Source organism: Caretta caretta, chromosome 18 (genome assembly GCF_965140235.1).
Source record: "Caretta caretta isolate rCarCar2 chromosome 18, rCarCar1.hap1, whole genome shotgun sequence".
Lineage (NCBI taxonomy): Eukaryota > Metazoa > Chordata > Testudines > Cheloniidae > Caretta > Caretta caretta.
In genome coordinates this window covers 6,937,629-7,008,587 of record NC_134223.1, presented here as the reverse complement: position 1 = coordinate 7,008,587, position 70,959 = coordinate 6,937,629, and the positions used below count along the sequence as shown (strand labels likewise).

Sequence of the window (70,959 nt, the reverse complement as noted above, 5' to 3'; positions counted from 1 at the left end):
CAAGAGCTGTAATTCCAAGCCCGCAGCAGCCAGAAGGCCAGATACTCACCCCGAGCGTGGAAAACTCCCACTTTGTATGCGTCTGACACGGAAACGTGAAGAACCAGCTTGTGGTCATCAAAGATTGCATCAGGGCCTTGAGTTCTCAAGATCATACAGGACATGTCCTGAAGGTCTGAGGGTAAGAGGAGACCAAAAGAGAAAAGAGTGGGGCTTATTCAAGCAGCTGCTTTCAGATTTGGATCATCACGTCTCTGGAACCTAACATTCAGCTACTGCCTATCAGCCTAGCCCCACCAATGTCACTGGATGTAGGCCAATGTACACCGGGGGAGGATCTGGCCCATAGTGCATGTGATCCCTCTACAGAAACTCAGGTAACGCTATGTCTGATAGGACCACTGTATATATATCTCAATTGTATCAAGAAGGGATGGGGAAACCACTTTTGGGCTGGTCCTAAAGGAGGAAGATGCAGCTTATTATGAAGCTATGAGGTTAGAGCATCGGAACACGGGACCCCTGTGCTTTGTCCACCCTATCGGTTTCCATTGTGTTCCTTTTTTCAGGTGTGGGTTAGGGAAGACTGTAAGCTCTATTGTCAATCCAGGTGTCTCTTGTTTAGCATTGGAGACTCAAAGGTGACCCTCCAAAAATCAAAACTAAAAGTGGTTGGGTACCCAAGAGAGAGAAGGAGATATATGCCCCCTTGGCTATTCCGTTCAACAGGCTTATTTCCAAGAGACTTGCACCTTAAGGTTAGTAGCATCACAATGTAAAATAAACCCCCTGGATATCTTGAACATGCTCTTCCATAAGAGGCACCCAACATCTAGACTTCCCGAGAAAGTAGACCAGCTATGGTTTGAAAATTGGCCTAAGCTGGAGCTGTCTCACTGCCCGACCAGTAGTCCGGCAGTCACATGGCTCAGTTAGAGGGTTACACTTCTAACACAGCCACTTGGCAAACATTTTTGCAGATCTTATGGTATCACTGAGATCCCTTGGATGTGCCTGGAGCCGTGTTCGGAATAAGTGAGACATCCTGATAAGCAGCGGTTACAGTGGACGATCTGGGCATTTTCCAGAGTACATGTTTTACAGCTCTACTGGTAGCAATTCATGGATGGGGGCCATGAAAATCCAGGCCCAGCTCTGATGAGTGGAGCCCATGAACCGCTCCTTGGGTTAGTGCCCAGTGTTCATACTCTCACTACTCCCTTTTATATAGGTGTAGTTTCTTCTTAGGACTCAGCTAACATCTTGCATTCTGGCCTGACCTGGCTGGAATTTCAAACATTCTGCATCATCTGATTAATGCCCATTCCAAAAGCAGTGATCCATTCCCAGCCAGTACCTGCATACGATCGCACACAGAAATCCATGTTGTCCATATCCGAGGACTTTGGGTCATCCCTATCACAGTTCACTAGCAGGATAGCTCCTTGCCCATCTGGGCCCCACGTCCACTCTCTCTGCAGAGGCAAGACACAGACAGGCTTGGTACGGAAACGAGGAACAAGACCAGAGAGCTGGAACCCAATTCTTTTCACTACTACAGTAATAAAAGCCGAGAGGACAGGCATGTGACATAGCTGCTTCCTATTGCACTAGCCCCTATGGAAAGTGTTTCCCTCCCAGCTGTTCTCCATGTTACTCATTCCCAACTCAGAAATATATGAGCTTCCAGGTTCCAGCCACTCACACACATACACAGTTGTAAGGCAAGTGGTGTGGTTTGAGCATAGGACTGGGAGCCAGGGTCCTACTGATACAGCTGGGTGGAGGACTGTCTTCCCATCCCAGGAACATTTCTGAGAGATCAACAAATTTTGTGTCAATTGAAACACTTCAGTCATTTAGAAACATTTTGGTTACTATTTTTACTATAATTAGCTTGAATTTCTACATGAAACCCAGAAAACTAACATGTTTTTATCTTGGAAATGTCAAAACCAAAGATTAACAATTTCCAAACTTCTCAGAGTTTTTTCCAAGTCAAAAAATTTGTCAAAACTGACCCTTTCCTGTGAAAAGTTTCTGTTTTGATGAACTGACATTTTCCAGCAAAAAAAATAAAATCACTTAGGGCTTGTCTACACAGGGACACTCAGGAAAATTAATCCAAATTAACTAAAGGTGTGAATTTTAAATCAATTAGTTAAATGCATTAAACCCCTTTGTGGAAGCTCTTCTCCAGAATTAAAGTAGCCTTAATTCAGTTTAATTAATTTCCAAAGTGAATTAATAAATTGAATTAAAGCCACTTTAATTCTGAATGAGCATGTTCACACAAGGGTTTAATGCCATTTAACTAATCCACTTGAACTTCACACCTTTAATTAATTCAGATTAATTTTCCTGAGCATCCCCATGTAGACAAACCCTTAATTAATGCTACTGTAGCTGGTGCTCTAGGCTGCAGACCACAGTACTAGATAAACCATGTCTCTTTTACACTTGATACTCTGCTGGGGAGCTCTGGGATGTTCAGCTCAGGATTTACTCAGCCTACTGGTCTCCCTTATTCCTTGGGTACAAAGATGAATCATTCTTACCATATCTGTTGTTTTCCTCTTCACCGCCCCACTGCGAGTTGTATCCGCATCCAGGGAGATGTCTGCAATGGCACAAGAGAAGAAGAGAACCCATCAGGCTGGAGGGCTCTGAGAATCAATGAGCTGGACTCGACCATGTTCTAGCCAAGCTTGGGATCTTCAGTACCAAAAGCGGAGATAGAGGGGGATCCTTCGGTGGGTATGTGCCATTATAGGCTTCTTTAAAAGTGTGCAGCCCCCATAGCCTCAGGGCAAGACAAGGCCTGGACTGAACTGAACACAGCTCAATGGGGAGAGGAGTGAGCTACAAGGGAACCGGTCTCCACTACATGGGGCTCAGATCAGCTAGCCTGTCCCTCTAAGCAGGGCTGCTTGAAAATTTTCCATCAAAACTGTCTTTGACTAAATGAAAGTATTCATGAAAAGCATTTGCTTTCCACAGAACATTTTGATTTTTTTTTAGTTGAAAAACAGAACACCCAAAAACTGAAATATTTTGAAACTGTGGGAATGCTGCCATGGTGCCTTATGGGAGTTGTAGTCCAAGTGCCTCTTATCCCCATGATCCCCTGTGGTCCAGTCTCCTGGCTGAACTACATCTCCCAGGATGCACCATTGCCAGCGCCAGCCATAGTGCACCAGCCCCCTCCCCAAGGGGGAGACAGTGGTGCTTCCTGGGAGATGTAGTTTGACTGGGGATCCTAGCCTACAGAAGAGAATGGGAGCATAAGGCACCCAAACTATAACTCCCATGAGTCACTGTTGCAGCATTTCCAAATAGAAATATTTTGGCTTTTGAATTTCTCCTGAAAAATTGAAATTTCTGTGCCCCTCTTCCACCTTCCCCCACCGATATTTTTGCCAGTGTACCCAGAAGCCAACCTAGAAAACGTGTCCTCCCACCCTCCTACCCAGTGAAGGGAGCGGCATTTTGGGGCTGAGTTTATTGAACAGGTGGATTCTTCGGTTCTACTTACCAACACAGGTAAGGTAGAGCATGGCTGTGTGCATAGGAGGCCCCCCATCTTGCCCATAGTATGAAATCCTAACCTGCAAAGACACCACGATCAGCACGACTATTTTCAGGACACCATCGCCTGTAGCAAAGCTAAGAGTAAAACAGATACTGCCTGGGGACATAATGCTGCCACGGATGAGACCAGAGTGCGAGTCTTGCACGTGGTCTTCCGCTCTCTACGCTGGGAGCAACTGGGAGTGCTGTGCAGATGACTCCTTCATTAAAATTCATTAGTTTAAGACAAAGAGGATGGTCATGTGGCTTGGGACCTGGGCCAGGACTCAGGAGTTCTGGGCTCAATTTGTGGCTCTGTGCCGTCAGGCAAGTCCCTTATTCTCTCTATGTCCCTGTTCCCCATCTGTGAAATGAGGATTATACTATCCCACTGTCTGTCTTCTCCATTTAGACCAGGGGTTTTCAACCTGTGGTCCGCGGAACCTTGGGGGTCGGCAGACGATGTCTAAGATTTCCAAAGGGGTCCGCACCTCCATTCAACATTTCTGAGGGGTCTTCAAATGAAAAAAAAGTTTGAAAACCACTAATTTAGGCAGCTCTTCTGGGCAGGGACGGCCTCTCACTGTGTTTGTACAGCACCTAGGACAAGGCGGCCTGTGGGTGCTACTGTAATACAAACCCTAATGCAGATTAGAGTCGTATTGCTCCCTCATGGAAATGCACAATAGGATAAGGAGTCTAAATAATAAACAACCCATCAGCAAGTAAAACCAAAGCAACAGGTCCCGGCTGCTGAAATGAAGCGGTTTTACAACTGGGCTGTTCTCTCAGTCTGTGAGGTGACAAAAGCCCCAAATGGGAACGCATCGCCCAGGGATTCATGGGATACCCCGCTCATTCTAACGCCCAGGACGTGGGCACCCTTAGCAAGCAGACATCTCACCAGCCAAGGCACAGTGTCTGTTGTCCAACTTCAAACACCCTTTTGCCTGGTCCAAGTCCCAAGTAACAGCTCTTTGCTCCTGCGCTTGTGGAAGTTTGACATCTTTTTTTCCAAGGGTGCTTCTCCCCCTCCATGACCAACTCACCTTGTTATCATTGACAGCATTGCTTGGCACCTTCATAGTCACCACCACCTCCACCCCGGCATCCAGGGGCCATCTGGGCACGCACGTTGGTACCTTGGCAACCTCAGGGTTGTGGACAATATAGATGTCAACACCAGGGGTGCCACGGACATCGAACGACGTGGCATCCTTCGGGGCTGATCTGAGGCAGAGGAGCACATTCAGTTACTGTTGCAGCTGGAAATCCCGTCCGCTCCCGACTTCAGCTCCATAAAGACGCCACAGAGCCAGACAGTGGTCATGTGACCGCTCCTGTTCTAAGGTGAGGGGATTCCTGTGGGTGAGGTAAGTGGCACCCATGGAAGCTTCTGACGTAAACTGCGGGAGTCCTGTACTCCATGATGGAGAAGACCTGCTGTAGGTGAGCAGATTTCATTCAGTATTTTGGGGTGGGCAGGTACAGCTGAGATCTGGTGTCAAAAGGTGTCAAAGGAAACTGATTACAGCAGCAGTTCTCAACCAGGGGCACATGTACCCTTGGGCGTACGCAGAAATCTTCCAGGGGTACAACTCATCTAGATATTTGCCTAGTTTTACAACAGACAACATAAAAAGCACTGGTGAAGTCAATGCAAATTTCATACCACGATTTGTTTATACTGTTCGATATACCATACACTGAAATGTGAATACAATATTTATATTCCAATTGGTTTATTTTATAATTATATGGTTAAAAATGAGAAAATCAGCAACTCTTCCGTAATCGTGTAGCTGGGACACTTTTGTATTTTGATGTCTGATTTTATCAGCAAGTAGTGTTTAAGTGAAGCGAAACTTTAGGGGTACGCAAGACAAATCAGACTCCTAAAAGGGGTACAGTAGTCAGGAAAGGTTGAGAGCCACTGGTTTACAGTGCACAAGTAGTCTTACTAGGCCTACAAAACCCTGAGACTATGCTACATATCCATGAGAACCATTAACTATTTACACATATTCACTCATGTAATATTTCCTCAATTTAGATCAAGTTTTTGACACACAACTGGGTGCGGGGGGAATGGGTGGTATCATAGAATCTCAGGGTTGGAAGGGACCTCAGGAGGTCATCTAGTCCAAACCCCTGCTCAAAGCAGCACCAGTCCCCAATGAAATCACCCCAGCCAGGGCTTTGTCAAGCCTGACCTTAAAAACCTCTAAGGAAGGAGATTCCACCACTTCCCTAGGTAACGCATTCCAGTGCTTCACCACCCTCCTAGTGAAAATGTTTTTCCTAATATCCAACCTAAACCTCCCACACTGCAACTTGAGACCATTACTCCTTCTGTCATCTGCTCCCACTGAGAACAGTCTAGATCCATCATCTTTGGAACCCCCTTTCAGGTAGTTGAAAGCAGCTATCAAATCCCCCCTCATTCTTCTCTTCTGAAGACTAAACATCCCCAGTTCCCTCAGCCTCTCCTCCTAAGTCATGTGCTCCAGCCCCCTAATTGTTTTTGTTGCTCTCCGCTGGATTCTTTCCAATTTTTCCACATCCTTCTTGTAATGTGGGGTCCAAAACTGGACACAGTACTCCAGATGAGGCCTCACCAGTGTCAAATAGAGGGGAACGATCATGTCCCTCGATCTGCTGGCAATGCCCCTACTTATACACCCCAAAATGCCATTGGCCTTCTTGGCAACAAGGGCACACTGTTGACTCATATCCAGCTTCTCGTTCACTGTAACCCCTAGATCCTTTTCTGCAGAACTGCTGCTGAGCCATTCGCTCCCTAGTCTGTAGTGGCGCATGAGATTCTTCTGCCCTAAGTGCAGGACTCTGCACTTGTCCTTGTTGAACTTCATCAGATTTCTTTTGGCCCAATCCTCCAATTTGTCTAGGTTCCTCTGTATCCTATCCGTGCCCTCCAGCGTATCTACCACTTCTCCCAGTTTAGAGTCATCTGCAAATTTGCTGAGGGTGCAATCCACGCCATCCTCCAGATCATTAATGAAGATATTGAACAAAACCGGCCCCAGGACCGACCCTTAGGGCACGCCGCTTGATACCAGCTGCCAACTAGACATGGAGCCATTGATCACTACCCGTTGAGCCCAACAATCTAGCCAGCTTTCTATCCACCTTATAGTCCATTCATCCAGCCCATACTTCTTTAACTTACTGGCAAGAATACTGTGGGAGACCGTGTCAAAAGCTTTGCTAAAGCTTTAGGTAGGGATCAGCCAGTTCATTTACACCCAAAGAAAAATACTTGGAGACTTTACCAATCATCTCTGTGACAGACGTGGCAATTTCCTGCAATAGTCTTAGGAAACCTTACTGAATTAAGTTTGTGTGTTTGGGGTCTATTGCATTAAATGTATTTTTACGTGTGGTTTATGTATTATTGTGGGTTGGGATTGTATGTAGCCTCTCCGTAGAAGGCAGAGGGGGCTTGAATCCTGGGAAGTGTTATGAACTTCAAAGTACTGTAATGAACAACGTGCCAGATACGAATGGGCTCTGGGGACAAATAGTGTCAAGTGGTTTGCCTGGGGAATCTCTACAGGGAGTTGAATGCAAATTCCTACCTCTGGTTATGCAAAAACCCAGCCTTTGGAAGTTGTGTCCTGAGAAGGAGATCATTGTCTGGTGATTGCCTGTTCCTGGAATCTCAAGGTCAAGGGCCCAAGCTGTATAAAGGAAAGATGAACACTATGTCTCCACTACATCATTTGCAGCAGCGCAAGCTGCACTGATGGTAATGCTTCTGGTGAAGACACTCTAAGCAGACAAGAGAGAGCTCTACCATTGGCTTCATAACTCCTGCCTTCACGTGAGGTGGTAGCTATGTCAGCAGGAGAAGCTCGCCAACTGCCATGGCGCTGTCTACACTGACGCTTAGTCGGTGTAACTCACGTCACTCAGGAGCATTTATTATTCACACCCCTGAGCGATGTAGGTTGCACCAAAGTGATTTGTAGTGTGGACATAGCCTGAGCTATTCATGGTGGTGTTAATTCTGAGCTAAGGCTGTTATGAACTTGTAACCACCCCATGTGGTGGAGTTTGAAGGACTGCCTCCTACCAGAGCCCCTGCCGGAGTTGGGGGGTGATCTTTGGTAGGCTTATTAGCACATTTGCAGGATCTTTATTATCTTAATAGGTTTTCTCTGTAATGCTTTCACCTTAAAAATAAAGGTGCTTACTTATACCCGCCGGATCGGTGGGCAGCGATCGATCCAGCAGGGGTCGATTTATTGTGTCTAGTCTACTCGCAATAAATCGACCCCCGAGTGCTCTCCCTTCGACTCCTGTACTCCAGAACCACGAGAGGATCAGGCAGAGTTGATGGGGGAGCAGCAGCAGTCAACTCACCACGGTGAAGACACCACGGTAAGTCGATCTAAGTACGTCAACTTCAACTACGTTATTCACATAGCTGAAGTTGTGTAACTTTGATCGATTTCCCCCCCCCCTCCCCCGCAGTGCAGACCAGGGCTAAGAGAAAGCGAAGTGCAGACGCTGGCCCATTTAAAGCAATCTGGCTTGCTGGAGATATCATGGTGTAGACAGGGAACTCTGCAGCCTGGAAAAACCCCAATTAGGAGGAAGAGAGACACTGGTCTCTACCCAAGAAAGATGATGGCCGAGGAGCCAGGAGTGGGTGCCCTCGAGGGACCTCAGAGGGGGATTAGAGGTGCAGTTGCCCTAACTTTTGACAAGTTCATTCCCCATTTCTCTGGGTACAGTTGTGGCAGGTTATAGGAATAGACTTTGGTAATACCACATTGGAGAGTGGTACTAAATCTTCCTATAAACCCGCTACTCCCACCGATACCTTTCCTTGTGGTTGGAATTAGCAATGCTTTCTTATGCTCTGTAAATGCCTTATTCCATGTGGTGGTTTCCTGAGCAGGGTTAGAGGACTGGGGTGTGTAAGGGTGCGTGTAGGAATACATGGGTCTTTATCAATCTAAGGGATTTCTATGGCTGACATCACCATCTGGTAAGCATCTCAGACTTTAATGTACAGATATGGAACTGAGGCACAGAGAGATTAAGGGTCTCAGAGACACTGAGGCTTAGGGAGACCAAAAAGTGCCTAAGTGGTTTAGGAGCCTAAGTCTCATTAAAAATCACCAGGACCTAGGAATAAATCTGAGACAAATATCTCCCAGTAAATCTGGGACAAATAGTTATTTGAGGAAAAATTAAGATTTGGTCAACTGGAAAGCATTGACAAATTTGACATGACTAGCTTGAGCCATTCACAAAGTGGCCAGACAAGGTGAAGGAGGCGGTAATGGTGGTAGGAGATTGCTCAGTGATTAGGGCACTCACCTAGGACGTGGGAGACCCACATTCCAAATCCCTGCTCTGGAACAAGCCTGCAATGAACTTTTTCAATTCAAGGAAAACTCTGAAACATTTCAGATGCCGTTCGACTTAAACCATTTTTTTTTTCAGAACTGCCAATGCACCAAAAATCAGTTATTTGCCCAGCTCTGCATCAGAGTCTAAGAGACTTAGGCACTTTAAAAATGATCCCCTAAGTGACTTGCCCATGATTACACAGGAAGTCTGTGGCAGAGAAAGGAATTGAACCTGGGACCACAAAAAGCTTGCTGAATATTTCACATATCGTAGAATTGGAAGGGACCTCGAGAAGTCATCTAGTCCAGTCCCCTGCACTCCTGGCAGGACTAAGTATTATCTAGACCATCCCTGACTGGTGTTTGTCTGACCTGCTCTTAAAAATCTCCAATGATGGAGATTCCACAACTTCCCTAGACAATTTATTCCAGTGCTTCACCACTCTGGCAGGAAGTTTTTCCTAATGTCCAACCTAAACCGCCCTCACTGCAATTTAAGCCCGTTGCTTCTTGTCCTGTCCTCAGAGGTTAACGAGAACAATTTTTCTCCCTCCTCCTTGTAACAACCTTCTAGATACTTGAAAACTGTTATCATGTCCCCTCTCAGTTTTCTTTTCTCCAGAGTAAACAAACCCAGTTTTTTCCATCTTCCCTCTTAGGTCATGTTTTCTAGACCTTTAATCATTTTTGTTGCTCTTCTCTGGACTTTCTCCAATTTGGTCCACATCTTTTCCTGAAATGTGGCACCCAGAACTGGACACAATATTCCAGTTGAGGCCTAATCAGTGCGGAGTAGAGTGGAGGAATTACTTCTCGTGTCTTGCTTGCAACACTCCCGCTAATACATCCCAGAATGATGTTTGCTTTTTTTTGCAACCTTGTTAAACTGTTGACTTATATTTAGCTTGTGACCCACTATGACCCCCAGATCCCTTTCCGCAGTACTCCTTCCTACACAGTCCTTTCCCATTTTGTATGTATGCAACTGATTGTTCCTTCCTAAGTGGAGTGCTTTGCATTTGTCCTTATTGAATTTCATCCTATTTACTTCAGACCATTTCTCCAGTTTGTCCAGATCATTTTGAATTTTAATTCTATCCTCCAAAGCACTTGCAACCCCTCCCAGCCTGCTATCATCTGCAAACTTTGTAAGTGTACTCTCTATGCCATTATCTAAATCATTGATAAAAAATATTGAACAGAACCAGACCCAGAACTGATCCCTGCGGGACCCCACTTGTTATGCCCTTCCAGTATGACTGTGAACCACTGATAACTACTCTCTGGGAATGATTTTCCAACCAGTTATGCACCCACTTTGTAGTAGCTCCATCTAGGTTGTATTTCTCTAGTTTGTTTATGGGAAGGTTACGCCAGACAGTATCAAAAGCTTTACTAAAGTCAAGATATACCACATCTACTGCTTCCCCCATCCACAAGGCTTATTACCCTGTCAAAGAAAGCTATTAGGTTGGGTGTGACACTATTTGTTTTTGACAAATCCATGCTGACTATTATTTATCAACTTATTATCTTCTAGGTGTTTGCAAAATGATTGCTTAATTATTTGCTCCATTATCTTTCCAGGTACTGTAATTAAGCTGACTGGTCTGTAATTCCCTGGGTTGTCCTTATAGTGCCATCTATAAAAAAGAGAATATTTGCCCTTTCCCAGTCCTCTGGAGTCTCTCCTGTCTTCCATGACTTTTCAGAGATAATCACTAATGGCTCAGATATCTCCTCAGTCAGTTTCTTGAGTATTCTAGGATGTATTTCATCAGGCCCTGGTGACTTGAAGACATGCCATAAAGCAGAGCACTTCTGGTTGACCGGAGACAATCCAGTCCATGCATTCAATTCAATCATTCAGACGCATGTTTTCAACCCCCTTCCTAACCAGTGACAGCAGAATGGCCCCTTGGAGCCATCAGGAGCAGAGGACACTGGTCACAATTGGGAGCCCTAGCTTGTCATTCAGCATCCACCTTTCCTGTTAACTCCCATGAGTCACGGTCTCTGTGGTTAGGGTGAGGATCCTTCCTGTGGCAGCCATGCAAACCTCTTCAAGAGAAAACATAGAATAGAATAGGAGTACTTGTGGCACTGTAGAGACTAACCAATTTATTTGAGCATAAACTTTCGTGAGCTACAGCTCACTTCATCGGATGCATACTGTGGAAAGTGTAGATGATCTTTTTATATACACACAAAGCATGAAAAAATACCTCCTCCCACTCTGCTGCTGGTAATAGCTTATTTAAAGTGATCACTCTCCTTACAATGTGTATGATAATCAAGTTGGGCCATTTCCAGCACAAATCCAGGTTTTCTCACCGCCCCCCCCACCCCCCCACACAAACCCACTCTCCTGCTGGTAATAGCTTATTTAAAGTGACCACTCTCTTTTACTCTCTTATTCTTTTACGTAGAGACTGTCCAGTTTGACCAATGTACATGGCAGAGGGGCATTGCTGGCACATGATGGCATATATCACATTGGTGGATGTGCAGGTGAACGAGCCTCTGATAGTGTGGCTGATGTGATTAGGCCCTGTCATGGTGTCCCCTGAATAGATATGTGGGCACAGTTGGCAACAGGCTTTGTTGCAAGGATAAGTTCCTGGGTTAGTGGTTCTGTTGTGTGGTATGTGGTTGCTGGTGAGTATTTGCTTCAGGTTGGGGGGCTGTCTGTAGGCAAGGACTGGCCTGTCTCCCAAGATCTGTGAGAGTGATGGGTCATCCTTTAGGATAGGTTGTAGATCCTTAATAATGCGTTGGAGGGGTTTTAGTTGGGGGCTGAAGGTGACGGCTAGTGGCGTTCTGTTATTTTCTTTGTTAGGCCTGTCCTGTAGTAGGTGACTTCTGGGATTTGTGCTGGAAATGGCCCAACTTGATTATCATACACATTGTAAGGAGAGTGATCACTTTAGATAAGCTATTACCAGCAGGAGTGTGGGGTGGGAGGAGGTATTTTTTCATGCTTTGTGTGTATATAAAAAGATCTTCTACACTTTCCACATAGGCATCCGATGAAGTGAGCTGTAGCTCACGAAAGCTTATGCTCAAATAAATTGGTTAGTCTCTAAGGTGCCACAAGTACTCCTTTTCTTTTTGCGAATACAGACTAACACGGCCGTTACTCTGAAACCTATCATTATAGAATAGAATAGAATAGAATATCAGGGTTGGAAGGGACCTCAGGAGATCATCTAGTCCAACCCCCTGCTCAAAACAGGACCAATCCCCAGTTTTTGCCCCAGATCCCTAAATGGCCCCCTCAAGGATTGAACTCACAAACCTGGGTTTAGCAGGCCAATGCTCAAACCACTGAGCTACCCCTCCCCCCTTTAGTCATTAGTCCAGATCATTTTGAATTAGTCACACCTGGCCAGAAGCAGACCCAGGAAACAAGCTGTTGCCAAACAGGTGGAGTTAAGATTTCCTGCTAATCAATAAAGCAGAAAGAACAAGTTTATCCCAGCCGTCCTTCATGGATGGAGGAACCTGCCTGCTTGCTGGCAGGCTCTGACTTGTGCTGCCTTTTGGCAGTGCAGGGTCAGGAAGGAGACAGGCATTCCAAAGGCAGTTCTCCCAGCACGTCCTCCTCACCTCAGCAGAAAGTGCCCCAGTCATTGGTGACCCTCTGCATGAGGTGACAATGGCCAGTAGCCCTACCTGGTTCCCAACAAACAAGGGATTAAACCCAGCTCAGCTTTCCCCTTATCTGGCGCAGAGCTGGGGGGATGCCTTGGGAAGGTCCGAATCCGTTCCCAAAGCTCATAGCCCTGAGCCGAGTCCCAACCTGAGAGGCTGTTTCCTTCACCTTTTATTATTTATGACTTGGGTTACCATAGCCCTGAGGAGCCCCAGTCACGAACCGGGACCCAGTCGTACCTGGCACTGGATAAATCCAGAACAAAAAGATGGTCTCTGCCCCCAGGGGCTTACAAACCAGCAGACGGATACAAACAGACGGGGGAGTACAAGGAAACGCTGAGACAGCACTGGTCAGCATGTTGGCAGTGGTCCCCGCACAGCAGTGGCCTAACCATTGTCCAGTTTTTTGTGGGCATCGCAGCAAAGGAGAGTTTGGAGGAGGGACTGCCTCCTTGTTATAAGGATTATCACTTGAGGAAAAGCCTGGCTGAACACAGCTACTTCATCGTGCCAATTCATGCTGCTCAATTAGGGATGGGGTGGAATCTCCATCCTTAGAGGTTTTTAAGACCCGGCTTGTCAAAGCCCTGGCTGGGATGATTTAGTTGGGGATTGGTCCTGCTTTGAGCAGGGGGTTGGACTAGATGACCTCCTGAGGTCCCTTCCAACTCTGGTATCCTATGATTAGCGAGGATGGTTGGTTCCGTGGTTGAGAACTCATGACAAACTCATGTCAGTCCACTGTTTTTCCAGCTGACACAGAGGGAACAGCCAAGTGTTAGTCACCAAGCACCGAACAAACAAGAGATCACATCACAAAAATCTGTGACCAGTATGTTGCTGCCTATGTAGATAAGGATTAGCAAAGCTTTCCCCACCGTGCAGCCCCAGCCCCAGAGACTGGGGTATTAACTGTTACGAAGACTCACAATAGGCGGGGCACAAAGATGATTAAAGACAGGAGAGCCAAGATGTGAGGTGGGTCTGTCAGGGATGTAGTCAAGTCTGGCAGGCAAGGAATGCAGCTACCACCCTTAGCCTCTACCTGTGGGTATTTTCCAGGAAGTTCCTTGTTCTTGTTTGGGACATGCTGCATCTAGCAAAGGCGCCATAGTGCAGTGTTGCCAACCCCAAGTGCTTAAAAACTAATGAGTTAGCCCCCAAAACTCATAAAAATCATGAAAGAGAAAAAATACACTGGGGATTCTTAATCTTTGATATCTGGTTTCTGAGCCATTTTCATGTCAGCATTTTCTGAACGAACCGTTTTGCCATTTTGCTTTGAAATAAACCAGGTTCTTTTGAATGGTTTTGCAATTCATTTTGTTTTTAAAGAAGCCAGGTCCTTTTGAATTGACATTTTCTAATTGAGGTGTCACTTCAAAACCAGCATTTCAAAATGTTTCCTTCTACCCAAACAAAGTATTTTTTCAGTTGTTTTGTTTCAGCAAGAAAAACAAACCAAGAAAAGAGTTCTGTTTCAGTTTGAAACTCCAACAGCTTGCATCTGGGATTTTTCAGTTGGGTCACTGAACAGAAAAAAACAATGATTCACTCAGCTCTAATTGAGGGCATTCCACATCACCTGGTGCTTGATTTCTTCAGTTTGGCAATCCTGCCACTTGCCAGTCACACCCAGAACTGCCCCCCGTTTCCCCTTCCTGCAGGCCTGGTGGTGGCTGGTCCACCAAGCTACCGGATGCAGTTACAGAACAGTGAAGCTTCTCTCCCTTCCTCTGATTCCAAGGACAGCCTGAGCTCTAAATTTATGGTGTGCATCAGTGACACTCCAAGCCATTCTCTGAGCCAACTATAAAACTATTAGCCCATCTACTTCCCTGCTGTACAACCGTGAGATAGCACAGGGAAAAGGAAACACAAGAGCAACTCAAACACTTTGAGAAGGAGTACTGGTGGCACCTTAGAGACTAACACTTTGCCCTCTCTTCCCCTAACACAGGCAGGGCTCCCCTTCTGCATTTAAGTCCAAATAGCTGCCTGAAGGGAATTCGCATCTGCAGCATGTAACATAAAGAGCTTTGAGGAAGCCATGAGCCTGAGCAACTGGACAGCCTGTGGAGGAGATGTATTTATTTAGATGGACTATATGGGCCAAAGGCGTTAACATCATCCAGTCACTGTCCAACATTAAGCAGCATTAAACAAGGTTCGGAGTTTAGTGCACAGAGACCTCGGTCTGCTTAGTACCACGGCAAACACACTATTAGAATCACAGTAGTAGAATATCCCAGTTGGAAGGGACCTCAAGAGGTCATCTAGTCCAACCCCCTGCTCAAAGCAGGACCGATCCCTAATTTTTGTCCCCGCAATGGCCCCCTCAAGGATTGAACTCACAACTCTGGGTTTAGCAGGCCAATGCTCAAACCACTGAGCTACCCCTCCCCCCAAAATCTAATCTAATCTAATCTATGATTAGAAATCCTTTCAACCCTTTATTAAAGATATAGGAAAAGGACAGTTAAAGCATCTGAAATGTACTGTATTAAATAAAACCTTTCTTTTTAACAACATCCCTTGTTCCCTTTCCTTGAGCTGGAGGGAGTTTTTAGAAGAAAAACCCTTTGTTAGACAGTCTCTCAGCTAATATCAGAAACGCTAATCGCTGGCCTTTGGGGCAAAAGAGAAGTTAGCTGAGATGGGCTGGAAGCGCTGCTGTTGTTAAAGTTTGATCCTGTTTCATCCCAGGTGGTGTTTGGAATTCAGCTGGAGCTGGCGGAGGCAGCCATGTCATCTGGGTCCCTCTCTCTGGTCCAGTCCAGTCAGGACATCTCTCAGGATCAGGATGACAAAGGTCCCAGGAGATGGTGGGGGAGGCAGGCATGATGGTGAAGCTTGCTCCACTAGCCAATTTCTCTCCCAATGTCTCTTTTCTGAAAGTCCCACAGAGGGAGTGGTGGGCGGAGTGGCCCATCCCCTCATTATCTGGTCCACCATTTAGGCCTCGTTTCCAACACACCACATTTGGTTCACTGATTTTTGGTTTCACACTTTTCTTGTTTACCAGACACGATCCTAACACAGTCCTAAAGTTGTAGCAATCGGCCTTTTTGTTTGGACCAATCCAGTCTGTCTCCCTTTCCCCATCCCCATCTGTTGTAGGAAGTGATTGTGACATCTTATGACCTTACACTGACTTTTGACAGTTGAGCTCACTTTGAGGGTAAATTGATAGGCCCTGTGACCACAACAGAACCAGGGGGCTGCTGCTGCCAGAAGAGGGATGGAAACAGAGGGGCCAAGTAGCTCTAGGAAGAGCAGATTGAAAGTTGTTCATATGGAGGGTTGGGGGGAGAATGCAGGAAGCAGACTGCACTCCCAGCAGGGTCTTTCACAGAGTGTATGCTGCAGTCTCAGTGAAGAGGAGCCATTAAGGCAGGCTTGGAGGAGACAGGAAATCAAGTGAGTGCCTGATTTTACAGAGTCTCGTTGGGATTTAAAAGTTAGTTTATGTTTCAGGCCCCAGGACTGAGATATAGAAGATCCGGCTTCCATTTCTGGCTCTGTCACCGACCCCATGTGTGGCCTTAGGCAAGTCATGTATTTCTCACTGTGTGTCACTTTCCCCAGCTGTAAAGGCAGGGGAGCATAATCCTTTGACTATTGAGACTGTAAACAATTTGGGGCAGGATTATGGTGACCGTATGTCCCGTTTTGGCCAGGACAGTCCCTTCTTTAAGCCTTGTCTGGACTTTTTTGACAATAGTGGGCATTTGTCCCATTTGCTCTTGCCGACATGATCAGTTGGGCAGAGAGAATGTGTGAGGAGAAAGCCCGGGGAGGAGTAGGCCCTGGGACTGTATCCTGAGTAGGGAAGTCTGGCAAGAGGCCAGGAGAGACGAAGCAGCTGCTAGGCGTGAAACAGGCTCCAGCAATAAGCCCTGATAAAAGGGCAGGATCTAGGCCTCCAGGGAGGGCCAGGGAGGTGCTCAGTGAAGGAAGGCATGAAAGGCCAAGCCCGAGGAGGGTGGCAGTGGGTTCAAGATTATGCTTTAATTTGGGGTCGTGAGAGCCAGGTGAGCCCACAGAGGTTGTGGGGAGAAGACCTGAGAGAGGCTGAGTAGGAAGAAGCCCAAGGAAGTAGCAGCAACATGTAGGACTGAGCAGACCTGGGCAACTGGTTATAAGATCCCCAAGCTGGAACCTGGTGTAGTGTGAGGGCCTGCATTTCCCTACCAGCCACTGAGATGGTGACACAGGCTGAACAAGGGGACAAAGGATGACTGGAACCCCTGAGCATAGGGCACACAAGGACCACAATAACAACAGTGAAGTTCTGTAGGTGGGACTTTGTTACTCCAGAAGGAGTGGACGAAACTATGACATGACTGGAGGGCCCAATCGTGGGAAGAGGCAGAGGACCAGAGAGGCCGTCAGCAGGGGGCACAGGATGGGGAAAAAGACACTATGCCATGCTTGGCCCCATAGAGGCCCTGTCGTGGTGAATGCATTCCCTTCAGAGGGGCCCCAGTCTCAACTGGGCCCGCTAGGGGCTACTGTAATATACATGATGGCGATGATGAAGGTCGGGGACTGGATTGTGGTCCAACAAGATTGGCTGCAGGATGAGAATGGGGAAGGAAAGCAGGAGTGGATTGGTTCCCAGAGCAGATGCATCTCAGGCCGCAATGGGGTGAACTTCCCGTATGCTGCCCTGCCAACATGCATCAGCACTGTCCTGGGGAGACCCTTCCTAAGGACAAGAGAAGACTGAGTTCAGTGACCATAGGCCATTCAGTCCCTGGCCCTTCCACTGAGAAAACGAACATGGGTGCCAGTGTTGACAGACACCTGTCTCCTATGAACTGTGCTCAATTCAAATAGGCTACCAAACAGCCATCAGATGTGTAATGATCCCCCCACCCAAAAGGGTGTCTGTGGAGACTGAACCCCACTTCTTTAGCTCCAAGACACTGGTCTCTGCCATGTGACCTAAAGGAGTACTTCCACTATGTGGTAGCAGTAGAAGGCTTTTATCTCTATGAATCAGGCACTGGAGGAAGACAACACACTTAGCCAGCATGTTACCCATACTAACAACTTCTAATCTTCTTTGACTGGATTTGAAACAGTGACTGTCAAGCTGTCTGGAGTGGCTCCAGACAGCATGAGTGCCAACTCAGGGCAGACTGTTAAGCAGGGCACACAGCACAAATTGGGTATGAGTTCTATACTTAGATTTCACAAATCCAGTGTGAACTTCTCAGTACTCACAGACTGTCTCCTTGGGTACTCCTATCTATCTTGCCACCCAGATAAACCTACCTTTGTGATATGTGATCCCTTACACCAAAAATCACAACAATATTCAGGTTACTCCCAGTCCCAAAGGACTGATCATTTACTTCAGGTCAATTGCACCTTAGATCCTACTCCAAAGACAACACTTGTAGCCAATCCTATAATAAACTATGTGAAGATCGATTAACTAAGAAAAAGAAATGAGTTCTTTAACCTTGTAAATACGATAAACGTACACATACCAATGAGTTCCAGTCTTCGGGTTCAAAAGGGGATAGAAGCTGCTGTAAGTCTTATGTCCAAGCTCTATAAGTCCTCTAAGGCTAACCCAGGCCAAGTACTGGGGATCCCTTGCTTATGCTTAGAAATCCTTGCCCCTCAAAGTCCAAGCACCATAAAGACCCAGTTTCTTCCTGCCAGGGATTTTTATCCCCTTCCCCCAGAGTTAAAGCTGATGGGACAATTACTTATGCACTTTCATGGGTGTGGAGCAAGCAATTCACAAAGTCTTTTGTCCTCTGATGTCTCACAATGGTTCGTGTGGTGTCGATGGGCCTTCTTTCACTGGGCAGGAGATAATGCCTCCTGGGGCAAACTGGTATTTCACACTTGGTAATGCTCCTCTCCTGACTGGGGAGGTTTCCAGTTTCAGAGCAAGCACTTAACTATTACCTTATAACTAAGGCTACGTTTTAGTCACAGGTATTTTTAGTAAAAGTCACGGACAGGTCACGGGCAATAAACAAAAATTCACGGCCCGTGACCTGTCTGTGATTTTTACTAAAAATACTAGTGAATAAAACTTGGGGGAGGGTGGCCCGGCTGCTTGGGGGGGCAGAGGATGCGGGGGGTGGCCTGCGGCCCCAGCCCCCCGCTGGTGCTCGTTCAAGCTGATGGGACAATTACTCATGCACTTTCATGGGTGTGGCGCAAGCTGGCCCGGGACCCCCGCTGATGCTGGGGGGGCATGGTTGGCAGAGCCAGCAGTCTCCCTAGCTGGTTCCATGCCTCCCCCGCCCCCAGCAGCAGCAGAGTTTGGATGTGGGAGGAAGTCGGGGGTTGTGGCATGGGACGGGGTGAGGGGGGCTCCCTGGAAGCGGTGACATCCCCCTTGCTCAACTGCTAGGCAAAGAGGTGGCCAGGCAGCTCTGCGCACTGCCTGTGTGTGCAACCACCGCCCCCGCAGCTCCCATTGGCTGCGGTTCCCAGCCAATGGGAGATGCGAAGCCAGCGCTGTGGGCGGAGGCAGTGCGCAGAGCTGCCTGGCCACGCCTCCGCCTAGCAGCTGAGCGAGGAGGATGTTGTCACTTTCAGGGAGCCCCCCGGGTAAGCACAGGCCAGAGCCCGCCTCACCCCGACCGGTGCTCCAACCCCCTGCCCCCTCCCACAGCCAAACACTGCTGCTGGGGGGACGCGGTGGGCCGAGACTGCCCCAGCAGCTGCCGGTATGCCTGGCGCAGGGGCTGCCTGAGCTGCCCCTGAGCCAAGAGCACCAGCCGCTGCAGAAGTCATGGCAAGTCCCGGAGTCCGTGACCTCTGGGACAAACTCGCAGCCTTACTTAAGCATGGGATACAGCTGTTGTAAGTGAGATTCATGCAGGCAGCAACTTACAAGCACTTCATAAAGTCTAAACACGTTTATCATTCTAATACCTAGAATAACAACACTAAGACAGGTGAGCCACACTGGTTACCAGCGATGCATTTGTCAGCGTTCAGGTAAGGCCTAAGGGCCTTGACCTGAGTTGGCACCTGGTCTGCCAGCATCACAGTGACCAAGAAAGTATCCCATCCCTGGAGCCACCCAGCAGCAAAGAGCTGGCCTTGGAGCTCTGCATGAGGCTGGGGAGCTGGCTAGACGCTCTGTGTGCCTGCAAGTGGCAGCAAGAAGTTGCATCAGAGAGACACTCCATTATTTAACTTCTGGCTTTCTGCCAGGCAACCGATGTTGAATAATAGCTGTCAGAGGCTTTTTGTTCATCTCTGGCTGAGGTCTGGGATGCCTCAGGTCACCTGCTCCCTGATAACGAACAGTCACACCTGGAGATAAGTGTGATACAACATAGATCTTTCCTGCTTCCCCCGGGAGAGAAACTCAACTGCAGACGGGCCTTGCCCCGGGAAGCCTGGAGTTCAGCAGCAGTTGCAACATGCAACTACAAAGGTTCAGACTTCTCGGGAAGAAGAGGGAGGGACATTGCAGGATAACAGATAAAGACAGGTGGGTGTCTATAGGGAGGCGAACCTGGAGCTCTGCACTCTGATCTCACCCCACCTTCAAGTCCAATGTATTCTTTGCAACTTTACCTGATTTCCTACAGCCCTGGGTATCGAACCAGGGATAATTCCCCCTGCCTTCCCAACCCCAGGGGCTACCATAATACAAATAATAAAAGATGGCACTGCTGGAGATGCTGCGGATTCATTTATTAAGTATCTGTATTACAGTAGCATGCAGAGGCCCCCATCTGGGATCGGTGCCCCACTGTGCTAGGGGCTGTACATACGCATAAGAAGAGACAGCCCCTCCCCTAAAGATCTTACACATACAATCTCAGGTGATGGCAAAGAGTTCCCTGGACGAAGCAGCCCTATGTACTCTACCAGCAGGAGGGACTCAAGAGTTCCCATTCTAATGCCTGACTTTGCCACTAGCCTGCTCCACTCTCTGAGCAAGTCACTTAACCATTCTGCCTCTGAACTTTCTCCTCGTCCCTTAGTGCCAGTAAATGAACTCCGTGAATTTCCTCACTCCAGACAAAATAGGGTGCTGGAGTGAGGAAGCCACATTATATCCCAGAGAGCGGGTGCAAAATTTCCCCTCCCTCGATCTCAGCCTCCACGCCACTGGTATGAGAAGCCAAGCACTCCCAGCGGAGAGCTGGGCATCACAAAGAATCTCGGAGTTCTGCAGCCAAGCCGTTCATCCCTAACAATAATGTATGCGCAAACAGTACATGTGCGGAGCATACCAAACAGAGCCTCAGCTGGGATAGATCCGCACAGCTCTACTGATTTCAGGGGCGCCGAGCCACTTTGCACCAGTGAGGATCTGGCCCCTGACTTTAGACAGACATGCATCTGGAGCCCAGTAGAAAATGCCACTTCCCTTAGCTGTTTAGTCATTCCCAGTCTGATATGTGGCTGCTGGCACCCAGGGTATAATTTTCAACATATTTCTAGCTGAGTTCATTCCAAGTTACTTTTACCAGCGCTGCACCCCTTGCCTTCCCCAACCCAGGGAACAGTATCCATTTAAAGCTGACACCAGTAAAGAGCCAAATGATCAGAGAACCGCCAGCAATTAAAGCTCGCATTTCTTACCCCTGTATGTCAATGGAGATTTCTGTGCCCAGCACATAGACCATGCTAGTATGCTGCTGCAAGGATAGCCGTATGGTTCTTTGCTGGGACATGTTTGTACCCTTCTCTCAGCTGCAGTCTTTCTTGTGCTGCTCTGTTTACAGCAGATGAGCCAGCAAGATCAGATTAAAAGGCATGGGCCAAGTGTCCCACCCCTCCTCTCTCTCTCCGGTAGGCTGTGATTAGCTGGAGATAGATGTAATCCCACCTCCAGGATCTCTGCTTGGTGATTGGAGGGACAGGTTGTGAAGCAAGCAGAACTCTGCTTGCTGTGATCAGCCGTTTAGAGGTCAGCAGCATCAGCAGGGGGTGAAAGAATGGGAGGAAAGAGAGACAGGTTAACTTGGGGAAACACCAGTTGTTATCTAAGGTACTGCCAATTTCCAGGGCTGGGAGTAGATCAGCATCCTCTCTGGTGCCTGCCTGTCCATGTACTGTAGGGTTCTTTTACATACCTGCACACCAAGGAAACAGAAACTGCGGATGTAAGAAGAGCCAGCATCTTAAAATATTTAGCATGTTCCTGGAACAAACTTGGTCACTCACTGCAATGGAGCTCATTCGGGGGGCGTCTGTATATGTTTGCACATGTCTATAATTTTGCCTATAAAACTGTAACAACAATAACTCTCAGCAGTCATGTAGTGCTTTACATCTTCTACTAAGCCCCAACACTCCTGGGAGGTAATTGAGGCAGTCCTGTTCTCCCTATTTTACAGATGGAGAAACTGAGGCACAGAGAGGATTAGGCCTACATTTTCACTAATTTTGGGTGCCCCGTCTGAGCCACTTCATTTCAAGAGTTCATGGGCCCATGCTCAATGTGTGTGTGTGTGTGTGTGTGTGCAACAATTATGTCTTACCTATGGTGCACTGGTGTTTTGGGGAGCAAAGCATGGGACTGAATTTGTACCGAACTAAAAGCAAGCCTCAGATTCCGACTTCTTTGGTTTATACTTTTATTGTTGGGAAATGACCTTGTGCAACCTAATAGCCAATGACCTATTGCCTCACAATGGGGGTTGATCCCTGGCAAAATAACCCCAGCAGCAATTAATTATGGTTAGCTCACGTGCTGGACTTAATGATGCTTTCAAGTTGAAAGCAGTAACATCATGAGCGTTTAGCACACTGCCCAGAACAGAAGAGCCTGGCATGGAATTCTACAGCGACTGCATTTGGGATGCAGAGGCCTGAATGTGGGCTGGGGGGAGCGTAGGTATTTAGGATAAAGTTTTCAAAGGCACCAAAGTGTTTTAGGCTCCTAAGTGCCCAAGACAATTTTGAAAATAGGGCCTAAGTCTCCTTGTAGGTTGATGGGACTTGGACTAGTGCCTAAATATCTCTGAGGATCTGGGCCCACGTGCGTAAGTTACTTTTGAAAATAGGACTTCAGTGCTTTGAAATGTGCCTATAGTGAGATCTCAGACTCAGCTCTGGTCCACCACGCTCAAGCTCAGCCAGTTTGTCAAGAGTCCTTCAGTCTTGGCTCAATTAGCTAAGCCCTCCTCACACTGCAACAAGGACCAGCGACATGGAATTGTGCCATGGGCAGTGGGTATCGCAGGCCAGGGGAAGCTGAGTCTCACCAAACAGCCAGGCATGGCCCTGCCCATGCTCCGCCCCGAGGACCCCTATTGCTTCTCGCTCTTCCCCCACAGCCCCAGCCCAGGCTGCTCCTCTTCCCCAAAGGGGGCTAGGGCTGGGGGTGGGTCTATGGCGGGCCAGCCTGCGGCCCGGGTCCTAGGGCAGCTAGGGCCGGTGCTGGGGCCACCTGGTGCTGGGGCCACCCACCCAGGGCTGGGAGTGCTGAGGCATCCCAGCAGGTGCTCCAGGGCTGGGGGCTCTGCGGCTGTGGTGCCCAGCACTCCAGGGGTGGGGGCATTGCTAATCTAAAGCAACTCCACTGGATAGCTAAAGTGGAAAGACTACTTAGGGTGTCACGCCCGAAAGAGCGTCCTGGAAATGGTAGGCATTTTTTCACTGGAAAACTGATGCCAAAATTCCAGGGGTTCTGAAAGGACCTGCACAAATTGTACTGAACGACATCTTCCTTGTGAGGATTGCATCCAGGACAGTTAAAGCAGCAGCATCTCGTTCTCCTGGGGAAACGGCCTGAAAGCAATTGACTTGTACAACGGTCAGGGTTGCAATTCCGCCCCCTGCATGATGTTGCTAAGGGCGGACCAGTCTCTGTCGGGGAGCAAGAGTTCTGTCTTCTGAGGCTGCCTGGGAATGGAGATGATTTAATAAAGGCAGAGTAATGGCTTGAAGCACACGGTGCATCCAGTGATTTAGGGCCCGTTCAGTGAGAGGGAGGCTGTAACACCCTGCAGGAGCTTGCTGTTAAATGAGTGTTGTCCCCAGCAGCCGGTCCTGGGAGGTCTCATTTTCAATTCCTCCCTTGAGCACCCGTCTGAACCGGAGTGCAGCTCTCCTGCAGAGAGACGTGTGTCACGCTGGCTAGGCACGTAGCAGCAACCTAGAGGATAACTGACCCAGAGAGTCCCAGTGTCAGAGGGCCCAGCACCCCATAACTCTCATCAGGCCTGGCCCACTCGTTGCCCAACTCGCTGTTGTCATCATCTGAATCGAAAAGGTATCGTATGATGTGTCGAAGGCCGACTGGTAACGCGCTGGCCATTCATACTATTGTGTGATGTGCGTCTGAGCGGCGCATAACGAATTAGAGAGAGGGGCCGGCGATCCCTTCCTCAGATGTGGTTGGCAGACAGGGCTTAAGCCCAAGGAATGTGGTTTCACAGGTTCTGTGTCTCCAATGTAAACTAAGCCAGGGGGAACCTGAGACAATGCAAAGCACATTTGCATGCAAGGTAAAGAAAGCCGTCAGGTGAGCAAGTTGGGGGGAAATGACCATGGAGCACCCGCAACGAGGGATGGAGGTGGCACCCCCCCAGGAACAACTGGGGTTTGTGTTGGAGGAAAACTAGCAACTGTCCAATGTTCCCTCTAATTTTTCCATCCATGTGCGGAATGAGTTTTGTTATTTGCACCAAGATGGAGGTGATGTGTGGTGGGGGTGGGGCTGAGGGGTTCGGAGTGTGGGAGGGGGCTCAGGGCTGGGGCAGAGGGTTGAGGTGCAGGGGGTGAGGGCTCTGGCTGGGGGTTCAGGCTCTGGGGTGGGGCCAGGCATGAGGGGTTCAGGGTGCGGGAGGGGGCTCAGGCTGGGGCAGAGGGATTGGGTGTGTTGGGGGGGGGTGAGGCCTCTGGCTGGGGGTGCGGGCTCTGAGGTGGACCCAGGGATGAGGGGTATGGGGTGCAGGCTACCCCGGGGCTACAGCGGAGAGAGAGGACTCCCCCCAGCTCTCTCTCCTCACAGCAGCACCTGGGCTGGGGGAGAGCGTCTCTCCCCGCCACGGCTTCTCCGGGGTTGGAGCCAGGGGAGAGCGCCTCTCCCCGCCGCAGCCCCAGAGCTGGGAGGAAGAGGCTTGGGGGAGTTAAATGCACGGCCCTTGGTGGCCTCCTGCACAGCCACGCACCTGAGAGGGAACTTAGGTGGTGACTAGTAAAAAGCAAAGCAACAATTGAACTTTGGGAAGATACAAGCAGAGACAAAAGCCATTTTGTCATCCATGACTGAGGGGACATGATGGGTGCGGCACCCTTCGAGCCAGTCAGAATTGGGACCCCTAGTCTGGAGGACCAGGGATGCTGAGAACATGAGGTAGGTGAGGAAACTGGGGAGGCAAAGACTGTAACTTGCGAGGTTTTACTCGCCAGGAAGTGTGTTCTGTTTGTAACCTTCCCGGTCTCTTTCACTCGTTCTCGTCATCGCTTTCGCCTCCGTTCTTTGTTAATACACTTATTTTTGTTTTATTACAAAACCAGCTCAGTGCTGTATCTTAGTGTGAGTCCTCAGCCAAACTAACAGGCTGGGGTGGGCTCTGTCTCTTTGAAGACAGCGAACTTGAGAACTGTTGTGTGGGTCCAGGCAGAGGGACTGGACTCTGCAGGGGAGATGGTTTGGGGGCGACTCTGGACTGGAAGGTTTGTTGGGGTCACTCTGCCAGGAGTAACCGTGCTGGGAGAAGCCACAGTGAGGTTATAGTGCTGCTTAGGTCAGGGCTTTGACACAAAGGAGCACAGCACAGAGGTACCCAGGCCTACAGGGAGGCTGGCAACACAACCCCTTACTGGTGTGGGTGAACCCCCAAAGTGTCACAGTAATAGCTTACTACTGCTATCAGCTGATGGAGCTCATACTGTGGTTCAAGTGGCAGAGAACTGTGCTTTGCACTTGAAGGTCTTGAGTGAAATCCAGTTGATAATCCATGCTGTGCGTCGATAAGGTGCAAATACACTCGAGGCAAGTTAGTAATTAATAAATTAGCTCTTACCAACAATTTACAACATCCAAAATTCAACATGGAAGAATACATGGGAAACAGGAGACATTTGGAGAAAGCCCTGGACGCTTTCCAGTTGAAATGCCCACATTCTGACTGCACGGTCATGTACTGTGTTGCCCTAAGCAGCCTTTCTGCAACACCAAGCCAGAAACAGTGCAAACTCTTAATGAGATTTGATGACAGTTAAAAATCACTGCCCTGCCAGGGAAGTTAGGGGGAAAGACTTTCCTCCTTGGCTATCCAGATATATAGTTTAAAAATAATACTTTGCATGACCATTGGGCTTTTCAGCCCTGGATCTCAAAGCCCCATATGAAGGAGGGGAAGTATTTTACAGATGGGCGCAGAGAGAGGAAGTGACTTGCCTATGATCAAACAGCAGGTCACTTGTAGAGCTGGGAATAAGAGACCTGGCTCCCTAGTTCGGCCTCCCTAATAGATGACTATAATACTGGAACATTAGTAGGTTTTGAAACTGATACAGGGGTAGGCATTGTTGTGGGGGAGAGGAGACCAGGCTTATGGCTAAAACACCAAGCTCTGAAGCAGGATCCGCTGTAGGTGGTGAGTTTGTGGTGGATATTAAAATGCAGAAGAATAATGGAGCCGTGCAGCTGTGCATTATGTACTGCTATGTATGTGTAGCTGTGATTAGCATGCACCTCTAAAGAGCACCTGAGCTCAACGTGTGTTAGAAGAATGAAGGAATGGCATGCTAGATAGAGCTTCTAGCTTAGGGTCTAGGGCTTCCAACTTAGGGTCTAGGGCTTCCTTGGATGGTGTTCTCTTTATTTACAAAACTTCTTAGATTGCCAGATTCCAGGAGCCCTTATCCAGAGTTTGTTAGAATCAACTTGGTCCCATGTTCCCTCGTTAGTGCTGAGCAGCGGGTTGGGGCTTCACCTCCTCTGCTCAGGGGATCATGTTCCACCACTTGAAGGAGAAGGGTTTCCTGCGGACGTTGGTGCCGCAATGGATCTCCCCGAAGAGGGTGTGGTAGGAGAAAAAGTCATTGATGAAGGTGCAGGTCAGGCCCAGTGGCTCCAGCAGGGAGCGAACGTTCTCCTCCAGGCAGCACCGTCCATCGACGATTGGCCCAAACGGCTTCGGGATGCCCAGGTGTTTCCCCAAGACGATCATGTTCACCTGCAGCCAGGAGAAAAGGGACAGATGGACTGTGGAACATACAACAGCCAGACGTGGTCCCAAACAGGGCATCTCCTCAGTGGTCTACGTGTAACCCCGGCTTGTGTCCTATCCTCTTAGCTAGAGCTGGTCTCAATTATTCGACCAAAACTTTTTTTAAACTAAAAAATGTAGTTTCAGTGACACTGAAATGTTTTATGGATTTGTGTTGATTTCACAGAATTGTTCGTTTTTTTAAAAAAAAATCTTAAATTCCCCCCCAAATCAAATTTTCATTTTGCCTTTTTCCCCATGGAAATTTTTCCATTTTTCATTGTGAAACAACCCTTTGCTTTGAAATTTCCTTTCCTTTTATTTTTAAGTTGTTTTTCAAAAATTAAAAAATGATCCAAATCAAAATGAAACGTTTCGAGTAGAACAAAATGTTTCCTTCAACCCCTCAACCATAGTTGTTTACTCTTTGCTGAAAACGTCAATAATTTTCTTTTTGGTCTGACCCAAAAAGATTTTCCCCCTGACTTTTGTAAATCACCACAGAACTGAAAAATCTGTCATTTGCTCAGTTCTGCTTTCAACCTTCCTGCATTTAGCAGGGAGGTTTCGCTTCCTGTCTGAGACCCATTCTCTGACGGCATGGGAGCTGAATGAGTTCCAGGAGGTCACCAGGGGGAAGGAGAAAGGCAGGGAAGAGAGGGACATTATGGAAGATAAGGACTGAGTGCTTGGCAGGGGGAAGCAAAGTGGGGAATAGGAGCCTGTTGGGCAATGCAGAGGATGGGACAGAAATGAGAAGCAACTGCATGAGCAGGATGGTCCCCTCACCATGTCTGGGAAGAAAGCGTCTGCTCGAGAACTGTTCAACACGAACAGCTGAGGGATGTCAATGATGTCTTGCTCAGTCAGTCCCAGCTCCTCCTTGAGGGCATGTCGATTCCAGTCAATGCAGCTCTGGGGGAAGAAAGGATTGGCGAGGAGGGAGGTGACTACGGGCCAGTTGGGACGAGTGGAGCGAAGGCGCTGTATTTCTGCTGCTAGTGATTTGCAGCGACAAACGCGCAGGTAATTCTGTATGAGGAGGAGTTTTATTGGGATAAGTTAATTTCCCAGGGCAAAGATTCTACCCCTTCTAGATGTTGTCAGGAATCACTGTACAGTCCATCCCTATTCTCAGCTTGAAGCAACTGGACACAACATAGCAACGCCATGAGGAACCTGATTGAAAGCCCATTGTGTTCAATGGAAAGATTCCCATCCAGATCAATGAGCTTTGGATCAGGACCCCTGGAGCCTCTCATTCTTCCCTGTCCACACTGGGACTCCACCTGAATGTTGTCACGCATGGCCCCCTGACACCAGATACCATGTTCTTCGCTGCTTTTGTACCATTAGATGCTTTAAACCACTGCTCCATTGCAGCTGGTCTTCCCTGGACTTTTCTGCTCTCCTGTCTACGCAGCACCTGTTCTAAAGCCGCTGTTACAGCAATGAAGGTTGTAACTTGCTATCCACTAGAAATCTCCCCTTGCTTTGCTATAAAAGATTCTCTCCCTCAGACATGTCGCATATATGGTCTTTAGGGAGAGGTTGTGATGCTGTATGGCCATTTATAATATTATTGATACCAATATTACAAAATTGCTATGAATCTTACAAGATATGCCATGTACGGTATCAGTGGAGAAGTTATGCTTTGCTAAGTATGATCATCTTGTTTATAGGTATGTATCATTGTTGTATCGTGAGTTATAAATATGTGTGATATAGCTGTGTCTCAAACTTGTGTTTTGCAATCTGTCTGACGCCCCCAGACAGATTGGCATCAGCACTATCTAGCCTGTTTGATGGCCCACCAAGGACAATCAGCTGTACAATGAGCCCGTTGAGAAGCCAGGAGCTACCCCTATGAGTCAGCAGGACATGTAGGGACAAGGACATGCCTGTGGACAGGGACACCAAGAGCTTTTCCATGCCCGTGTGCTGTGAGTTTGTGTTTGGGACAAAGGATTTTCAAGCCACATGGCAAAGGATATAAAAAGGCAGCTGCCTCTTCTCCATTTTGTCTTCACTCCTGCGTCTCACCTCTGGAGTAACTTCTCTACAATCTGAAGCTTTGAACAAAGGACTGATAGACTCATCCAAGCTTTGGGTGTGTCCCAGAGGGACTTTACAAGCCAGCTAACTCACCAATGCTGCTATGAACCTGATATACGGACTCTGAAGTCATATTATGTATCTGATTGCTTTGACCATTTAACAATTCTCTTCTCTTTTCCTTTCTTTTATAATAAACATTTAGTTTTAGATACAAAAGGATTGGCTGGCAGCGTGGTATTTTGGGTAAGATCTAAACTAGTATTGATCTGGTAATACGGCTGGCCCTTTGGGGATCAGAAGAACATTTTGTATAGTGAGTAGAGTTTTAAATAACTTCTCACTTTACTGGACCTATTTGCTGATTGGGAGCCTGAGACCGGCATGCAAGAAAGGGGGCTGATTTCTTTTTGGTTGGCTTCTTGATAACCAGTGTGGGGGATCAGGAGCACAGTTTGTGACTGGTTGGTGAGTCCAACTACAGTGTTAACCACCAGTTCGGGGAGCAGCCTGCCCTGACTTTGGCATTTTCAGTGTGGGCTACCATAGGCACCTTGAGCCACAGAGGAGATGGGGAATTTTGAGGTTAATTTGAGAAGATGGACATAATCTGACCATCCAAAGGATTTAGCTAGAGATCAACCGGGGTGGTCTTGATCTGCAAGGAGACGACCTCCTTTTGGGGTGTGCCGTGATGATGATGAAGAGCATTACTCAGTATGGGTGGCTGACCCTCTGCATGTGGTGGAATTCATGAACTTCACGCCCACAGTCACACCTCCGCCTCTTCATGGATCACATCCAAGGTGATTCTGGGACAAAGCCCATGAGCTGATCTGCTCAAGCTGCAGGAGGATGCATGCTCCTTCAGTAAGGGAGGAGCCATAGGACTTCTAGGGTGCTGCATTTGGTATTACTGGGGTCTTTTTCAGGCCTTCCCTCTTCCCCACTCCTACCTGCACGTATTCACTGTCACTCCTCAGGGTCTTATCAGCCAGCATCTCGTCTATTGTTATGGTCTTCACATTATCGAGCCCTGGGATGAAAGGAATACAGCAAGTAAGAACCACCCGACGGCCTCTGTGAGTGCCAAAGGCGTCCTGACTGAGCCACTCACCAGCAAACTGGACCGCGTTGCCGTTCCCCTCTCTTTGTTTCTCCTTGAACAGCTTGTAGCAGGCATTGGGGCTGGCCAAGAGCAGCCGGAAACCCTTAACGGAGAGAGTCAGTCAGTGTCTGGCCTTATCTACATTAGACTTCTTCCTCCGAGATCTCTCATCTCACTGGTTCAGCCTCACTGGTGACACAATGGTGTGAGGGCTCCTGTAGCTGGGGAACTGGTGTTCACCAGCACTTGATGCGTTGCCTTACGCAGACCTGCTCTGAGCATGGTGAGAACACCAATGGCTGCCGGAATCCTGTCTACACTAGAGTGGCCACTGTTGCTATCTCTGGGGGAGCTGAACCAACAGAAGCAGCAGTGGGGAAATTGGGGCCAAAAAAGACCCTCACAGGAGGCTGTGTGGTCTAGTACATCCAGGCAATCGACCAGGCAGTAGCCTAGGAATCAGGAGACGTGGGTTCTAGCCCCAGCTCTCCTGCAGACTTGTCTGTTCCACCCCACCTGCCTTATCTAGATTGTGTATGATTTGGGGCAGGACTATCTGTCACCTTGCGCAGGTACAGCTGGCCCCCAACTATAGTTGGGGAGGTTTCAGCACTGCTGAAATATACATTAGAATTAAAACCATGTGCATCTAACCCAAACTTCCTAGAACATTCCTCTTCATTTCGTGTGATTTCTTCCTCTCCCCTCCCGCCCCATGGGAGACAGTGGAATATCAGGGAATTGGAAGCTTTTTTGTCCATGGAAGCATGAGAAAAATGAAAGGCAATTGGGCTGAAAATCTGCATTTGGAACCAGAAGTGTAACGAGCCTGATTCTGCTGAAGTGATCATAGAATCAGGATGCAGCCATGAGTCCCAAAGAGAATCAGGTAACAGAGGCAAAGAGACTTTCTTTTACAAATATATGTTGTTATTATTACATGATGCTGTCCCTTGAGGTAAGTCAGTGTGTCATCTCAGACAAGTTGCTTCCTCTGCCTCAGTTTTCCTAATCTGTAAAATGGCCATGCTATTTACCCATCCTAACAGAGGGATTGCGGGGCTTATTTGATGTATACAGAGAGCATCAAGAGTCTCAGGTGAAAGGCACTAGAGGAATTCAGAGTATGTGTGGAGAGGATTATGCAAGCCCAAAATAACAGGAACACAGCCAAAAGTACATCCATGTGGCTTACAGACTAAGTTACTGCGAGAGTGTAACTATTATAGACACATGTTCTGTGACTTCTCCCCCTCTAAAAGGAGACAGTACAGTCTAGTAGGTAGGGCACCAAACTGGGAGGTAGGAGATGTATTTTCTATTCCCAGCTCTGCCACAGACTCACCATTTCACCTCAGGCAAGTCACTTTCCCCTCCCCATGTGCCTTGATTTCCCCATCAATCAAATGGGAGGAATGCTTCCCAACCTCTGTAAATTGCTTCCAGAGGCGCAGATGAAGAATGCTCTCCAAGCACCATGCCTGACTGGAAGGGAGGGAAGGGCTGGTTAGAAACGTCACCTGGGGAGTGGTACCTTCCTATCGGGGGCCGGGACAAAGCTCAGGAATTCATCGACGTGACCCACACTCAGCCAGTCAGAGTAGAGCTCCACGGGGCGCTGCACCTTCTGGGCATAGAGAAAGTCCCTGACGGCCCTTGTCATCCTCCGGCCGCCCGACCTGAGAACTCAGACGGAGGGGAGAACACAGGAGTTCGTATCAGTCCCAGAAGTCCCAACTCCCAACCCTCCCTCATAACTAGCTGTGTCTTGATAAAAATTGCCAATACGCTGCTATTCTGAGACAAAAAGAAAAGGAGGACTTGTGGCACCTTAGAGACTAACCAATTTATTTGAGCATGAGCTTTCGTGAGCTACAGCTCACTTCATCAGATGCACACCGTGCAGTTTCCACAGTATGCATCCGATGAAATGAGCTGTAGCTCACGAAAGCTCATGCTCAAATAAATTGGTTAGTCTCTAAGGTGCCACAAGTACTCCTTTTCTTTTTGCGAATACAGACTAACACGGCTGTTACTCTGAAACCTGTCATTATTCTGAGACAGTGCCTTTGCTTGACCTTTCCAAATGCCTGAGTTTGTGCTGGTAATGCTATTCCATTGAATGTCCCACGTAAACGCGAGGCCAGATTCGGGGGGAGGGGGCTGTTTGTCTCAGTGAACAGACTGCTTTGTAAAGCAGGGTTCTTTATTACACAAAGCACATCTCAGCCCTCTTGTTTTAGCTGAACTGCCTCGTACTGGCTGCCCGGAACAGCTGCTGAGTTCAAGTCACCAGTCTTTCGGAGCAGAGCAAACCAGCCTCCACTCACTCCAGGCCTTTAACCTTTTCTGAGCCGTCCCTCTTTTCCTGTTTAAGGCCTGCCTCTCCCTTGCCCGGCAATCTGTGGGGTCATTCCCACTAGTGCAAAACAGGTGTAGACATCAGAATGGTAGCAACTTGTACTCATGCACTGGGGAAATGATGCTGCATGGGTGCAAGCCAATGAGGAATCAAGCCCCTAAACTCTATATTTTAGCTTCAATCTCTAATAGGTTGACATGCACAGTGGAGCTCAAATGACTTTATTACATGGGGAATTTAGGTCCCACTCTCAATCCACTGAGTAGCATTTATCCATGCAAGCCGTCCCACTCGGATCAACAGCACTATCCAGATCGGTGCGACTCAGAGCAAGGAAGGGTCGCAGATCAATAATATTTCCATTGCTCAAACTGGGAAATGGGCCCAAGCTGCAGAACTCAGATCCAAATGTCTCCATCATTTGGTGGTGTCCTGATCAGGGGGGTTTGGTTCAAGCCATTCTAAAGTCACAGAGGCCAGCTCCAACTCTCAGTGTGGAGATATTAAAAACCAGACTTCCACTCTGGTCCTTCCTCTAGCCGAACATCATGGCTGGTGAATTCTTCCGCAGCAAGAAGCAGGATTGTTCTTCCAGACCCTGGTACTGACAATGTCACCAGGATCTGTTGATACTGCAGAGCTGCCAGCTTGCTGAGAGTTTCCCAGCAGCCCTTTCTGGGCTTGGCTCAGCTTCATTCAAAGGGCAGATTCAAAGCAGAATGCTTTCTTGGTGGGATAACAGGTGTCTCCTAGGTCAGCAGGCAGGGATCCCATTCTCTGTCCATATAACGAAAGTAAGTGGAATCACTTCTTCCTCCACTTATGCTTTACTATCCACCAGCCCTCACTGTAAGTATATTACCTTGTTACACAGGCTGATAAAGTGGAGGTGGTGAGATGAGCCTTGACCTGCTTCCTTGGACAGAACACCTGTAGGTGGTGCTTGGAAATACACGTCTCTGAGCAAACGTGACCTCAGAAGCTTGTTAAATAAGAGCACTTCAGGAGACTTCCTATTCCTGTAACTCAGGACGGTTGGATTAGATAAGGCTCTTCCCCTGCTGCTACCATGTTCTATCAACATGCACTCCAGGGTCTTCAAGTCTATTAGCTCTGGGGATGGCTGGCGCCTAAGGTTGTGTGTTCAAATATACATGGTTTGGCAAGCCTTGCAAACTGCAGGCCACGGAAGTGCGCTCCATTGAAACGAAGGGCAATACTGGCCAACGAGGAAGGATGGCCTGGTGGTTCAGATGCCAGCCTAGGCTGACCAGCCTTTAGCTTCCTGCTCTGCCACAATCATCCCCGTGACCCTGGGCAAGTCACTTTGGCTCTCCCTGCCTCCGGTCTCCTTCTGTAAAATAGGGCCATAGCATTACCTCATCTCCCAGCAGTGTTGTAAGGATAAATAGAATCAATCATAGAATATCAGGGTTGGAAGGAACCTCAGGAGGTCATCTAGTCCCACCCCCTGCTCAAAGCAGGACCAATCCCCAATTTTTGCCCCAGATCCCTAAATGGCCCCCCTCAAGGATTGAACTCACAACCCTGGATTTAGCAGGCCAATGCTCAAACCACTGGGCTATCCCTCCCCCCTGTAAGATGCTCAGATACTGTGGTGACGGGAGCCATACAAGCATGGTCACTAGCTAGGAACAGCAGGGTATGATCTTGTTGCCCATCGCCTCCCATTGCATGATAGAGACGGTCGGAGGGGTGGGGGTATAAATTCCTCTGGCTTCATTAATGTCTCTGTGCAGAATGGGGCTCAGACATTGCATCTCCACGTGGTTAAAAACACCTCTTCCATGTTAAGGAGATGATAACAGACTTGAAGCAGCTGCAGTGACAGGCAGCAGAGGGAACGTGAAAATTCTCTCTGCTGTTTTCGAGGCTCAAGCAGCAATTCGGCAGCAAGCTGACCGTGTTGGTTGTAGGGGGAAGGTCGCACCACTGCAGGCCTTAGTAGCGAGCTATTAAGCTACCTGCATCTGCAAATTTCCCCTCCAGTTCCCCCCTCGGGAACTTTCCCCCCTGGCGTCTTTATTCTGTTAGCTGCACCTTTAATCCTCTTGCACACCAAGACCTCAGTGTAGGAGGCCTAAAAGTCCCAACTCATGCTCCTCCCTCACCTGGGCAAGCTGCTTCCAATGAGGATCCTTCCCAGCGGGTACGTCTTCCCTTGGACCGTCACCGGAGGGCTGACATCCAGATTTCCAAAGGAGTCGAGGCTGGAGACGTGTCCGTAAGGAGGTACTCGGGTCACGTAGCCAAAATCAGGGCCCTTTTGGGGATGAGAACAACACAACGCACCGTCCAGTTAGACGCGCTATTCATTGCGGTGATGACTTGCAATCCTGCCTGCACCCATGCAGCTGCTGTCAGAACATGTGTTAAAGGCTTGACCTGCCCATCTAAAAGAATCCTTACCCAGGCCGGCCATGTGGAAGAGCAAAGGAGCCAGTCTTCCAGGCAAGGAAATCCGCTCCTCTCCTAACCCTGCCAGGAGGGGGCACTGTTCCTTTCAACCAATCGTGCCTCACCCCAATAAAACCTATCATTGGAGGGTAAGCATTCAACCTCCTTTGCGAAACCATATAATACTAGATCCAGAGCCACACTTTGGCACCTCCCTGAAGTGGTAGAACATGCCCCATCCATTCCCAGGAGTTCTTGACTTTTGTTCCCAGCTGGGGAGGGGTGTAAGTCAACAAGAAGCAACATAGAAAGAACTGGGCTGGGCTAGTTTAACCCTCACTGGTCCCGCCTGGCTCTCTGACTCCCTCTCGTGACTAGCCCTAGCAGGGTTTATGAGTGCAACTGGGCAGATGATGGATTTTTCAGTTCACTGGCAATTCCAAAGAAAATTGAAAAAAGGGCTGTTTCAGGTTGAATGGAAAATGAAGATTTTCCAGAATTTTTGGTGAATCGAAAAGTCAAAACATTTTGTGTGGGGTGGAGCGACACATTTCCTTTGACCTATCTCCAATTTTCATTCAATTTTGGGGCATTTTAACAAGAAGCCAAGATTCACAAAACACATGGAGGAGGAGCTTGTCTCCTTATAACTCTGAGCCCAGGACCTCACCCAAGATGTGAGAAACCTGGGTTTAGGGCTTTACATTGCCTGCTGTAGAGAAGGGGTTTGAACTCAGGTCTCTTACAGGGCTAGAGAGCAGCCCAGCCACTAAGCCACAGGCCGGGTTTTCTTCCTTACTCTTGCTCACTTCCCCCCTACTGCTGTTCCACTCTGTATGACAAATTAAATAAGTCATCAGAACAGAGATCTAAACTTGCATCTCCCTCATCCTCTGGACATGCCCCAAGCACCAGGCTGTAAAGTCGCTCTTGCGCTTTGATTGCCCCACTGACTCTTCATCATCTTCGTGACTGACAGCAAATAATTGATTCTCACACACACACACACACACATACACACAAATTCATCACACAATTCCCCCCGCTCTAATCTGAACTAACACTTGCATTGGCTTGATGTACCTAGCTTGTTGGAGATCAGCTTTATAGTCCCTTGACTCCACCCCCTTTTTAGTTTCATCCAATCATCCCTCTCCAGTGGAGCTTCCCCCCCCCCCCCCCGATCCCCTTCCCCACCTTTTTTTAAAAAGTGCTTTTGTTTTAGCCATCAAAACAAGCGGCCCGCTTAGCGTCCCCAGGCGAGGACAGAATATGGAGCCCCCAGCACCAACCGCCCATGAACACAAAAGCCAAGAATATGAGACCAAACCAAGCGAAGATCAGGCAGTTTCAATGGGCGGCTGTGGGGCTGTGTTCCTGGCACAGGTGGTACTGTGTGGGAGGGTATAAAGATCCGTACTCACAAGCCCCCTTCCTCCCATCCCAGGACGTAGAAAGTTAGTCTAGTCTCCATGAGCAAAATGCACCTGGCGGCATCGCAGAACACGCCCACCAACTTTCCCCGCAGGTCAGAGTGGCCAGGCCTCTGCTTTGTGTAACGTAACTGCGAAAGGAAAGAGCAAAGCAACTCTGCAGCCGGATTCTGCTTCTAACTTTGCCCAGGGCTTGGTCTTGTGTTCAGCGAAGTGCTGTTTGGATTGATCCTTGAACAGCCGGGCTTTCTAGCCCTTTCTGGAGGATGGCTCCATTGCAGTAAGACGGAGATTTTTTTTCCAGCGAGAAGTCTATGCAGAAAGGCTGGGGGGGGGGGGGGGGGGGACAGACGACGGGACATAGTGGTTGATGGTTGGCGTTGTTTAGAACCAGCCATCCAGGGCAAACTCTCCTGCTGAGTCTTTAGGTTCAGGCCTTGCAGGGAGTGAAGTCAGATGTAAAGCACGAGTGATTCCGTCCTCTGGCATCAAACTGGGACATTAGAGGCTAAACTGGGAGTGATTCCACTGTAGTCAGTGCAGTTGTGGCCCTGTACAATAGAGGTAAGCAAAAGGAGACTGCTGCGCTGCATTTGATTGCCTGACTCATCTATTGCAAGTGGCAGGTTTTTCTGAGGGTTAGAGCAATGGTGCTTTAATGGATGCTAGTTGCTTATCAGCCGTGTGCTGGAATTAATGTGTGCTGAATGGTGCTTCTGCATTTAGAGCTTTTAATCTGCACATGTTGGACACCTGACAAGTAAACTCACCAAAGTCAGAAGGAACCCTCCAAGCAGCCCCCAAATGAGCAACAGCCCCTCTCCAGGGCGGTGAGCTCCAAGAGACTGGATGAAGTGAGCTGTAGCTCACAAAAGCTTATGCTCAAATAAATTTGTTAGTCTCTAAGGTGCCACAAGTCCTCCTGTTCTGTTTAAGAGACTGGATGACACTGAGCGGCCAAACCTCGCCCAAGGATCAGGAACACTCTGGAAAGAGTCTGTTCTCGGCCGTTTAAAAAAATAGTTACTAACCAGAATCCTTTTAAAAGCAAAATCCTTCAGGCCTCTGTCCCGGGGGGAGTCGAAGACCACGGGGAACATCTTGTGGGGAGCCTCCACGTAGCCAAACTCCATCTCGTCCTGTTGTGGGGAGAAAGCGGGGAGGAGGTCTCTTACAGCAGCAGTGCTATCAGTCGCTGACGAGTGGGAACGGGTGGTGCGGGCGAAGCGTGCATGGGGGGTATTTGGGTGATGGCTCCCCTGGTGGGGATTGAACTGCAGCTCTCCAGAGCTGCTACGACGTGAGCTTGCACACGTAGCTGGGGGCTGCAGCAACTCCAGGGGGGCCTATAATAGATGCTCACCGGTGGCTTACGCTTGTATACGCCAAACCTTGCTCTCCCCTCCTTCAATCCCATCCTTAATCCATGCAGTTCCTGCAGGGCCTGTGAACCCTCGTCCTTCCCCTTCAGGCTGCGTTAACTAAGCAGAGGATCACAAGTATGAAATAGGCCCCACATGACAAGGGGGCGTGGTTTTCCTTTCTCCCCCAGTGCCTGCAAAATGATGCCTTGGGTAATGCCAGCTGAGAGAGTCATTGCTGAGACAGCGAAGGGGCGGTTGGCAGGGTCTAGCTACCTATCTGGCGTCATTTGTACCGTCCTGATTGCTGTAGTAGCCAACCGCTGATCAAAACGCCACCTACTGATGAACGTCGCCAGTTTTATTTATTTGATTCTGGCCCCATATAAGGCTCCTAATCCCTGTTGGCTTGGTTTGGGTTTTGAGGAAGCAGTGGTGACACAGTGATGGGCTACGCAGTGCGTTCTAGTGGCCTGGGACTTGAAAAACCTGGGCTCTGTTCCCAGCTCTATCCCTGGCCTGTTGGGTGAGCTTGGGCAAATCACTTTGCCTCCCCGTTCCTCAGTTTCCCCATCAGTAAAATGGAGATCATGATAAAGCGCTTTGGGATCTACTGATGAAAAGTGCTAGGTAAGAGTCATGTATTATTACCTGGATCCAGCGATCATGTCGGTTTTCGACCTCAGGGCAGACGGTCAGCTTGCAGTTGGCTTTCCTCACCAGGGCTCTCAGAGCCTCCAAAAAGTCCCCATTAGGGTTTGAGTCTCTTTCCATGCTGGAAGGAAAATGAGTAAAGAGAGGGACCTAAATGGAGCAGAGGGGCCAATTCGTTATGGGGAATGGGTCACGGGGACCCAGCCAGAAACCAAACTGTGCCCTGCTCTCCCCATTCACAGGCTGCTCTGTTTGTTAAATGTTGTGAGTTTAGCTCTCGTGGAAGGAGGAGCTTTGCAAAACGGCAACATGACAAATGGGGCCTTGATGCTCAACCTATTTCAATGGATGCTAGTGGCAGCAGGTCCAGGTTCTTCAACATTTGGACCGGGGCACCTGGAGAACAGGAGAGCAAGCCTGCAACACGGCTTCCCCTGCAGTCTGGGCTAGATTGTCCTTGGGGAGGGGACGGGGGCAAGACTCAAGGAGAATCTTCCCCTGGGTGCCACGGACAATTGCAGTTTCTGCTGTCACGAAGCTCAGGGACTGTCCCTTCCATGCATCCCCAAGGACACAAATTGCCCCACAAAGAGCAGATGGCCAGACGCAGGGAGGGGAGCCGACTGTGCCATCCTAGGGGCACCAGTATGGTTTGAATCTGCATCCAGGCTTGGGCGCCGTTGCACACACACCTGTGCTGCTTGAACTAAAGGAGTAAGACTGTAGTTGGTAGCGGTAGAGGGTCATTGTACCGGGACGCTGTGTGAGCGTGATACACATGTACCCACCGTGCTCCTCTGAGCCACAGAATCAGCGTGACTCCACCCCACCCTACTACAGACTGGTGACTGAAATGATCCGTCGTATGACTTGTATCGCTCTCACCTGCAGACAAAAACCTCCAAAGGCTGCAGGGTGTTGGGCGTCATTATCCATGGGGCCACCCGGAAGACCACGGTGTCTGTGAAAACCGGGGTGTCTGGCGCGTTCTACAGGCAACAAGAGATGAAAATCACTGAGCGCCAAGCAAAAGCAAAACCCAGTCTTTGAAGGGGCAAAAGGACTCGCGTCCAAGATTGCTGAGCACCTAGACAGATGCCCCATTCACGGCTGCTGGCTAACAGGATGGCTCCCAAACGAAGGACTCAGAAGCCAACTGTGCGCCACTCTCCACTAGGCTCACCGCAGCAGTGACAGGACTTCTGGGAACTGAACTGCAGAGCAAGCTGAGCAGAAGATGGAGAGCTCCTGGCAAGAAACGCCTTTAAATTGCAAGTGTGCAGCTAAGGAGGGCCACCCAATGGTTAGATCCATGGCTGCCACTTCGCTTATGACGCCATCTCCACACAGGGTGCAGGGGGCGCTGGCCACTTTCATGGCTTTTTCTTAACCCCTTCTGTTACCCACGGAAGGGAGCGGTCTTCTCCAGTGCCACTCAAAGCCCCTTCCCATGGGAAAAGAGGGTGAAACCCCAGTCTGAGTTTTGGAAGGTCTCAGCAGGGAGAGCTGAGTTGGTTTAACATGTGCTGAATGTGGTTCCTCTCTGTTGGGGGGCCTGGCTAGCCTAATTACATAGACGTGGTCAGGAGGTCCTGTCTACACTGCACAGTAATGCCACTTTGTCCTGGTGTAACTGAACTCATCTCTAGCCCTGGCAATGTTGAAACACGAATGTGGTTAGGAGCCGGGCCTTAACTGCCGCGTGTATAGCCGGGACCCCTCCATCACATCTAAGGCTGCGATTTAATCCCAGGTGTTTTTAGCAAAAGTCATGGACAGGTCCCGGGCAAGAAACAAAAAAATTATGGCCCGTGACCTGTCCATGACATAAACCATAAATACCCTTGATTGAATCTCGGGAAGGAATCCCAGGGGCCCGTGGCACCAGCTGCAGGGAGGGAGCCCTGGGGGGCCCGTGGCACCAGCTGGGGGGCAGGGGCCCAACTGCCACTCCAGCCTCCGGGGGGGGGGAAAGCCCTGGGGGCCTCGCTGCCACTCCAGCCACCACCGGGCGGGGGAAGCCCCTGGGGGCCAGCCACTGCCCTGGCCGCCCCAAAATCACTGCCGGGAGCCACAGAGCTGCAGTTGCTCCCGTGACAAACACGACCTCCGTGACTTCCTGCGACCTCTGTGACAAACACAGATCCCTAATCACATCACAAGCTGTCAACAAACGCAATAAAACATTGTAGTGTGTACGGCCCTTTAAAACTATGGTCATTCAGACGCAGGGTTCAGTCAGCAGCCCCATCGTTTCAGCCGGAAGAGGGCTCGACGGGAGAGCCATGGATAGCACCAAACTGTCCAGGGGAAAGTTATTGATTGGGGATACAGCAGGTTCTCATCACGGAGACCCCGATGGGTGCCAGATTTGGCTGCAGAGGGTAGATGAGTGTCACAGGCCAGCCCACCTCATCGGGCATCTGGGAGAGGCTGGTTTAATTGACTTTATTCTGTCTTATGCTTCCTGATGTGCTCAAAAAGTGCTCCCAAGGGAAGGTTCCTCTCTGAGCAACTGACCAGAAGCTCAGGTTCTGGGAACCCTTGTTCAACGCAATGAAAGCCATGGCCAGAGTTGGAAGGCTGAAAATTCAAGGTTGTTTCTGATTTGTCTGAGCCTTTTGGTCTTTCCGAAAACCTCCTCCAGGGCAAGGGGACTATGCTGGCCTGGGGAACCCCGTGAGGGCAGTGTCCTTGAGCCTTGCCTCCCTATGTGATCATCCTTCCACTGGCTGAAAGGCGCTGCAGTTAGAAGCATCTCTCTGTACTGCCCATAGTCCAAGAGTGTATTGTACCTTATCGGAGACCTCTAGCAGGGTGACGCTGAAGGAAACCAGCCCTGAGAAGTCAGCGTCCGGGAAGGCTAATCCCTCGACATAGAAGGTTTCCTCTTCTTGTCCACTGGGACGATCCACTACGTAGGAGAGTTTATCCGACCCCAGCACATGCTCGTACTGGGCGAGTGAGCCGCTGCCTAGGAACACAAAGGAATACACACCACAGTGTGACCGGGACATTTCACACACTGGAGTGGATGGGGCAGCCAGGAGAAGGTGGCGTATACCAAAGAAGAGCATCTCCTGCATTATCCAGTGGATACAGTTAATATTCCTTTGTATACCCTGGAGCCAAAACTTTCAAGTGTGAGTTGTCTAAAGTTGGCTCCCTAAATCCATGGCCTCATTTTGGATGGGAGCTGCAAGGGCTCTGCACTCAGCCATGGATTTAGGTGTTGAAATAAGAATCTGTTTGCCCAGCGAGGTACCCAGCTTTGATCTAAGTGTTGTGCCCAAGTTCATGCAATAAGTTAGTGGCAGGATTAGAACTTGGGCAATCTTGGATACTAGCCTTGTATTTGTTCCCCTGGGTCACACTGCCCCCCTCTGAAGTTTGTCCTGCAAAAACTGACTTGCATCATGATTTGGTGTCGTGGGTGGGCTGGCAATCATATTACAGAGCAGTGCCCACCACTCATATGTATTTGGGCTCTCCAGGCAGTCAGGCCTGCCTCAGGCGCGCTTAGAAATGCCTAATGGAACGTCAAACGCAGTTCATCGTCGGAGACGAACTGGTGTGAGAAGCAGACCTTGCCCTCTGAAATTTCAAACAAAGCCTTCTTCTTCTTTTTAATAACCCTAACTGTCTTGTAACCTGATCTTCTAAAAGGGCTAATGCAAGGGAATGCAGAGATGCTCAGAGGACAGGAAATACCTTTGAAATCGGAGGACATCAAATTGTACAGGAAAAATGAGTCGAAGGAACAGGAAAGTAAAATGACACAGACGCCTAAATTATCAGGATGATTACAAAGCCAGAGAAAGCAGAAGTAGAACGATATTGACTGTTGAGAGCTGTAGAGTTATGCTCCAAGTGTGTTGTCAGATCACTGGACGTCAAGAGACTGCCATGGAGGAAAGATGGTCTTGTAGCTAAGGCTCCGGAGAGATGGATTCTGTTTCTGGCTCAGCCACAGGGTACGTCTAAACTATGCACTAGGGGCGGGATTCTCAGTTCATGCAGAAATACTTGTGCTAGCTCTTGTCTGAGCTAGCATGCTAGAAGACAGTAGTGTAGCCATGGCGGCTGGGGGGAGCTGCCCGGTGTACGTCCCTATGGGTTTGTACTCGGGTGGTGAGCCCATGCTTCTGCCCATGCTGCTGAAGCTACACTGCAATTTTTAGCATGCTAACCCAACGAGGGGTAGTGTGAGTCTGTCTGTGCGAGCTGGCAGTCACGCCCCTCGCTCCTAGTGTAGACATTCCCACAGACTCCTTGTCCCTGAGCGAGGTAGCGGGGTCAGCGTTAAACCCCTTGCTCACCCTGCTGATCAGTTATTCACACAAGGAGGGGGACTGTTGGCAGCGTAAAGCATTTCCCAGTCTGGTCCTTAATTTCTAAGCGCCTCCGTTAGGGTTGGTACTTTCCTGCTTCGTGCTGATATCGGAAACAGACAGTGGAACAAAGTCTTAGGAGTTGAGCTGGGGGGACATTTTTGGGCAAAACTGTTTTCTAGCAAAAAATCCAGATTGGGCGACACTGAAGCGTGTTGCCAATTTGTGTCAATTTTCACTGAATTGTTTTCGGTCAAAAAACCCCCACAGTTCCGGATTTTGACCTTTTCAAAATGAAACTTTTCAGTTTTCTGATTCAAAATGACTTTTCTGGTTTGAAATGTCCTTTAATTTTATTTCAAAGTTTTTCCAAAAGTTAGAAAATGTTCAAAAATGAAATAAACATTTTATTTGGGGTTGAATTAAACATTTCATTTGACTCAAATCTATTTTTTTAAGTTTAGCAATTTTCAGCAAATCAAAACATCTGTTTTTTGTCTAGTTCTGCTTAGTCATCCTAGTTCATTTAGGCACTCAAGCAAATTCCACCTAAACTCATTAATGTATGTGAGTGGCTCGATTTTCTGGTGATGAGGCCACCCAAGCCCCTAGATAGACAGGAAGGCTAAATGCTCACCATTGGCATGGAAAACTCTCACTTTATCCACATCGGACACAGAAACATGAAGAACCAACTTGTAGTCAGCAAAGATGGCACTGGGTCCTTGGATCCTCAGGATCATAAGTGACATGTCTTGAAGATCTTGGAAAGAGAAGAGATCGGCATTAGCCGCTGTTATTATTTGTATTATCATAATGCCTAGACGCCCCAGTCATGGACCATGGTGCTAGGAGCTATACAAACACAGAACAAAGAGACGCTGCCTGCCCTGCAAAGAATTCATAGTCTAAGTATGAGACAAGCGACCACAGAGGGGTCAGATGGGCGGAATACAAGCAAACAATGAAACAACATTGGTCATCATGACAGGCAGTGATCTCAGAACACCAGCAGCCCACCCGTTGTCCAGTTTTCTGTAGGCTTTCTGCCAGAGGGGAGTTTTAAGGAGGGTTTGAAGCAGGAGAATGAGTTAGTTTTGAAGAAAGAAAAGGAGTACTTGTGGCACCTTAGAGACTAACTAATTTTTGAGGATGTCTATAAGGACCTTCTCTCAAGCGTGAGGGGGCTGCCTGGGAGAAAGCATGAAGGTGCTGGTTTGAAAATTTAGCAAGTGGGTGAAGGAGGCTGGCGTCATGGGCTGATCGGAGGTGGGAGTCGACCTTTTGCTGTTGGATGAGAGATGATGGGGGGGAGAGGGGGGATATGTTGTGAACGGCCTTGAAAGTGAAGACAAGTAGTTTCTTACAGTGACCTCTTGAGGTTTTCAAGCTCAAGCCTTGAAACTTTGACTTTCCCAGTGTGTGTCCAGATACAGAGTTTATACTGAGCTTATACCTGGCTGTCAGATTATATGGCACACCTGCTATGTTTTTATGTTCTTGCTACTAGGGCTGTCAAGCGATTAAAAAAATTAATCCCGATTAATCGTGCTGTTAAATAATAATAGAATACTCTTTATGTAAATATTTGGATGTTTTCCAAATTTTTGAATATATTGATTTCAATCACAACACAGAATACAAAGTGTACAGTGCTCACTTTACATTTGTTTTTTATTATACAATAAAAGCTGTTTTATCCGGCACTTCACCAATCAGAAAGTTCTATAAACCGGCATTTCTGATCTTCGTTGAAAGTCCGGTTGGCGCAGGACTGGCAAGGGGCTGGGGCACGGGAGGGGGTGTGGAGTGCGAGCTCTGGGAGGGATTGGCTCGGGTCAGCAGGTTGGGGCATGGGAGGGGGTTTTGGGGTGCCGGATCTGGGGGGCGCTCACCTCGGGTGGCTCCCTGCAAGCGGCGACCTCTCCCAGCTGCTCCTAGGTGGAAGCGTAGCAGGCAGCTCTGGGAACCTCAGCCAATGGGAGCTGCAGGGGTGGCATCTGCAGGCGAAGGCAGAGCACAGAGCCACCTGCTGCGCCTCTGCCTAGGAGCAGCAGGACAGGTCGCCGCTTGTGGGGAGCTGCCCGAGGTGAGCACCCCCCGGATCCAGCACCCCATACTCCCTCCCATGCCCCAACCTGCTGCCCCAAGCCCCCTCCTGCACCCAAACTCCCTCCCAGAGTCTGCACTCCACACTCCCTCCCATGCCCCAGCCCCACACCCCTGCTAGGACCCAAACTCCCTCCCTCTTAGTTAACCAGCATTTTTCACTTACCAGTAACCCCCATTCTCCCATAGCATTTTTCAATTCACTTAATACAAGTACTGTAGTACAATCTCTTTATCATAAAAGTCGAACTTACAACTGTAGAATTATGTACCAAAAAAAAAACTGCATTCAAAAATAAAACAATGTAAAACTTTAGAGCCTACAAGTCCACTCAGTTCTATTTCTTGTTCAGCCAATTGCTCAGACAAACAAGTTTGGTTACAATTTGCAGGAGATAATGCTGCCTGCGTCTTGTTTAAAATGTCACCTGAAAGTGAGAACAGGGGTTCTCATGACACTGTTGTAGCTGGTGTCACAAGATATTTACATGCCAGATGTGCGAAAGATCCATATGTCCCTTCATCCTTCAACCACCATTCCAGAGGACATGTGTCCGTGCTGATGAGGGGTTCTGCTCGATAACGATCCAAAGCAGAGCAGACCAACGGAGGTTCATTTTCATCATCTGAGTCGGATGCCGCCAGCAGAAGGTTGATTTTCTTTTTTTGGTGGTTCAGGTTCTCTAGTTTCCTCCTTGGAGTGTTGCTCTTTTAAGACTTCTGAAAGCATGCTCTACGCCTTGTCCCTCTCAGATTTTGGAAGGCACTTCAGATTCTTCAACCTTGGGTCAAGTGCTGTAGCTATCCTTAGAAAATCTCTCACTGGTACCTTCTTTGCGTTTTGTCAGATCTGCAGTGAAAGTGTTCTTAAAATGAACAACATGCTGCGTCATAATTCGAGCCTGATATAATATGATATATCTGGCAGAATGCAGGTAAAACAGAGCAGGAGACATTCAATTCTCCCCCAAGAAGTTCAGTCACAAATTTAATTAATCATTATCTTTTTAACGAGTGTCATCAGCATGGAAGCATGTCCTCTGGAATGGAGGCCAAAGCATAAAGGGGCATACAAATGTTTAGTATATCTGGCACGTAAATACCTTGCAATGTGGCTACAAGAGTGCCATGCAAACACCTGTTCTCACTTTCAGATGACATTGTAAATAAGAAGCGGGCAGCATTATCGCCTGCAAATGTAAACAAACTTGTTTCTCATAGCGATTGGCTGAACAAGAAGTAGGACTGAGTGGACTTGTAGGCTCTAAAGTTTTTCATTGTTGTTTTTAAGTGCAGTTATGTAACGAAAAAAATCTACATTTGTAATTTGCGCTTTCACGATAAACAGATTGCAGTACAGTACTAGTATAAGGTTAACTGAAAAATACTATTTCAGAGGCTCGTTTACCTGCACATCTACCAATGTGATTTATGTGCCAGCAATGCCCCTCTGCCATGTACGTTGGTCAAACTGGACAGTCTCTACGTAAAAGAATAAATGGACACAAATCAGACGTCAAGAATTATAACATTCAAAAACCAGTTGGAGAACACGTCAATCTCTCTGGTCACTCAATTACAGACCTAAAAGTGGCAATACTTCAACAAAAAACTTCAAAAACAGACTCCAATGAGAGACTGCTGAATTGGAATTAATTTGCAAACTGGAAACAATTAACTTAGGCTTGAATAGAGACTAGGAGTGGCTGGGTCATTACACAAAGAAAAACTATTTCCCCATGTTTATCCCCCCCCCCCCCCCACTGTTCCTCAGACGTTCTTGTCAACTGCTGGAAATGGCCCACCTTGATTATCACTACAAAAAGCTTCCCCCACTCCACCCCCATCCCCGCTTTCCTGCTGGTAATAGCTCACCTTAAGTGATCCCTCTCTTTATAGTGTGTACGGTAAAACCCGTTGTTTCATGTTCTCTGTGTATATACATCTCCCCACTGTATTTTCCACCGAATGCATCCGATGAAGTGAGCTGTAGCTCACGAAAGCTTATGCTCAAATAAATTGGTTAGTCTCTAAGGTGCCACAAGTACTCCTGTTCTTTTTGCGAATACAGACTAACATGGCTGCTACTCTGAAAACTATTTCTTTTGTTTATAATTTTTACAGTGCAAGTTTTTGTAATAAAAATAATATAAAGTGAGCAGTGTACACTTTGTATTCTGTGTTGTAATTGAAATAAAAATATTTGAAAAGGTAGAAAAACATCCAAAATATTTAATAAATTTCAATTGATATTCTATCATTTAACAGTGCGATTAAAACTGCGATTAATCTCAATTAATTTTTTTAATCGCGATTAATTTTTTTGAGTTAATTGTGTGAGTTAACTGTGATTAATTGACAGCCCTAATTGCTACTGTTTGTATAGTGCCATAGATCTGCGTGGGGCAACAAACAGAGAAATGATAGGCCCTCGCCTTGGGTCCAAACCAGACACAACCCACCAAAGGACAGGATGGGATGTAGCAGGTGAGAGGTGCATGGGGTTGGGGAGGTAATTTTGCAGAGGAAGGGAACCTGTCAATCTTCTGTCATGAAGGGGTCAAAGGTTGAAAATTGGAGCCCCTTTTGAAGCCATGAGGATACAATATTAGACTCCCACTTCTGTTTGTCTACTCGGTTTGTTTTCCCAGCCAGGATAGCATCTAAGGGTTTGTCGAAATAGGGGAAAAGTCCCCCAAAGTTAGTGCAGAATAGCCAAATAGCTGTTCCAGATGAGTTTCCTGTGTGGACATGCCGATTCCACACTCTGAGTGCCTTTGTGCAGATTAGGTCAGTACACTTCCAAAGTGGATTAAGCCACACTGTGTAAAAGGCACTGTTTGTGAGGAAAAGGAGCATCTACACGGGGAGTTAATGGAGAATAGTTACTGAACTTAAATTCATACCCTCGCTAGCTGTTTTTGACTCACTTCCCTGTGTAGATGAGCCCTAAGAGGGGAGGGAGATGTGCAGACAAAGGGGGATGGCCCCCCCACAACAAAAGATAAGTAGCCGTGGTTGGAGACATGAGTCGAGGGACCGTCTGATCCCATCGCCAGGTGTTACACACTGAAGCTCACTTCCCCTGTGTTGGAATCGTAGTGGTAGCACATGAGAGTTGGCCCATCTAGTTCTGGCCTGGCCTGGCTCACGGTCAGACCTCCCCCTGCACCTGTCTAATGCTTGGCCCAGAGCAGAGGTCTGTTCCCAGCGAGTACCTGCGTAGGACTGCACATACTGGTAAGCACTGTCCATATGCTTGGAGCCCGGACTGTCCCTGTCGCAGTTCACTAGTAGCACGGCTCCCTGCCCGTCAGGGCCCCACATCCATTTCGTCTGTAGAGGAAACACAAAGGGATCTGGAACAAAAACTAACCAGGCCAGTGAGCCTGAATTCCATCTTCCTCCTCACCCGGAATCTACCCCTCCTCTCCTCCCTCCGAACAACCCTGGCAATGATCAGGGCATGGGGCCACACCTGTGACGGGGTGTGGTCAGGCGTGTACAGCAGATGTGCTGAGTCAGCACATCTGGATTGCAGCCTCCAGCAGAAACGACAGGTCCATCTGCGACGCACGGGGAAGGTGATTGCCGCACAAGGAGACGTTCCTGAGAGCAAAGCTAGCTCAAGAAACAATCGCTCTGAAGCCACAGCAGCTGGTGGCTGCATGGACTAGCCCTGTCTGGACAGGACTCTCGGTGGCCACTCACGTATGTACCCCTGGGTGGGCGGAGCCAGCCATCAAACCTCCCAATTGCAGTGCAGACATACTCTAAGGGTGCCCCTGGCTGGCAAAAACCCAGAACCATGTCTACACTAGGAAAATAGATTTTAACATGTTAACAAACTAATGTGCTAAAACCCTAATGTAGACAAGGGAGTTAGTTGTAGTTTTAACCCATTGGTAAGATCTCAGCCCCATATTAAACTCACATTAAACCTACAGCTGCCGGGTCTACACTAGCATTTTAATCCAAATTAGGCCATGTCTACACAGAGATCTTACAGCGGCACAGCTGTACCGATGCGGCTGCACCGCTGCAAGATCTCCCGCGGAGAGACTCTCCCGTCAACATAATTAAACGACCCCCACCGAGTTTCAGTAGCTATGTCGGCGGGAGAGCGTCTCCCACCAACAAAGCGCTGTCCACACCGGCGCTTCTGTCAGTGAAACTTATGTCGCTCGCGGAGTTTCACACCTGTGAGCAACATAGGTTGTACCAACGAAAGTGCTAGTGTAGACATAACCTTAGTTAACCCATGGGGTTTTTTTCTAGTGTAGACATGGTTTGACGAAAAGCAGAAGCTACTTGCCCTCCCCTGGGAGAGTCCCTACAGGAGAGCAGCTGGGGTGAATCTATCCCTGTATTGTTCCATGAAAAAACATTCCCTGGGAACTTGGGCATCTGACTGTTTAACCTAGGCATGGAGCAAGCTGGGACCCACAGCAAATGCACAGATCCAGGACCAAAGGGATAGTTTCTTTCTTTTTGCACAGCCCAATGGAAAAAGATAGGGAGCCAAATTCTTTTCTCTGGTGCTACTTCTGCTCTCCTGACCCCTGACTCTGCACTGGAGAAGCAGGGAGGAGAATTTTGTCCAGGGCCAATGCCACGGTTTCATAGTGGTAGGGCATGGAAAAACAATACCGGGATTAGGCTGGCTTCTTCAGAGATCCAGAAAACAGCCTGTCTCCACACAGAACCTTTGTCACTGTCAGCATCTGGTGGCTAGTGCCCTTTAGAAACGGGAATGGAAGTGGATCCACCCAGTGTGTTTCAATGCCGAATGCTTTACCTTGCTCCTTGCTTGCAAATATGAACGAAGTCTCATTACCTTGTTGGTTCCATTGCTCTTCACCATCCCGCTGCGGTCTGTGTCGGCATCTAGAGAGACTTCTGAAATCACAAAGGGAGAAGGAAGCCCTGGTCTCAGATGGCAGGAGAATGATCACACTCAAATCATTGATGTCTTGGGTGTTTCCTTAATGCTATCCATCCATACCTGGACAGCACCAACTCCCCCTTCCCTCCCTACCCCCCGCCCAACACACGCAACAGGATAGGGCTGTGTGAACAGGACTCCCCGGGTCTCCATTCAGAATCTGTATGTTCCAGCCTTTTCCTGCCACTTCCTATGATTTTCATCTGTCTACTCCCATCTTTGGTCCCTTGAGCAAGAAAGCACGGGTGGAAATAGTTTCATGGATGCACTTTTACCTGTTTCCTTGATATCTGCCTTTTGTTGTTGAATGAAAATTAAATGCAATGGAAGCAGGAAGAAATATTTCCAGAATATGGGCATGTAAACACCAAAATATTTGCTTGCAGTGATGAAATATTTTAAAGGGGCCCTACGTAAGCAAATGCTCCTTCCCCCCTCCCCCCAGGTTTCTGGCACCTTACTGGACCGCTAGTCAATAGTAGACATTAGGTGGTTCTCTGTCTGGTAGTCCACTGAGCTGATCAAAAAAGACAGTGAGAGAAACAAAGTGAGCATCATTAAGAGGGTATGGGAATGGAGGAGGAGGTGGCTACTTCTCTGAAAATCAAAAGGCAGGTCACGGTGTAGAATGTGGTCAGTATGTTGAAAACTGTGTTAAAATGAGATGCCATCACTTTAATTTACAAGGGCCTTCCTGGTCCTGCTTGCAGGCTCAGAGGATCTGCAGGGAAGCTTGAAACCTGGTCTTTCAGCAGTCAGTCTGCAGAGAACCACCCTGAAGTACGGTGGGGTGAGTTGTGCCTCTTTGTTTTAGGGAGCAGCCTGCTTTGTCGAACTCTGGCTTTGGGTTCTTTTGTGTTAGGGTTCTGAATGCTAAGATATAAAGTAGTGTTACATTGCAAACTTCCAGCAAGAGAGTGCTGTGTTTATCTAACTTCTCTCTGTGTGTGTGCTGTGAACATTACATAGAGAAGCTGAATCACTTTGTGTGCCCTGGTAGAATTGGAGACTAAGGGAGTGCCCATACGTGCCCAGAGTTTGAGCCCAGGGCAAACATTGGGTTGAAAAGCCAGTGTCCATCGCTCGACTTCCTAGGGTGTACAGTAGAACCGCAGAGTTACGAACACCTCAGGAATGAGGTTGTTCGTAACTCTGAAATGTTCATAACTCCGAACAAAACATTGGGGCCATTCTTTTAAAAAATTTCAACTGAACATTGACTTAATTCAGCTTTAAAACTTTATTATACAGAAGAAAAATGATGTTTCCCCTTTTTTTTAGTAGTTTAGGTTTAACACAGCATTGTACTGTATCTTTTTTTTTTTTGGTCTCTGTTGCTGCCTGATTGTGTACTTCCGGGTGGTTGACTGGTCAGTTCATTACTCTGATGTTCGTAACTCTGAGGTTCTGCTGTATGTGCCTTTTTTGAAAATCCCACACCCAGTTTCCTTGTGCCCCTTGCTAGCCAGCCAGATAGTCGTATTGTTCATAGAAAAGGGGTGTAGAACACCGGGTGGGTAGGGCCATGACACAGCAGATGGATTTGCTGGGGTGGGCAAGATTAACACACTAACTTTCTATTTCTTGCATTCATCCACTTAATTATAAGCTGTTCAAAGGGAAGAGAGAAACGTACAAACCTCCCTGCATTAATATATATATGGTGAGGGTGTGGGTGTATAATACGTTTATATCAGTGGGTTTCAACCTTTTTTAATTTGCAGACCCCAATAAAATATTGACTGGATGTGCAGACCCCTTGGGAAATCTTCGACTTAGTCTGCGGACGCCCAGTGGTCTGTGGACCACAAGTTGAAAACCACTGGTTTCTATTATATACTCTGCATATATATTAAATATACACGTAGACACAAACATTTTATCTATTTGAAAGGAATGTTTGTACATATTATATTAAATATATGCACATACACATATCTTATATATATTTAATGAAGGGAGGCTTATCCAGTTCTCTCTTCCCTTTGAATAGCTGATAATGAAGTGGATGGAAAAATAGAAAATGTTACCGTATTTATACACGCACACAAACTAATTCCCATTTGCTGAATAGGTTGCCTGTCTCGAGTGTATTTAGCCAATTGTTTTTACAATACTTACTGACACAGGTGAGGTACAACCAAGCCCCCTCTATAGGTGCATTCTCTTTCTGTCCATAGTACGAAATCCTAACCTGTGAAGACATTGCCTGGTCACGACCAATTCCAGAAAATGTCCATCTCATGCCATGCTCCTGTTGTCGAACGTGATCTCTTCACTGCCCTCAGAGAGGCGTGATGCCCGATATCTGCTGAGGTTGGGTGATGGGGGTATGGAAACCACCCTCAATAAATCAACTGTAGGACCATCCTGCATGCTCATGGCAGTTGATGATTCAGTGGGGGGGTCATTCATTCAAATAAAAAAACAACTGTCCAACGGGCCTCATTCACGCTAAGGGAAGTTGGGAAAGGTCTTGGCAATGGATTTATACCCCTGGGCAATTGACCAATGGAACAGTGGGTGGGGAAGCCCATTCCATGGAATCCTCTGTGTCGTTTCTGGGCTCATGGCGCATGTGTCCTCAGCTCACGGCAGCGAGCCTCCCGGCCTGGGTTAACAAATTAGGGCTAGCAGGGCTTGCGTTCGTGCTTTAAACATAGCTGTGTGTTCAGTGCTTTGAAGCAGTGGCTTGGCCTGGAGCTTGTGTTCTGAAGTCCACTGCTATTTTTAGAGAATCTGCCGACCCGGGCTGGGAGGCTCTCTGCCCCGGGCTATGCAGACCAGCGGTGCGCAAGCTTTTCCAGTCACACACACACACCCCTTGCCATTCACAGAATTTGTCACCGTCACCATCACCGTCCCCCCCGTTACTTGTAATCTGAAGTAATCCCTTACTTCTGCGCTGCTGCTGACGGCGACGCTGCCTTCAGAGCTGCACAGCCAGAGAGCAGCGGCTGCTGGAGCGGGCATTCATGGGACCCGCGGGATCCCAGTTTCTTTTCGCCCCCCGCCGAACCTCTTGTGCACCACCAAGAGGGCGCCCCCCCAGTTTGCGCACCACTCATCTAGACAATGCCTATGCACAGTTAATGTCCATTGGGGGTACCATTGCCACAAGTGCATTGCACCAGCCAAGTGAAAGAAGGGTTTTCCCTTCTCTTGCACCAGCTCCTGAGCGTCTACCACCAGACTTTTCAGTCGCTGAATTTCCAGCACGTTAACCCTTCCTCTCTCCATTATTTGGACAACCTCTCTCCCCTTCACACACACCCTTACTCACTTCTATGTCTTTTTGTGGCTGTTAACGACACAGATTTAACTAGGAATCTATTCTTTAGAAGTTGGGTGATCGCTGTGCTTCTGACATACAAGCACTCTGCAACTGAGCCGCATCCTGTAGTTAAAATATCCCCTTTCCTCTGATCCTGCAAAGATTGACCCCATGTTTCCAGGAGTGATCATGTGATACTTTCAAAGCCCAGCAATCCACGCACCTTGCTATCATTGACAGTACTGCTTGGGATGTCCATGGATACTATGACCTCCACCTGAGAATTGAGGGTCCATCTCGATGCACCAGCAGGTTTCTTCACAGCACTAGGGTTGTAGACAACATAGACCCTCACTCCAGAGGTGCCACGGGCATCAAATGACGTGGCACCACTTGGGATGGATCTGGGACAGAAAAGAGCGCTTGGTTACTGTCATAGAATCATAGAATATTAGGGTTGGAAGAGACCTTAGGAGATCACCTAGTCCAACCCCCTACTCAAAGCAGGACCAATCCCCAACTAAATCATCCCAGCCAGGGCTTTGTCAAGCCGGGCCTTAAAAACCTTAAAGGATGGAGATTCCATCACCTCCCTAGGGAACCCATTCCAGTGCTTCACCATCCTTCTAGTGAGACAGTGTTTCCTAATATCCAACCTAGACCTCCCCCACTGCAACTTGAGACCACTGCTCCTTGTTCTGTCATCTGCCAACACTGAGAACAGCCGAGCTCCATCCTCTTTGGAACCCCCCTTCCGGTAGTTGAAGGCGGCTATCAAATCCCCCCTCATTCTTCTCTTCTGCAGACTAAATAACTCTAGTTCCCTCAGCCTCTGCTCGTAAGTCATGTGCCCCAGCCCGCTAATCATTTTCGTTGCCCTCTGCTGGACTCTCTCCAGTTTGTCCACCTCCTTTCTGTAGTGGGGGGCCCAAAACTGGACACAATACTCCAGGTACGGCCTCACCAGTGCCGAATAGAGGAGAATAATCACTTCTCTTGATCTGCTGGCAATGCTCCTACTAATGCAGCCCAATATGCCGTTGGTCTTCTTGGCAACAAGGGCAGACTGCTGACTCATATCCAGCTTCTCGTCCACTGTAATCCCCAGGTCCCTCAGAGTTGTCCCTCTCACTGTTTATGTATACGCATAAAAGCACTAACTAAAGATCCCCATAGACTCAGGAAACTCCCATAGATGCTGTGGGTCATCAGTGAAATTGGCGCAAATTCATTCACGAAGCATTTTGATGTTGCCAAATCTGCATTTATTTTTTGTGTGGAAAAGAAGTTGTCTGAAAAATTTTGCCCAGCTCTAATCCTGACTAAATGGGATTTTTATGATGCTAAAAATTAATGATTGAGATTCTCAGATAAAAGGTGGCATTTAAATGCGAAATCCAGTCCATCTGCAAGCAATAATTATTCTTTGCATGCAGCATATATGGCATGTCATGCTTCCAAAGCACCCTGTGAACATTAATTAACCTATTAACACCTAAATGTGCTGTGGGGAGGCATTTTTGTCTTGCATGTGACTTGCATCCCTCCTTTCTTTTCCCAAAGAAAAGGGATGAAGTTGTAAACATTAACCATAAGAAAAATATTTCAGGGATTTATTCCCTGTTTCCCTTTGCATGAGTATGTCAGTGCCTGAAGCAACTTGTAAAGAAAGAGATTAATCTATCGTCATTCACCCACCTCCAGAATTTTAAATCTACCTATAAACCTGTGTAATAGCTTCTTGCCTTCTGGTGGGTACTGCTGAAGTGTTAATGTCTGATTTATCACATGCTGCCAGAACTAGTACATGGCTTCTGGGGCCACTTTTGGAAGACTGGCAAAGTGCACGTGGGTTTATCGGCATGAAGAAAACAGCCATAGACTTTGTGTGAGTTACTTCCAGGCGTGGTACTTATGTGGTCCCTATCATTGCCGTATCTGAGCGTCTCATAATCTTTCATTGGCTGAGCAAAATGGAGTCTAATGTTCAACTCAATGGTGTTTGTCTGTAATGTGCTAACTTTGGGATGCCACGTCCCATCAACCCCTCACGTTTCAGGGGACATGGGCACACAACTACTGATTTTAATTTAAATGGGACCACTAAGTCACAGGAAATCGGGGCCTCTGGGCTGCCTTGTGCAGCTGGCAGAGAAATCTTTCTGCAGCCCCCTACTGCCGCCTATTAATATCAGAGGCAGCACCTTCATTTGCTGCACGGAGACATTATCTGTAGCCTGGACTTAAGACATAAGAGAGCCTTATAGGGAGGGTTTGTAGTGGGAGAAGTGGGGACCTGATGGGGGGCAAGCCAAGGGAAAGGAATAGGGAGGCTGGGACTGGAGGAGTGGACTTGGCAAGGGGGAGCAGGGACCTGCAAAGGAATGAGGGGTTGGGGGAGTAATGATGATTGAAAAAAGCAGGAACCCAGAGGGGCATAGGTGTAGTTTCACTTCTATATTTGGGGGCGGGGGCTCCAATCAGGCCAACAGGACTGCGCGGGGGGCGGGGGGTGAAGAAATTCCATGCCTGACAATAGGGGCGCCATTTCAGATTCGGGGGGGAGGCAACTTTAACTGTGATTCCAGGAGCTAGTCAGGCAACTGAAAACTCCAGTGTTTTTTGAAGATAACAACTTAGAAATATCTGACAGGAGCACTGTATCTAATTCCTATATCAAGAAAGAAAATTAAATATATATTAGATCCACTCAGCTCTAATACTGACATGTTCTGACATCTTGTGGCAAGTCACTTAAGGGACACTGGTTAGTTTAAAATTGTAATGTCTATTCGTACTCAGATACTCTTATTAAAGCCAGAAGGACCATCATGATCATCTAATGTGACCTCCTGCATGCTGCAGGCCACAGAACCTCACCCTCTGTTCCAGAACTTCGCTCCTCTGATGGTTAGAAACCTTTGCCTAATTTCAAGCCTAAACTTGTTGATGGCCAGTTTATATCCATCTGTTCTGAGGTCCACATTGGTGCTTAATTTTAACTTCTCTCCCTCCCTGGTATTTATCCTTCTGATGTATTTATACAGAGCAATCAGATCTCCCCTCAGCCTTCTATGGGTTAGACTAAACAAGCCAAGCTCTTTGAGTCTCCTCTCATAAAGACAGGTTTCAGAGGAACAGCCGTGTTAGTCTGTATTCGCAAAAAGAAAAGGAGTACTTGTGGCACCTTAGAGACTAACCAATTTATGAGCATGAGCTTTCGTGAGCTACAGCTCACTTCATCAGATGTTTACCGTGGAAACTGCAGCAGACTTTATATACACACAGAAATCATGAAACAATACCTCCTCCCATCCCACTGTCCTGCTGGTAATAGCTTATCTAAAGTGATCAACAGGTGGGCCATTTCCAGCACAAATCCAGGTTTTCTCACCCTCCACCCCCCCACACAAATTCACTCTCCTGCTGGTGCTAGCCCATCCAAAGTGACAACTCTTTATATAATCAAGTCGGGCTATTTCCTGCATAGATCAAGGTTTTCTCACATCCCCCCCACCCCCATACACACACAAACTCACTCTCCTGCTGGTAATAGTTAGTCTCTAAGGTGCCACAAGTACTCCTTTCCTCTCATAAAGTAGGTTTTCCATTCCCCAGATCATCCTCGTAGTCCTTCTCTGCACCGGTTCCAGTTTGAATTTATCTTTCTTAAACATGGGAGACCAGAACTGCACACAGTATTCCCGATGAGGTCTCACCAGTGCCTTGTATAATGGTACTAACACGTCCCTGTCTCTACCCGAAATACCTCACCTGATACATCCTAGGACTGTGTTAGCTTTTTTTCACAGCCACATTACGTTGATGGCTCATAGCTAGCCTTTGATCAACCAATACACCCACCTCTTTCTCCTCCACTGTCACTTCCAACTGATAAGTCCCCAGTTTATAGCAAACATTCTTATTGTTAGTCCCTAAATGCAGGACCTTGCACTTTACACTATTAAATATCATCCCATTTCTGTTACTCCAGTTTCAAGGTCATCCAGATCTTCTTGTATGATATTCCAGTCCTCCTTGGCATTGGCAATATCTCCGAACTTTGTGTCATCTGCAAATTTTATTAGCACACGCCCACTTTTTGTGCCAAGGAATAAACTGTTAGATAAGGTTGGTCCCAAGACCGATCCCTGAGGAACTCCACTAGTAAGTTTCCTCCAGCCTAACAGTTCACCTTTCAGTATGACCTGTTGTAGTCTCCCCTTTAACCAGTCCTTATCCACCTTTCAATTCTCATATTAATTCCCATCTTCTCCAATTTAACTAATAATTTCCCATGCATCCAATGAAGTGAGCTGTAGCTCACAAAAGCTTATGCTCGAATAAATTGGTTAGTCTCTAAGGTGCCACAAGTCCTCCTTTTCTTTTTGCAGATACAGACTAACAGGGCTGCTACTCTGAATCATGTGGAACGGTATCAGATGCCTTACTGAAATCCAGGGAGATTAGATCTGCTGCATTTCCTTTGTCTAAACAATCAGTTATCATCTCAAAGAAAGGTAACTTTCGTTATTACCTCTTGAATACAACAATTGTAAGCTACTTACTTTTTGCAGTTCACCAAGCTTGGAACAGCTCATTTAACTTTAGGAAACACCCTCACAGCCCTTTCTTATCTTAATCACCAGTTAATCACTCTATTTATAAACAAAATTCTGACTCCCTGCCTCAAGGGCATAAACTGGGAGCAGCTCCTGACAAGTCTCTTGTCTCCTCTGCATAATGACAGGTTTCAGAGGAACAGCCGTGTTAGTCTGTATTCGCAAAAAGAAAAGGATGAAGTGAGCTGTAGCTCACGAAAGCTCATGCTCAAATAAATTGGTTAGTCTCTAAGGTGCCACAAGTACTCCTTTTCTTTTTGTCTCCTCTGCAGAACTCTTACATTGCACACTCAGGCTGCCTGTCTGAGGCTTGCAGTTTGGAGAGGCAATGCCCTCCCATGCCCCCCCAAACTCCACCTATGGGGCGAATTGGGTGGATGGGCAGGCATGGAAGCGGGGACCCAGAGTGAGGGAGGGGAAAGCCCCCTGGGGGGAAAGAGGATGGGAAAGTGGGGTTGCATCCTATTACATCTTATTCAAGCTGGTTGAAATTTTGGTTTGAAGCAATTTTTCAGCAAAATACGGCCCTTTCCCCAGACCAAAAACATTAAACAAAATTTCACAAATGTTCTAGATTTTTGTCAAAACTCAAAATTTTAAATTGCCTGATTTTGATTTTTTAACCCTCCCCCCTTCCTTTTGATCCTTTTATGCCTTTCACAAGGTTAGAGAAAGTGTGAAAAGTTACAGAGTAGCCAATGGAAAGCGGTGGGGGGAGGGATGAAAAAATGGAAGAAAGAATCTGGAATGTCATTCATTTAATCCTCTACAGCAAACAGGGAAAGATTAAGAATGAGCTCTCAATATAAAATTGGTTAGTCTCTAAGGTGCCACAAGTACTCCTTTTCTTTTTGCGAATACAGACTAACACGGCTGTTCCTCTGAAACCATTCATTTAATTGCATTCAACAGCACCAATGAGAAAGGGAGGGCCTGGGAGATACATTTAATAACATCTAAACATTTTGAAAAAGTTTCACGATTTTTTTGGAGGGAGGGGGGAAAAAAAAAGGAAAAATAGTTCCATTTTGGAGCCTGCAGCACAGAAACAACGTAGACCATACCAAATTGTTCAGGACAGCTTTTCCGTTTTTCTGCTAGCTCTACATTTTGTGCCATTACATCAGCTGATGTAAATGATTGTAGCTCCTTTACAGTCATGAGGATCTGGCATGTTATGTACTCAGAGCTGTATCCTTATAGCAGGGGTGGCCATCCTGGGGCTCCGGATCCACATGCGGCTCTTCAGGAGTTAATATGTGGCTCCTTGTCTAGGCACTGACTCCGGGGCTAGAGCTACAGGTGCCAACTTTCCAATGTGCCGAGGGGGGGGGGGGGAGCTCACTGCTCAACCCCTGGCTTTGCCATGGGCCCTGCCCCCACTCCACCTCTTCCCGCCCCCTCCCCTGAGCCTGCCATGCCCTCGCTCCCCCCCACCCCCACCCCAGCATCCTGCACACCACGAAACAGCTGATCCGTGTGGGGAGGGAGGGGGAGGCGCTGATCGTGGGGCTGCCAGTGGGTGGGAGGAGCTGGGAGCAGGGGGAGCTGATGTGGGGGCTGCTGAGGCTTTTTGGCCATGTACATTGGTAAATTCTAGCTCCTTCTCAGGCTCAGGTTGGCGACCCCTGCCTTATAGGTTTGGGGGCAGATGATTTACTGAAACTAACAAATCGTTTCATAATTTTTTGGAGGAGTTGGGGGAAAACTCGATTATCTTTGGATACGTGGTTGATTTGTATGAGTAGAGTTGGACCAAATTCCCCTCAAATTAAGATGTAGGATGAGATGACCCATGTAGGGGAGAGAAAGAGAGAGATCCTGGAGCCCTGGGCCTGGTGCAAGACCTGAGGTCTCAACCAGAGGCTCTGCATCAAAGTGAGGCCATGTGTTCAAATGGATGCTCAAAAATTCACAGTCCAATACATGACCTTGGCAAAAGTATTGCTACTGTTCGTAAAACACAGGCACTCCTGAGAAGCAAGAGATACTGGATATGTGTGTGATTAGCCCAGGGACCTCCTGACCTAGCACCAGATAAGAGGGTTTGACAGAAGTGATGAATAGGGATGTTTTGCCCCAGACACGTGGAGCCAGGGACAAGGGGACCAAACAAACCGATGTCATAAAACCTGTAAGGTGGTATGTAAATTGTTTGTCTCAACCTATAAATGTGAGGGTACCTCGCCTTAACCCTTTGTGCAGCCTAGGGGACAGCAGAAAGTCCTGCTGTTGAGCTGCTCCTTGCCACAGGGCACTTGTGTTAGCCAAGGCGCTGGGATGGTAAACCTGGCCGAGAGCCTTTGTCACTGAACCGTGCCACTGGTCATTCTTTCTGGGTAGTGCTATCGAGGCCTGCTGAACCTCCGATCTGCACAGGGCTGGGACAGTATCCGGAGAGCGCGCGCACACACCTAACTGACAACAGCCACTTGGAAGGAAAGTCTGAAGAACCCACTGATGTTGCTGATGTTGCAATCACACTGACCCCTAAGTAGCAAATGTAGCCATGGTCTCCATCGCTGACCATTCTAAAATCAAAGTTGGATGTTTTTCTAAATGATCTGCTCTAGGAAAAATTTTGGGGCAGTTGTCTGGCCTGTGTTATCCAGGAAGGCAGACTAGATGATCACGATGGTCCTTTCTGGCCTTGGAATCTATGAGTGACATCAGCTCTCACAGAACACAACTCTGACCTTGGTTCACATTTAAAGATTCCAACCCAATTTTTTGTGTGCGTGCAAAAGAACTATCTTTGCTCTAAAGCTAAATGCTTTGTGGCTGATTCCGGGCCCCTGACCCTCTCTGCTGCTCTGGTGGCTGCACAAGGATCAAGGGAAGAATTCCTGCCCCTCCTCACAAGCACATGAGCAACCTAGAGCCCCCCACCCCACTCCAGGCCCTTGCTTAGAGGGGATGCCAGGCTGGGAGTGGGTGGATGAGGAGTTGTATTCATATTGCTCAGTGCTACAAGAATTTTAGGCTACAGCACAGCCTCTAGGCAGCCATGGAGAGGCTGCTGTAAGTTAGAGCAGCCCCAGGGCTGCTCTAATTTATGCCAAAGGCCATTTTGACCCCTACATCAGCACTGAATTCAGGCAGCACAAATCTTTGTCCCTGGACTGCATTTTCTATGCTGTGTCTTTCAGGAGATGCAGCCCAGAGCCTGCCCCTTTATTCAATAGAGAGGAAAGTGATCAGGAACAGTCAGCATGGATTCACCAAGGGAAGGTCATGCCTGACTAATCTAATCGCCTTCTATGATGAGATTACTGGTTCTGTGGATGAAGGGAAAGCAGTGGATGTATTGTTTCTTGACTTTAGCAAAGCTTTTGACACGGTCTCCCACAGTATTCTTGTCAGCAAGTTAAGGAAGTATGGGCTGGATGAATGCACTATAAGGTGGGTAGAAAGTTGGCTAGATTGTCGGGCTCAACGGGTAGTGATCAATGGCTCCATGTCTAGTTGGCAGCCGGTGTCAAGTGGAGTGCCCCAGGGATCGGTCCTGGGGCTGGTTTTGTTCAATATCTTCATAAATGATCTGGAGGATGGTGTGGATTGCACTCTCAGCAAATTTGCGGATGATACTAAACTGGGAGGAGTGGTAGATACGCTGGAGGGCAGGGATAGGATACAGAGGAACCTAGACAAATTGGAGGATTGGGCCAAAAGAAATCTGATGAGGTTCAATAAGGATAAGTGCAGGGTCCTGCACTTAGGACGGAAGAACCCAATGCACAGCTACAGACTAGGGACCGAATGGCTAGGCAGCAGTTCTGCGGAAAAGGACCTAGGGGTGACAGTGGACGAGAAGCTGGATATGAGTCAGCAGTGTGCCCTTGTTGCCAAGAAAGCCAATCGCATTTTGGGATGTATAAGTAGGGGCATAGCGAGCAGATCGAGGGACGTGATCGTTCCCCTCTATTCGACATTGGTGAGGCCTCATCTGGAGTACTGTATCCAGTTTTGGGCCCCACACTACAAGAAGGATGTGGATAAATTGGAGAGAGTCCAGCGAAGGGCAACAAAAATGATTAGGGGTCTGGAACACATGACTTATGAGGAGAGGCTGAGGGAACTGGGGATGTTTAGTCTTCAGAAGAGAAGAATGAGGGGGGATTTGATAGCTGCTTTCAACTACCTGAAAGGGGGTTCCAAAGAGGATGGCTCTAGACTGTTCTCAGTGGTAGCAAATGACAGAACAAGGAGTAATGGTCTCAAGTTGCAGTGGGGGAGGTTTAGGTTGGATATTAGGAAAAACGTTTTCACTAGGAGGGTGACGAAACACTGGAATGCGTTACCTAGGGAGGTGGTAGAATCTCCTTCCTTAGAAGTTTTTAAGGTCAGGCTTGACAAAGCCCTGGCTGGGATGATTTAATTGGGGATTGGTCCTGCTTTGAGCAGGGGGTTGGACTAGATGACCTCCTGAGGTCCCTTCCAACCCTGATATTCTATGATTCTATGATTCTATGACCCTGTTCCTGGGACCAGCCTGGTTTGATTTTTGTTTATAACCAAAGGCTCCCCAGCATTTCCCACAAATCAGAATGCTGCATAGAAGCAAAATCGCTGTTCCGCAGGGAGAGGGGAGGCCAGGAAAGGCAGTTTAACAGACAGGTTGACCCACTCATCACTGGGGCTCACCAGCTCAGCCACAGACTGTACCATGCTTCTCCTGCAAGTGGGGACCACTCGAAGAGGGAGGAAATACCTTGGCCTCGGGTACATCTCCCAGGCTCTGGCCCAGCGCGGGGGCTGGGATGGATTCACACCACCCCAAAGCAAGCCTGGCCGCTACTACATACAGAGTGTGCGCCTCTCTGAGGCTAAAAGAAAAGGAGGACTTGTGGCACCTTAGAGACTAACCAATTTATTTGAGCATGAGCTTTCGTGAGCTACAGCTTATGGTCAAATAAATTGGTTAGTCTCTAAGGTGCCACAAGTCCTCCTTGTCTTTTTGCGAATACAGACTAACGCGGCTGTTTCTCTGAGGCTAGTACAGCGGGAGCTGGGACATGACCCTACAGCCTCTTCCCTCTTCTGGCATGGCTTGTGTCCACACAGACACTAGCGGGGAGGGCAAGGGCCATAACTGGGCAGCCCTGTTTGAGGTTTGGGGGGAGAGGCTCCGTACACCCTCCCCTCCTTGTGGACCCGGACTGGGCTAGGGTGACCTGATGTCCCAGGTTTTATAGGAACAGTCCTGATTATTTGGGGCTTTGTCTTATACAGGCACCTATTTCCCTCCACCCTCCCCCTCATCTCAATTTTTTCACACTTGCTTTCTGGTCCCCTTAGCCGGGGCCATCGAAAATGTTCGCCAGGTCACTTCCAGTCGGCTCCTTAATTCTGAATCCAAATGGCCTGCATGGGATTTAAGTACACCCGCTCCGATGGGAATTTGCTTTTGGAGCACGTGACTTGATCCACCCAGAGCTCCATAACTGCTGCGAAAGGGGATCATTGACACCTTCCTCCACAAGACTCCTTCGCTCACTTCAATTCAGGGCTTGTCTGCACAGGGAAGTTGTGGTGTTTTCACCTCACATGTGACTTTAAACCCATGTCATTAAACCCCCTTTTCTTTAGGTTTGATTTAATTGGATTCAGAACAGAGTTAAGTGAACTTAGCAAATTTCCAATGGGGTTGGAAATTCCCATCTGTCACCTGGCTCCAGCAATCAGCCTAGCAGAGTGAAGCAGTAGGATGATGTGGCTAGAACCCAGGTTGGCCTCACCTGCTCTTGCCTTTAAGACAGGGGTAGGCAAACTACAGCCTGTGTCCAGCCCATCAGACCTTTTAATGTGGCCCTCAAGCTCCTGCTGGGTAGCAGAGTCGGGGATTTGCCTCACTCCATGCGTGCTGTGGCTCCACGCAGTTCCTGGAAGCTGTGGCATGTCCCCTCTCCAGCTCCTACGCGTAGGGGCAGCCATGGGGCTCTGCGCACTGCCCCTGCCCCAAGCGCTGGCTCTGCAGCTCTGATTGGCCTGGAACTGTGGCCAATGGGAGCTGCAGGGGTGGCACCTATGGATGGGGCAGCACACAGAGCTGCCTAGCCGGCGCCACTCCTCCGTGTAGGAGCTGGAGGGGGTATATGTTGCTGCTTCCGGGAGCTGCTTGAGGTAAGTGCCACCCTAAGCCTGCACCCCTGACTTCCTCCCACTCCCCAACCCCTTGCCCCATCCCTGATCCCCCTCCTGTCCTCCAAACCCCTCGGTCCCAGCCCAGAGCACCCTCCTGCAACCCTAATCCCCAGCCCCACCCCAGAGCCCGCACCCCTAGCTGGAGCCCGCTCCCCAACCCCCTGCCCCAGTCCGGAGCCTCCTCCTGCAACCTGAACTCTTCATTTGTGGCCCCACCCTGGAACCCGCACCCCCAACCCAGAGCCCAGACCCCCTCCCACACCCCAACCCTCTGCCTCAGCCTGGAACTCCCTCCCATACTCCAAACCCTGCTGCTCCACCCCCAGCCCACAGCCCCCTCCTGCACCCAAACCCCTCATCCCTGGCCCCACCCCAGAGCCCACACCCTCAGCCAGAGCCCTCACCCGCTCCTGCACCCCAACCCCCAATTTCATGAACATTCATGGCCCGCCATACATTCCATATGCAGCTGTAGCCTTCAGGCCAAAAAGTTTGCCCCACCCCTGCTTGAAGAGGTGATTCTCAGACCAGTACGTTGCTCATGTTCCCTTAGTCACATGTTCTCAATGTAAATCATCCTGATTGGTTTACATTAGGTAGTAACCATGACAATGACTCAAGGGAATGGGGAAAGGAAGGAGGAGGGTGACTCCCTGGTTACACGGGGAACCACGTCCACCCCTGGATGGGTCCGAGTTGTTCTATTATTATTTTTTTAATTCCGTCCCGAAGTCTGAGGCCGTGGCTGCCAAAGGACGTGGCTGGAGATGGAAGAGAGGAATCGAGGCTTGGCGCCAGACGTGCGTGTGTTCTCCTGGTTTTATTGTACGTGTCTGGGGGAGAAGGAAGTCGTCTATTGACTTAGGCCTAAATCCTCCAACACAGCAAGGTGCCTAACCCCTGCTGATTTCAATGGATCTGGGCCGCAGCGTCTGTCAGGCAGCAGGACCGAACAGTGCCGTGATTGTGAAAGGCAGAGTAGGGCTGCTAGTGAGGGTGGAAGCTCCCAGCCAGCCAGGGCCTGGTGCCCCACCCATGCTCAATCTTCATAGCCAAAAACTATCGTTAACCCTTAACTTCCACGCTTACCTCCAACCCTGCAGCACCTGCAGTCAAATTCTCACCCCCACAACCTGGGCTCCTGCACCACCATTGCTCTTGTGTAGCAATAAGGCAACAACAGGTCATAGAATCATAGAATCATAGAATCATAGAATATAAGGGTTGGAAGGGACCCCAGAAGGTCATCTAGTCCAACCCCCTGCTCGAAGCAGGACCAATTCCCAGTTAAATCATCCCAGCCAGGGCTTTGTCAAGCCTGACCTTAAAAACCTCTAAGGAAGGAGATTCTACCACCTCCCTAGGTAACGCATTCCAGTGTTTCACCACCCTCTTAGTGAAAAAGTTTTTCCTAATATCCAATCTAAACCTCCCCCACTGCAACTTGAGACCATTACTCCTCGTTCTGTCATCTGCTACCATTGAGAACAGTCTAGAGCCGTCCTCTTTGGAACCCCCTTTCAGGTAGTTGAAAGCAGCTATCAAATCCCCCCTCATTCTTCTCTTCTGCAGGCTAAACAATCCCAGCTCCCTCAGCCTCTCCTCATAACTCATGTGTTCCAGACCCCTAATCATTTTTGTTGCCCTTCGCTGGACTCTCTCCAATTTATCCACATCCTTCTTGAAGTGTGGGGCCCAAAACTGGACACAGTACTCCAGATGAGGCCTCACCAATGTCGAATAGAGGGGAACGATCACGTCCCTCGATCTGCTCGCTATGCCCCTACTTATGCATCCCAAAATGCCATTGGCCTTCTTGGCAACAAGGGCACACTGCTGACTCATATCCAGCTTCTCGTCCACTGTCACCCCTAGGTCCTTTTCCGCAGAACTGCTGCCTAGCCATTCGGTCCCTAGTCTGTAGCTGTGCATTGGGTTCTTCCGTCCTAAGTGCAGGACCCTGCACTTATCCTTATTGAACCTCATCAGATTTCTTTTGGCCCAATCCTCCAATTTGTCTAGGTCCTTCTGTATCCTATCCCTCCCCTCCAGCGTATCTACCACTCCTCCCAGTTTAGTATCATCCGCAAATTTGCTGAGAGTGCAATCCACACCATCCTCCAGATCATTTATGAAGATATTGAACAAAACCGGCCCCAGGACCGACCCTTGGGGCACTCCACTTGATACCGGCTGCCAACTAGACATGGAGCCATTGATAACTACCCGTTGAGCCCGACAATCTAGCCAGCTTTCTACCCACCTTGTAGTGCATTCATCCAGCCCATACTTCCTTAACTTGCTGACAAGAATACTGTGGGAGACCGTGTCAAAAGCTTTGCTAAAGTCAAGAAACAATACATCCACTGCTTTCCCTTCATCCACAGAACCAGTAATCTCATCATAGAAGGCGATTAGATTAGTCAGGCATGACCTTCCCTTGGTGAATCCATGCTGGCTGTTCCTGATCACTTTCCTCTCATGCAAGTGCTTCAGGATTGATTCTTTGAGGACCTGCTCCATGATTTTTCCAGGGACTGAAGTGAGGCTGACTGGCCTGTAGTTCCCAGGATCCTCCTTCTTCCCTTTTTTAAAGATTGGCACTACATTAGCCTTTTTCCAGTCATCCGGGACTTCCCCGGTTCGCCACGAGTTTTCAAAGATAATGGCCAATGGCTCTGCAATCACAGCCGCCAGTTCCTTCAGCACTCTCGGATGCAACTCGTCCGGCCCCATGGACTTGTGCACGTCCAGCTTTTCTAAATAGTCCCTAACCACCTCTATCTCCACAGAGGGCTGTCCATCTCTTCCCCATTTTGTGATGCCCAGCGTAGCAGTCTGGGAGCTAACCTTGTTAGTGAAAACAGAGGCAAAAAAAGCATTGAGTACATTAGCTTTTTCCACATCCTCTGTCACTAGTTTGCCTCCCTCATTCAGTAAGGGGCCCACACATTCCTTGGCTTTCTTCTTGTTGCCAACATACCTGAAGAAACCCTTCTTGTTACTCTTGACATCTCTGGCTAGCTGCAGCTCCAGGTGCGATTTGGCCCTCCTGATAACATTCCTACATGCCCGAGCAATATTTTTATACTCTTCCCTGGTCATATGTCCAACCTTCCACTTCTTGTAAGCTTCTTTTTTATGTTTAAGATCCGCTAAGATTTCACCATTAAGCCAAGCTGGTCGCCTGCCATATTTACTATTCTTTCGACTCATCGGGATGGTTTGTCCCTGTAACCTCAACAGGGATTCCTTGAAATACAGCCAGCTCTCCTGGACTCCTTTCCCCTTCAAGTTAGTCCCCCAGGGGATCCTGGCCATCCGTTCCCTGAGGGAGTCAAAGTCTGCTTTCCTGAAGTCCAGGGTCCGTATCGTGCTGCTTACCTTTCTTCCCTGTGTCAGGATCCTGAACTCAACCAACTCATGGTCACTGCCTCCCAGATTCCCATCCACTTTTGCTTCTCCCACTAATTCTACCCGGTTTGTGAGCAGCAGGTCAAGAAAAGCGCCCCCCCTAGTTGGCTCCTCTAGCACTTGCGCCAGGAAATTGTCCCCTACGCTTTCCAAAAACTTCCTGGATTGTCTATGCACCGCTGTATTGCTCTCCCAGCAGATATCAGGAAAATTAAAGTCACCCATGAGAATCAGGGCATGCGATCCAGTAGCTTCCATGAGCTGCCGGAAGAAAGCCTCATCTACCTCATCCCCCTGGTCCGGTGGTCTATAGCAGACTCCCACCACTACATCACTCTTGTTGCACACACTTCTAAACTTAATCCAGAGACACTCAGGTTTTTCTGCAGTTTCGTACCGGAGCTCTGAGCAGTCATACTGCTCCCTTACATACAGTGCTACTCCCCCACCTTTTCTGCCCTGCCTGTCCTTCCTGAACAGTTTATATCCATCCATGACAGTACTCCAGTCATGTGAGTTATCCCACCAAGTCTCTGTTATTCCGATCACGTCATAGTTCTTTGACATCACCAGGACCTCCAGTTCTCCCTGCTTGTTTCCAAGGCTTTGTGCATTTGTATATAAGCACTTGAGATAACCTGTTGATCGCCCCTCATTCCCAGTATAAGGCAGGAGCCCTCCCCTCACAGACATTCCTGCCTGTGCTTCCTCCCGGTATCCCGCTTTCCCACTTACCTCAGGGCTTTGGTCTCCTTCCCCCGGTGAACCTAGTTTAAAGCCCTCCTCACTAGGTTAGCCAGCCTGCTCGCGAAGATGTTCTTCCCTCTCTTCGTTAAGTGGAGCCCGTCTCTGCCTAGCACTCCTTCTTGGAACACCATCCCATGGTCGAAGAATCCAAAGCCTTCTCTCCGACACCACCTGCATAGCCATTCGTTGACTTCCACGATTCGACGCTCCCTACCTAGGCCTTTTCCTTCCACGGGGAGGATGGACGAGAACACCACTTGCGCCTCCAACTCCTTTATCCTTCTTCCTAGAGCCACATAGTCCGCAGTGATCCGCTCAAGGTCATTCTTGGCAGTATCATTGGTGCCCACGTGGAGAAGCAGGAAGGGGTAGCGATCCAAGGGCTTGATGAGTCTCGGCAGTCTCTCCGTCACATCGCGAATCTTAGCCCCCGGCAAGCAGCAGACTTCTCGGTTTTCCCGGTCAGGGCGGCAGATAGATGACTCAGTCCCCCGGAGGAGAGAGTCCCCGACCACCACCACCCGCCTTCTCCTCTTGGGAGTGGTGGTCGTGGAACTCCCAACCTCAGGACAGCGCATCTCATGCCTTCAATGTTGACCTTTAAATGACGACCATTGTGTTACCTAGACAGCAACGACTTTCGTTCTGTGGTTGTACAGCGCCTAGCGCGGTGGGGTCCTGGTCCCAGCCGGGGGCTCCAGTCATAGAAATGCTTTTAATAATCATGCGTAGAACAACTTCTAGAAAAATAGGTTCCCAGCGTGGTTTGCCTGTAGGCACTATATCCGTTCAAATGTCATTAAATCATAACAATGGAACAGCATTAGCAAATACAGCCTCACTTCTGTACAATAAAGTAACTCTTAGTCTTTGCACAGGAAAAATCTTCTTTTCCTTAGGTTACCCCTTAAAACTTTCTCTGGCATATTCGTGTGTTTTTATGCGCTTAGAAGAATGCATATTTATTCTTTCATCCAGTTTAATTCTTTACAAGTTACTCACCCAGCAAGTTTGCTGCCTAGCACTCTGATGGCCAAAAATAGCATCCATTTAGCAGGGGTGTGCACTGGCTTTAGTATCTGCAGTTGTCTCAGCTGTCTGTGTTTGAATCTATGCATTTCAGAACTGTTGTAATACCTCACGTAGCCATTTAGGGGACACGGTGATGCAAGGCCGTGGTCTCCTTCCAGCAGTGGAATGGACGCAAGGAGACCAAGAGAAAATTTCCAAAAGTGTCTAAGTCCCATTTTCAAAAGTGACCTAGTCATTTCCCTTGAGTTTCAGTAAGTGTTTGATTCCCTTTTGAAAATGGGAGCATTTCACCCCAGATCTCTCATTATGCTAAAGCTTCATAGGAAGTTGGGATGGAGGGCCAGAGACGGGATCCAAATTTCAGCGAGGGAGTTTAGATCCAAGTTTTTCATTGGCGCTCATCTGTCAAATAAACACGAAATACTAGAGGCTGCTCCCCACCCTATGGCCTCGGACAGTCGAAACGGATTAGAGAAAGTGACAAAGATCGGCAAATCTCCCAGTATTAAAAATGAATGTCTTACCCATAGATGTCTATAGAGACCTCTGTGCCCACCACACAGACGGCGTAGCTGGGACTCTCGGTGGACACCCGGACTCTCTGCTGCGTCATGGTTGGCCTTGGACCATAAATGTGTGTGAAGTGTGCGGCTGTGCTCCTGTGCTGTTCTGTTTTTACAGGCAAACCAGCATGACTGGATTACAAGGCATGGAAAATTTGTTCCACCCTCCTCCCTTCCCTTTCTGAACTGACTAGCTGGAGGCACAGTCCCTTCCCCCTCCAAGGTCTTTACCTACTTCTGTTTTGGCTTTATATTAGGGGGTGAGGGAAGAATGGGCCGGAGCTGTGTTGATCCAAGCCCCAGTTGGAGTTTGTCACTTCCAAGCATTGACTGCATGGTAGACACAGGCTCGCGGCAAACTCAGGTGTGGAAGATAGGACAGTCATGGGCATTTGCATGGTGTGTTGCTCCTGGGGATGATCATATGGAGCACTTCACACGGGCTAAGGGCTTTATAAGGTTACTTGATTCTTAAAACCCCCTCTTGGGGTAGACAAACGGGAGGGTTATAGGAGGTGGTGTCCAGACCCAGCTCTGGGTTCCATTCTGCCCAGAGGTCTGGGTTCAGGTTCAAGGCTGAATCGAGGCTATGGGTAGGATCAAATGGTGGCGAAATCCCATGCCATTTTTGGCTTCATCTGAGCAGAGCCGGCCTTAGGAAAATTGACACCCTGGGCCAACTTGTATTTTATCATCCCTGGGCCCCGCTGCCTCCCCACCCATCCCTCCATTGTCCCTGGCTCCCGCTGCCTCCCCCTCCGTGGCCTCCTCCTGCAGGCCCGCCCTGCTCTGCTCCTTGCATCATTACTGTGGAGCCTCCCCTGACTACGGCATTCACCCCATGTCACTCACCCGGAAGGCCAGCCCTGCATCCTTTTTGTTCTGTGTTTGTACAGCACCTAACACAATGGGGTCTTGCTCCATGACTAGGGTTCCTAGGCACCACCACACTACAAATAATAAATAATAGTAGCAGGCTCCTTCTGCTGACCCCCTGCACAGGGTGGAGTCCATCCTGTCTGACGTTGCACCAGAGGGGAGAAAAGAGAGTCCTTTTCACTTTGCACAGTGACTCTGGATCTCTGACCCCAACTGAGGTGGCTCTGTTTTACCCAGTGAAAATATCTGTTAACTTGGACTGGGGAGAAAATGTCTTCCCAACAGTCTCAGGGGTCGGCAACCTATGGCATGCCAGCCGATTTTTAATGGCACGCTGCTGCCTGCCGCCGGCCCCACTCAGCCCGCTGCCGAACCCAGGCCGGGACCCCGGCAGGCAGCAGCGAGCCATTACAAATCCTTCCCACCCTGGCCCGCTCTTCTCCGCCCCCCCCCCTCACCCCGGGGCAGGGTGAAGAAGCTTGGTCCTGCCGGCTGCTGCTGCAGGGCAAGCAAGGTCCCCCCTCCCTCACCTCTTCCCCCGCCATGCTGGGTTCCTGCCCCTCGTCCTCTCCCTCCCTGCCGCCCATCAGATGATAGCCCTTGCTGGGGAGGGGGAGAAGTGGGCCTTGGGGAAGGGCGGTAGAATCAGGGCATATCCCCCCCAGCCCCCTGCCACGAGCCCGCTCTGGGCAGGGGGCTGGGAACACCCCCACGGCCCTAGCC

The 70,959-nt window shown here is 48.5% G+C and overlaps 2 protein-coding genes across 2 annotated transcripts in view; both read right to left on the bottom strand.

Annotated features, from left to right (window-relative positions):
* Positions 1 to 21,398, bottom strand: part of LOC125624402 (protein-arginine deiminase type-3-like) — a 42,855-nt gene extending 21,457 nt beyond the window's left edge. Inside the window, exons 1-6 of the mRNA XM_048825064.2 lie at positions 21,195 to 21,398; positions 4,620 to 4,800; positions 3,536 to 3,608; positions 2,559 to 2,620; positions 1,358 to 1,475; positions 50 to 175 (exon numbers count right to left, since the gene is read on the bottom strand). Of these exons, the coding sequence (XP_048681021.1) occupies positions 50 to 175; positions 1,358 to 1,475; positions 2,559 to 2,620; positions 3,536 to 3,608; positions 4,620 to 4,800; positions 21,195 to 21,286 (652 nt within the window). The 5' untranslated portion in view covers positions 21,287 to 21,398. The remainder of the gene's footprint in view (positions 1 to 49; positions 176 to 1,357; positions 1,476 to 2,558; positions 2,621 to 3,535; positions 3,609 to 4,619; positions 4,801 to 21,194) is intronic.
* A 4,951-nt stretch (positions 21,399 to 26,349) lies between these two features.
* Positions 26,350 to 69,407, bottom strand: LOC125624518 (protein-arginine deiminase type-1-like). Its single transcript, XM_048825298.2, has 16 exons — positions 69,319 to 69,407; positions 53,059 to 53,239; positions 51,683 to 51,755; positions 49,454 to 49,515; positions 47,865 to 47,952; positions 43,145 to 43,300; positions 40,972 to 41,150; positions 39,062 to 39,165; positions 38,174 to 38,297; positions 37,193 to 37,300; positions 34,443 to 34,594; positions 31,483 to 31,627; positions 29,958 to 30,051; positions 29,797 to 29,876; positions 27,572 to 27,697; positions 26,350 to 26,749 (listed from the first exon to the last, which is right to left on the bottom strand). The coding sequence occupies exons 1-16, from the start codon at positions 69,405 to 69,407 to the stop codon at positions 26,516 to 26,518; spliced, it is 1,995 nt and encodes a 664-aa protein (XP_048681255.1). The 3' UTR covers positions 26,350 to 26,515.
* Positions 69,408 to 70,959: the final 1,552 nt, after the last annotated feature.

Excerpts from the sequence above, each read along its gene's own strand:
- LOC125624518 (XM_048825298.2), bottom strand. The coding sequence starts at position 69,407 with ATGACGCAGCAGAGAGTCCGGGTGTCCACCGAGAGTCCCAGCTACGCC. Across the intron at positions 53,240-69,318 it reads GTCTCTATAGACATCTATGG|ATCCATCCCAAGTGGTGCCA; the intron begins GTAAGACATTCA and ends TTTCTGTCCCAG. Across the intron at positions 26,750-27,571 it reads ACGCTTTCTTCCCAGACATG|GTGAACATGATCGTCTTGGG; the intron begins GTGAGGGGACCA and ends TCCTGGCTGCAG.